A 72,089-nucleotide genomic window follows, 5' to 3' on the forward strand; every position below is an offset into this window, starting at 1 on the left:
CTCTTATTAAATACTGTATCATAATTCATACTGTAAGCTTTATCCATCAGACAGAAGCCACAAAACTGCTACTGCATATTTCCTTCAGCAGAATCATTTAAACACTTTTTAAAAATAATTCTAAGAAAAGCACCAACATAGGCTTCGAGCTACTGAGTTGAAAGTCATTCACTCGGTAGTTTTTCCCTTTTACTGTCCACTTTGGTCAGCCTTTTACCATCTTGAACTTTCACCTCACGTCAACATAATCTTACTGCACCACCATTGTCTCCTGTCATTTCAGTGGAATGGTCTCACTTGATATGCACTGCCTGTCCAGAAACCATTCCACAGTTAACTTTCTGGCCACTAACTATTGGTATGTGAAATGAATGGCTCGAGGGGCCTGAGTTGAGCCTGCCTGCCCGCACTCAGACGTGCCATCAGCCCAAACATGAGTGACCCACTTCGCTGGATGTAGAGAAGGCCTGAAGCAGACCTCAGCATATTTATAGCTTACATTAACAGGACGCATACAGCATCAGCATGTATGCAATGTGCTGTGTCACTGAAGTATTTCTTTCGGTATCCCTGAACTCTGCCGATGCTTTAATATGTCGGTCACATCTCCTAAAAATATCCCCCCTCTACTCTTTCTCACTGTCTGTGTTTCTCAGCAGACTCCTTTTACACAGAACAAGTCCTTGTCTTTAGGGAACACGGCAGTAAAGGGGTGTTACCAAAGAATTCTATTAGAAGCGGGTGTAACCCACAGCGATATGAACTGTGTTCTCAGTTCTCTCTGGTTTAAGCAGGAGGAAAAACAGCCGTCTCTGCTGCTTCATCTTGCAGTAACCTGCTTTTTTTTTTTTTAGGCCATTTGGCTCTTAGGAGGTAACTTACAAAGGGTGGACGAGGGGTAAGTACTGATTTAAAAAATGAGAAACTTACTTGAAAGCAAATAATATGTTTCTGAAGTCAGTACAGACAGTTCAATGCTTTCAAAAACATTCAGTGTTAGAAAATAATTAGAAGAAGTATGTGGTCAAAGTTTGTATGAATCCTGAACAATGTGAAGGAGTGTGAAACTGTACAAGCTTTCTTTATCTTACTGTATCCACACATGGACATCCAGAGTTTGGCCACTAAACATGTTTTAAATGTACTATTATCCTCCCTTTGATGACAAGACAACATCAAAAACAGAAAAGCAACTTCAAATGCTTTATTTCAAACTTTTTTCCTGTCACTGACCTGAGTTCTCCTTGCGTCAACAGGAGAGGTATCCATACTGTAAAAAGAAGAGAAACTCAGGAGTGAGACTGGGGTAAAAAAAAAAAAGGTTTGCATCTTTCTTGTGCTGATAGCTGATAGTCTGAAAGTCAACCCAAAAGTGTAATTTAAATAATATCTGAAGCGTCTGAAATGTCTGCAGATGAGTCGGAACACAAGTCAGCACAAGCTACTGGCGATGGCAGGAGTATGCTAGTGGCCAAAGTTAACACAAGGAGTTTTTTTGTGCAGCACTGTGCTAGCAACGGCCCACAAACACTTTCCGGCTGGTCACAGAATACACAATTTCCACCGAGATTGGTGGTCACTGAGTGATCTGTAGGCCTGCCTGAATCCAGTTTTTTTTTATAGGATCTTCACACTTTACCTTTAGCATTTTCAAAATACATTTTCTGTCCTGTTGTGTTCATATTACCCTGAAAATACCTAGCTACTAGCTTTGTTAGTAACCTGCAATAGCTGCTAGGTCCAAAGTCTTCCTGGTATTCAGAATTTAGTCTTTAAGTGCTGTTTATTTGTTAGTTTTTAAGAACTACCTCACCATACTATCTTTACATGCCAACAGGCTAGCTAACTAGTCCTAAATCCTTGTTTCATGGAAGCCTGTACAGTGTTTGGGTAACCACAGAGGAGACATTAGTATCTCAGAAGGTGGAGCAGATCCACTGCTCATTGAAAGATTGGTTGTTTGATCCCAGGCTGCTACAGTCTACATGTCAAAAAAAGCCTTCGGTGAGATACTGAACCCTGAGTTTCTTTGAGTGCTCAAATACAGTAGAAAAGTGCTAAATAACAGCCAGTCTGTTTATGCTTCACTGTTAACACCTGAGAGAACGGCTACACTGAAAAAAATGTAGTGTTTTTGACAGTGAATTGTATTTTTTTTTCCTTTATGGAAAATGGGACGCTGAAATGGAAAATTATGTCATACTCAAGAGACTTTCACAACACACGCCCAATTTGCTCTCCCCAGTTTCCTTTTTGCCGCTTCATTTCTCTTTATTTATTATTTGCACCTATGATTTCATAAAGCTTTCAGTGGCCTCATACTTGCCATTCAGACACAGGATGGTCTCACTGGGCCTTCAGCTAAACTGTGACTGCAGTGTAAACTGAGGCAGGGATCTGGAGTTGTTGCTCTCTTTTAAGCTGTGTTAAAAACTGACCGCTGGTAGGCCCCACCCTTATATCAGGCCATATCTTGTGGCTGCCAGAGTGAGATATTTGCTAGCTGACGTGTAGTCAGATGTTTTGGGTTGGGTCACTTGGACTTTACTATGTCTGATTTGCTCCAATCCACACATGTGCAAGCTGTTTTCAGTTACATGTTGTGTTTCAATGGCAGAAATCTTACAGACACCTCTCACCACAACCAAGTAGTGCACAGAAGAAAATGCATTTACATAAAACTCTGGTTGTTTTTGTGTTGAAAACTGAGAGAAAATGCAAGCGTCTCCTCCTGCAATGATGACGTCGGAAAAGGACCTTTATTTGATATTGGATGGGCACTGTTTGCTGCAAGCCACTATGCATACCATTGACTGCTAAACTGCTCCCTGAAGGAAGAATATAAGCTTTTGAAAGTAAACAAGACATAACAGCCTAAATTGTCTATGCAGCCAGTAGCCGTGTGCTGCATCATGCATGCTGCAAAAGCCTCCCACACACTGTGCAGCACATTTCTGCGTTCTCCAAACACCCGCAGCCTCAGGCATGTGCACTGCTAACGGCAGGAGCAGACCATCCGCACTGCAGTCGAGCCTAAAGATGCAACAATACCTCCTTTCTTTTTTGTGGCAGTAAATGTGAAGTAGTATTTGTTTTCCCCTGCTCTGGGAAGACATACATGATGATATTCTCCAGTATATTTTTAGTGTTCCCCCATCATGGATACTGTGTTCTGATAAACAAGGAAAAACTGGAAAATTCTCATTTAATGTGTATATAAGCAACCACTTTTGACCAATAACATTATGTCTTTCAATGATGTTTCACATCAAACTCATTGTAAATAAAAAAGATCATGTATTTCGAAAGACGCTCTACTACCAAAGCAGGTAACTTACAGCAGGTAGGACTGCTAGTTTTTGGCCTAAAGTGTTAAGACATCCAATTGTCAGGTTTCAGGATGTCACTCGCAACAATGAGTGACAGATCGCATTGAGCAAGATGTCTGGGTCTCTGGGCTGTGGTGCTGAGCTGTGACATCTTTTCTCTGTCACTCTCAGACAACAGCAGGCTGCTGGCCTGACTCATACTCAGTAAGATCCAAAATGGCAGCAATACAATCCTCAGTCTTTCTGCCAGGACTGCAGAACGAGTAAGAGGACCACTGCCAAGCAGCTGGCTGTTTGTCTTGATCCCTTGAATGGGCCCTTCTGGTCTGTTAACACTGGCAGATGGTTTTGGTCATATATAGGCTACACATTATGTTCAGACTGCCACACATTAACATTGCGCAGGTGCCCATCAGCTCACCAAGTCAGCTCTGACCTGTTAGGCCATGGACATGGCACCTCTGGGGCTGTCCTGTGGTGTCTAGCAATAAGAGGTTCTGTGGGTTGCAGACTGGGGACTTTGTCTCTATATGTGGAGATTGTATGTAAAACATAGCAAGGCAGATTCAGTTGATTAAAGGGAATCATATAATGATATTAATTTAATTTGTGAATGGGGAACTGAGCTACAAATCTCAACAATCAACTTTACCATCACTGATCAGGACAACTCTAATCTAGACGAAACATTTAAGTGGTTTAAAGGTGTTATTTTAATATTTAAGGATTTATTTCAAATATATCTAATAGATTAAGCAGGTTCAGTATTCTCTCTAAGGATATGTTAAAACTGAAGACTGGAATATCCAGGGATCAAACTACTGACCTTCCAATTGATAGAAAACCTGCCTGACCAGGACTTTTTTTATTCACTGACCTCTGAATTTTCTCATAGTGCTCCTTTAATTATTTTGAGCTGCTTATATATAAGCTGTGTCTAAGCAGACTTTCCTCTCTTGGCATCTCTGACACACCCCTAGCTTGGTGCCAATCATATCTCCATGACCGCTCCCAGTTTATTCAACTTAAATCATTTTGCTCTTGTCTATTCTCCGTCACTTCTGGCGTACCCCAAGATTCAGTCTTAGGCCCTCTTCTCTTCATAATTTACATCCTCCCTCTTGGTACCATTTTCCGCAAATTGGATCTTCACTTTCACTGTTTTGCTGATGACACCCGGTTATATCCCTCCTGCAGGCCTGATTTTTCCCTCCCAACTTCTTCCCTTACAGAAGGGAAGAAGTTGCCTATCTGAATTAAAATCCTGGTTCAGCTCTAATTTTCTTAAGCTCAATGAGGATAAAACTGAAATCTCCTTATTGGCACTAAATACAAACTTTTGAAGGCAAATCTTTTCTCACTCACTATTGATAACTCCACAGTTTTCCCTTCACTTCAGGTTAAGAGCCTAGGTGTCATCCTACCTAGACAGTTCACTATCCTATAAAGTGCACATCAATAATCTCACTGCCTATTTCCATCTACGCAGCATTAACAGATTACGTCCTCCTCTTTCCACCCAGTCTACATCCATTCTTGCTTTCAGTTGCTCTGCTCCCAGACTGTGGAACTCTCTACGCCCAGATATAAGAAACATTGGTTCTCTCCTCCAGCTTAAATGTAACTCAAAACCCATCTGTTCAAATCTGCATATTTACTGTGAAAACACTGTTTGTTAATTTTATCTTGCATTTTGTTTCTATTGTTCTTCATTTTGTCATCTCTATTATTTTATTGTTAAGTGTCCTTGGGTGTCCTCAAAGGTGCCTTTTAATTAAAATGTATTATTATTATTATTATTATTACTATTTAAAAAAATGTATCTGCTGAAACATCCGTTCATGATTATTGCAGATACAATCACCCAACATTTACTCTAGTCTCCCATCTGACCCATCCTTGCCGCCTCTCCTCCAGCTCTGTCCTTCTGCTTCGTTTTCTTGATTTTCTGAGTTTGAACTTTCCTTGACTCTTCTTTTGACATCCTTCTTCAGAGGAAGTTCACAAGAGGCCAGCGGCTCAGTGAAACAACTCCACCTCCTGTCCTTCATGCAATTTACAGCTTTCAGCTCAGTCCTGTGCTAAGCTGCTGAACACACAGCCACATTTAAACAGTTTCATTCAGATGCAGTTGATCGAATCACTGATTTGACTGTGTCAAAGTTAACGAGTCAACATAATCTACATTTTACTGGCTCACACTCATCGTTTTCTAAAGATGTGAATGTTTTCCATGAAGCATACAGTATTCTGTCACAGATCCACTGCTCTGCTAGCCGTGAGGAGTTCAAATAGAAGGCAGCCATGTGACAGTTGACGTGATGGATTAAAGCCTGGAGCATACGACATAAACACAGACACAGTGTCCACTGCTCTGAATCATTTATATTATGAGCTCTAATGTGCGTCGTTTTGTGTTGACACACATGATGTCTACGACAATGTGTGCGTGTGTGCATGTGTGTCAGGGAACAAACTAAAAGTCAAAAGAGGCCTGAGGATGAGACAGAGGGGGCAGCGGCTGCCAGAAAAGAGGTCTCTTAAGAAAAAAACACAGACTCTAGTGACTGCACGGCTTCAGCCAGATGACCGAGCTGCTCTCAAGTATAATAGGAAGATGTGCCTTAGGTTGAGTAAGCATTTACATATATACAACAACAACAGTAACTTCATATTTTAATTTGTGCTGTCAGCGTTAATCTCGTTAAAATGACGTTAACACCATGACCACATTAAAGTGGCAAATCTCCACGAGATTAACGCTGACACCACTAATTTTAATTTGACATTTTTCTTTTCCTGATACAAAATATTAAATTGTCTGTACATCTATATCTATATCTCTTACCTAACTCCTCGTGTACTCACAATACGTGTACGTTACATGTATGTGTATATTGTTCACATTATGTATATGCTGTTTTTTTGTAAATAAAACAGTTTTTAGTGCAATGGCACTTTGGGATTTAATGAACATAAAAATAATAACATGATAACATTAACATACATGTCTGAGTTTTCATACATGAGCAAAGTGCACAAGCGCTGTAGGCCTAGCAATAAAATATCCATAGGATAGGTTTTTGCTAGTAATTAAATATATTTACAGGAGCAACAAGAACTTCACCTGAAATTAGGTAAATACTGACAACATCCTGCTTGTTTTTCAAAGCTAAGCTGTACTAATGTAATGCCTTAGCATCATGTATACATTTTAGCATGTATATTTTTTCTTATTCTATCAAAAAATGTGTCGTATTTATTGACCTCTGGCCTCCACCAAATGTTCCACTGTGCAGTCCAGCCCACATTTAGCTCTGTCTGGCTGACAGCCAGTATCAGGCATGAAATGGTTGTTGGGCAAGACAGTCTCAGCTTCTTTTAACTTGATGGAACTGAACTTGATTCAACACTTCTCTGATGATGGCTGTGAAATATTTACGGCAGGGCACGAACTGGGGTGGGCTCGGGAAAGCGAGGGGCAGGGGCATGAGTTTAAAGTTGCAGACTCAGTATCTGCTTTTGAGTGTCTGACCATGGGGAGTACTTAAAATTGTCTCTTCCCTTTACCCACAGGCTGGCACTGACAAGGACGTGCAAGGTAAGAAGTCAGCTGCACGTAGCCTCCATTAGCTTACCATCAGCTGCTATCATATTTTGTCACTTTTCATCACTATGCCTGCCTAGAAACCATTCTTTCTTGGCAGATGATAATTTGCCATAACTAAGTCTTTGCCTGAAGAATAATAATCTAAGTCTGTGTGACAGAATGGAGCCGTGGCTGAGAAAGAGCTCTACTTTGAGCGTAACAACATTACTTAAATTCCTTCTGACTCTGTGTGCTACAAGAAGACCATTATCACAGCACTTTTTGGCCAATCTCCACATTGTGAACAAAGCTTCTGAGGAGTTGGGAGGGACACAGAAGTAAAAAGAGTGTATCCATTATAAAAGCACATCCAGCCCTGATATGAAGCAGTAAACATCTGACACTAAGTGAAATATGTGAGTGATGTTAGTGTTTGAGATATAGATAAACAGACAGACGCATACAAAAAATCAACCCTAATAATGTTAAAGGATAAAATTGGAACTTCCTGTTATTTACTCCCATGTTGTTTCCAGGCAAATAAATAAATCATAAAGAGAAAAGAAATCAACGATTTTAAAGGCTTTTTTTAATCCCTGTTTTTGTTTCTTGTATATTTTCTAGATAAGATATAGCCTGTATTTATACTCAGCACTATGCAGAGGTCTTGCACCATCACTGGGAGGAGACACAATACCCTTAGAGTATTACAAGCTAATGTATGCCTAGACCAGTGGTGTCAAACATAAGGGCCAGGGGCCAGAATCTTTGGCTCCAATCAGGCCCATTGGACGGCTTTTCTTAAGTTTTACAGCTTTTCCCACCGATAAACTCCTCTTCTATGACTATTCATAGGACACTAAATAGGTATAAATAAGCAAGTAAACTAAAACAATAAAATAACAGAAAGTTCTTTTATTGATCTAAAATCTACAGTATCTACTGAAGAAATGTATGATTTATCTGTGGATTATGGGGTTATAATTACAGGGCAGAGAAATATTCCTATAATTTTAAACATTTATTTCTTATAATTTAAGCCCATCTTTATCGTGTGCAGAAACTGAGCTGTATTGTTGAAATGTTGTTCTTTTTTATTAAAAAAAAATCTAAAATAATAAATGTGTAGTTGTTCTTTACACTGACTGAAAGCGGACTTTCACTGGGCTGAACAGTGTAAAAATAATTTGACATCCCTGGCTTAGATGAACGGGAAGTTCTGTTCCAGAGTAGGAGGAAGGAAAATCTGTGCAGATCCATCTGCTGTGATGACCCCTTGGGAAGGGCGCAGTCAAAGTACCTCAATTCTCTATTTAACTGAGCTCATCCCTTAGTAAACTTATTTAAGAACTACAAGATGCTATGTTTGAGCTAAGTTGTTTTTCATGTAACAATACTTTATTTATCCCAACCATTGGAATAAATAAAGTATTTCTTCTCCTTGTTCTTCTTCTTATTATTATTATTATTATATTATGAAAGGGGGTGTTGTTAGGTCACATTAGCTATTGCTCCTTCAGTTGTGGTGAGACCAAATTTGTGAACTGTCAAAACTCGTCTGTGCACATCATCTTGAAACCCCCACACTCTTTTTGTGCGCATCTAATCTTGTGAGTGAGCAGTGTAATGATAAATGGAAAACTGTTAGCAGTGTTGGGCACATGTTCATTATATCACTTTGTCTCAGTAATAACTGTGCCTATTAATATAGATAGTGCACAAATGACATCCTTAATGAAGACATTGTCAGTCAATTCAGTATTGTAGATGATCTGTGTTCATTAACATCAAATAGAATCACAAGTAAAAACACTCTGAACACTGCACTGAAAATACAGTTATTTCCATGTCTACGTTTTCTTTCTCAGGGAACAAACTGCCTGTGGGTCCCTTTTCTGTACTAATGGCGCAAAGGATGTTGAATGAAGGTGGGCAAGATGACCGATCAGGTGAGACACAGGAATGGACTATTGATGATGGAATTTTGTGAATGCTAATAAAGTGTGCATGACAAAAATGTTTACCAGTGAAAATGCCAACTGTACAAGTTGATAAACCTAAATTTTGGCAAGAGGCTATCCTCAGTTATTTGTATTTGCCTCTTCGTCCTTCCCTCGGAAATGATGACCTCTTTATTTAATGTTGCTCCGTCCAAGTTCAGCCCCCAGGATACAACTTAATGAAGGGACTGCAGTGAAAGGCCTGGGAACAATGTTATATTTAGCCTTCTTGTTATTTCTGTTGGTTAATTTTTAATGCCCACTGGAGGGCTGTGTGTAGAGAATAAGCGTGCTACATTTTGCTCATTGTGCCCCTATAATTTCTGTTGTGCCGGCTCACATTAGTAACACAAAAGCTCTGCTCCTGACCTGGCATTGACCTTAGTACTTTCTCACTTTTTGTTAACACCCAGGCCTATGAAACATTTAAAAGCAGTTTTGTTAGGAAAAATAAAGGTCTCACATGGTCTGTGAATGACTTGAAATTAGATCTATATGAATATTTAATTATAACTGGGCCTTTTGATTTGCCTCACTGTAAGCATTTTACTTTGTCTTTTGTGACTGCAGTTCTGGGAATGTTGGAGGTGCAGGTAGAGCGGGACCCCAAGACAGGTGCCACCATTGTTAGGTCAGTGGCTCCTTTGTCCACACCAGCTGGTGCTCCAAAGACTACCACTGTCTTCGACGATGGCAGGAGGAGCATCCACACTATCAGTGGGTCAGCAGATCAACCCTCGTCTAAAGAGCTCGGGCAGATCTTAAGTGTCATCGATGGGGTTGGGATGAAAGTGCTGCTGAATGAAGTCACAGTCACACCAACCAAGACAGAGACAGTAGAAGCTAGCAGAGGCTCAGAGAAAAAAGGCCTGTCGCTTTATACCCATCCCAGCACATCAAAGGAAGACTACAGGCCATTCGGCGGCTCTAGAAGCGATGATTTGAGCAGTGAGAAGTGTGTTGTAAGTGTGGGAAACACAGATGATAAAAACACGATGGCAGTGAGAGACACGTTGGAAAAAGTAGATATTGTGGAGAATCAGATGCTGGAGGAAAGTCCTGTCACGCTTGTGTTCTTGGGATACGCTGATGCTACAACAGACCAGAGTCAGAGCCAAGAGGAGCAGGAAGGCATGATCACTGTGGAACGAGTGATAATCACGGAGGATGGAGAAGAGCATGTCTTAGGACCTGAAATGCCTCCTCCACTTTATTCACCATTAGACCAGGTAGCAGAGCAAGGCACCGGGAAAGAGTCCAAAGATGAAGCAGTTCAGGTTATTCCCTCGGGTGGAAACGGAGCTGGAATCAATGTGCAGGCAGAGGAAGGTGATAAAGAGTCACATAATGCATCTCCACCAGGCATAACAGAGGGAAAAGGCAGTTCTAAGCACAGGAGCTGCCGGTGTTGCTCTGTCATGTAAGAAATGGTTGAAGAAAGACTCCCTGTATACCATGTATACACTGCTTCCTTTATATGTTGCTTTATATGAGTGGGTTTAATAGCATACTACACCATCACCCACCATTTAACCTCCCCTTGATAATAAAAATGGCATTTATATATTTGTGCAGCTTCTACAAAGCTGAGAACTGAAGTCCACTTCCACCCCCTACTGGACAGAAATAAGAACTTCAAGCAAGCTTATCCAAGAGAAAAATTCCACACTAGATGTTTAGCCATGGTTCCTGTAGAAATGGGGGAAAAAAATACGCCATCCTTTAGCATGCACATCTTAATGCTTATGGTGTCCCTCACTGTTTCTGCTATGAAAAATACTCTGCAACTGAGGGCTGAGATTTTGAGTGTTTCTGTGTTTTGATGCATCACCTTTACACGTTGAGTTTCTTAAGACAGATTCAGATTCACCATTTCTGTGTAAAAATCCAAACATTAACATTTTGAGAAATTATCTCATTCCTGCTCAGAGTTACATGAGAAACATTACACTTTTTTAATGTCTGTGCAGTTACTGTGAAGCTAAAACCAGCATCTGGTTACTGCTGCGCTCGGGCTGTAGATAACCTCGCTGACATGGCAACAAGACATTTTTATCTCTCAGTTTCTGTACTGATTAGGCAAACACTGATTAGGTGTTAATTAGAAGTTCTGGCTGGCAGATTTTTTTTTAAACTCCCTGGCAGTTGGGCTTGTTGGTTTCACATTCATGCCAAGTTAAGAAAATTGGTTTGTAGAATTTGTTTAATATTTTTCTGAGGCACTGATCGTCTCATCTAATTCTTGGGGAAAGAAAGTAAATAGTATACCGCCCACCGTCTTGAACCTGCCTTCACTATTTTAGAACAGATATATACATTAAAAATACTTCTAGAATTGTTTGAAACACTTTAAAACCACATTGGCAATACAAGAAGAACAATATGTTCTTCTTGTATATTCACTGTAGAAAATCTGGAAATCACTCTTTTTCTGACCTTTGTGTGATTTTTTTCTCACTGAATTTAGCTATAACACTGATTTATGGCAGTGGATGTTAAACAGGATATGTTGTAATATGACAGATTCCAGTTTGTGTAGTGATTGAGTTTTACAATTAGATTTGAGATGTACTCACAATTTCACACTAAAGCAGTAAACATGCAGACCTCCCATATTTGCTTCTCTATCATACACCGAAATGCATTTTTTTAAAATGGAGATTTTCCAGTACAGTTTTGTGACTTTTAAAATCATGACTTTAAATTGTGAATTTAAATTCACGTGACATCTTTGTATTTCTAAAATTTCCTTTATTTAAGGTGTTTACGTGTGTAAAAACAGTAATTACACCAACAAAAAATACTGACCACTGCTGTAGTACAATTAACCAGGTGTAAAGTTGCAGAAAAATACTTTAATTAGTTCAATTATTGTGTAATTTAATGTAAAGATCTCGTACATTTGATGCATATTTAAAAGGTTAAATATGGCAGCATACTTTCATTTATATGTTCAAAAAATGTCAAAATTCAGTTTATAAACTAGCAAATGGGTTTATCATTATGAAAATATCCAGTTAATTTGAGACTATTATGTTACATAAGCTGTTAAATGTAACTTTACATCAAAATCTTGAATAAACAACAGATCTTCACATTTAAAGAAGGTAAGCCCACATATGAAATGATTGGATTTATCTTTATTTAACACCATAAAATATAATTCCCCATTGTAATATACTGTTAATTTATGATCATAGTAGGTTTAATATGATTCTTTATAAATAACTTCACATTCAAATATGAAATATTTCACAGAAGTTTACTGTAAAAAAAAAAAAAAGCGCACTAATTACATTACTGGATTTAACTTGGAAAATTTTATTTTAAAATGGTTAACCTTGATTATGACATTATTATTATACTTAAAACAAGCTGCTGTCATATGTAATATGTTTTTTACCACATGAAATTAATGGATGGACATTTTAAAAATATGCTGTTAATTAAAGATCACATTTAAAAAAACGCATTAAACCTTTATTTTAATAAGGTTATCAGAGTAACAGTATTTTGCCTGCAGCATTGTGGTCAAATGACAAATCATGAAATGATGAGTTTGCTTTACAATGCCATCATCAAACCATTAGAACACACTTTTTGTGTGCAACATTTAATCATCATACAAGAAACTGAACACTTTTACACAAAGGTGACTCATACCACACCGTCCTCTCCTGGTACCTCAGACACCACCAAAAAACACACACACAAAAGAGAAGTTGCAGACCTTGTGCTGCAGGCACATCACAAAAACAGCAAAAAAAGTCCACTCATAAAACAAACTGTGTTTCAGTCCAGGTACAATATACAGCAGTGCCATATTCAAACAGAACCAGCTGAATGCTTTAAAGGAACCTGGTGCAAAAATCACACACATACAAAAAAGACCTACTTGTACACTCATAAACTATCGTGATGAATCAGATGAATGTTTCAGTCCCATGAATCAGAATTCATGGGACTGAATCGTAAAAAAAACCCCAAATAAATTTGTATGAATCCATAGTCATTGGTATGCTTAGATGTCAATAACCTGGTAGCCCTGTTTTTTAGTGAATGACAGTTTGAATGGTGATAAAAACCCTTTTACAAATGTCTACATAATCAACCAACCTACAGGCTGTAAGCACATGTGAAAGAGTGCATAAATTTCATGCAAGGACCCATCCTTTCTTTGTACGACAATGAAACACCAGCATAAACTGCAGCCTCCAAAACTGGCAGATGTTCAGTCAGCATCTTACGCAACTTAAAGAAGTCCAGACGCTTTTCTTTGCAAGCTCCTTTGACTGTCAGTATAGGACGCAAACATCAACACAACACCACCAGAAGATTGTGATGTGGCCATACCCAATGGTCTGACCCACAGATAATATGAAGTACTCTGCTGCCAAAGAAGAACTTCACTACACATAAGTAAGACAGGGAATCATTAACTGTTAGCCACAGACTGTAGGGTCAGTGGGTCTGACTGTACTTCAATGTTTAATCCCGACCTTCATATCCCCTGTGGACTTTGATATCCCTGCTTGTTCAACAACAAGAAACCAAAAACTGTATCATGCATGAACTCAAATGGAGGTAAATATGACACTGCTGATAGAAAGTCCTCATTCCTGTCCCATAATGTGCTGGGAAATCAGAGGGAAAAGGCCAATACAGAACTTGCTGGAGAATCATCAGAATTTTACATTTTCTTTAACATCAAGTAATCTAGTAGAAGTGGTCTGTAAATGAATGGTTATCTTTAAAAAAAAAAAAAAAAACCTTGTAAACAGCTCAATCAGGAAAAACTGGGACTCCAAGTCTGACATTACAAAGATTCAATTTATGAGGCCCCCTTTAATCTGATGCATGTGCTTCAACTCAGTGAACCAAAAACGGCTGTGTTAGCTTAGCTTAGCTTTACCAGCAATTTGTACTGGAATGGGAGAAATTCCTTCATGTGTTCAGCCATGGAGTAACAACCGTATATAATCATAAATAATATGGGGTCACCTTAATGGGTTCCTGAATGAAAGAAGAAATTTCATTCACGTAGACACCTTTTCTGATTTTATTAAAGAAATGGAGGGCAAATGCAAGCTACCTGAGGGAAAAAAAGAGCTGGAGTACGAAAACAAAAATATTGAAGCAACAGAAGGCAGATGTGAATAAAGTTAACAATGCACACATCCAAGCTGAAGTAATCAAGGAGCAGAAGGAATTTCAGAGTAAGAAACATCTGGAGGAGAGAAGAACAGGAGCAGAAATACAAAGATCTGGAGGAGAAGGATAAACTTTCCTGTATGCAGCCTTAAGAACCGGAGAACATAAAAAGTCAGTATGCACAGCTGGAGGAAAAAAATAAACAGCTGGAGCTCAAACACCAAATAATGGAGAAAAAGATCCATCTGGAAGTATCAGAACTGGAAACAAAGTTAAAAGATGCACACATGATCATTAAAATAGAGGATGATTGCAAGCAAAATCTGGAAAACTGGAGGAAATGCTGAAATATTTAAAGAAAAGATGCAACTGGAAAATGAGCACAAAGAAAAGGAGATCAAAAAGTTTGAGTTGGGTTGGCGATGTGTCGGGTTCTTTAATCAACTCCCCAGCTTGAATAATTCTGTTGGGTTATAGTTTGGGTAGCTTTGATCAAATATTAGTTCAAACTTTTACTATCATCCTCCATCTATCAGCCACATCTTGCTAGCGCTGGTTCATGTTATAGCAGTCTTCATATAAAAATGTGATAAACAAAAAAAAAAAAGAAAAATGCTGTTGCCAAGCTACATTCACTGCATAATGACATTTGGGGAAAGCACTGCTTTCATCTAATTCTTGTATTTACAGCATTAAAGTAGACTTTAGCAGTTTTATCAACTAAATAAACACTGCATATCTGTAAGTTATCTACAGTATTTTTACAGTTTGTTGGAAAAAAATGTAAGAAGCAAAATGTTTCTGTTAAAAAAAAGCCTTTTTTGATGTTAATTCATGTATTTCAAAATAACAGGGAAGTTCTGTTAAAATCACATGAAGCATGTTGTTAGATTAAATACATTGGGGGGGGGGGGGGGGGGGGTGTTACTGTGTAGGACCAATGACACTATTTACCAAGAGTCAGACTCCATATTTTCACTTTGCAGTGGGTCATTCCCCTCTTTGGGCTCACTCACTGCAGGTCATTTGAACTGTGTACTGCTGCTTAAAGATGCGGATTTTGTTTGTTCACATGACATAGAGTAGAGGAGGGCACATGAGCTAAGAAGATGAGCTGGATCATTCATATTTCCATTGAGGTTAGTGCTATCACGCACAGGGGAAGACCACAGCACTGCAATCAGGTGAGTGTCTTCTTTTAAAATGCCTGTGTGATGCAAAAATCTTTGTACTTGTTCGGTTTGATTATCTGTCTCAATTTCTTTCTTTGATAAAGTGACAGGTTTCGATAGATAGATAGATAGATAGATAGATAGATAGATAGATAGATAGATAGATAGATAGATAGATAGATAGATAGATAGATAGATAGATAGATAGATAGATAGATAGATAGATAGATAGATAGATAGATAGATAGATAGATAGATAGATAGATAGGTAAAGCTGAAGTCATATTATCACAGCACAAATATGAGTAAGAACAGCTGACTGTGTGTGAGTGTATCCATACTACAGGAATAACTACTAATCATATAGTGGATAATGGAATTACAAAATTCCATATAATGTTACACAGTCACTTAAGGAGAAGGAGGTATTTTAAAGAACTACAAAAAACTACAATATTCAGACTATTATAATATTTAAAAGATCTCCAAAACTCTTCACAGCAACGATAGAAAGGAAAGTGTTCCTTTAAAGCACGGTGGAATAAATAGGTTAAGCTCATTAAGGTGCATTAATATGTCCTGTTGCTTGAGCTTTATAAACAGCGTGGTGTTACTGCTGTTGATAATCCTTAACTGCAGTGTGGCTGGCATTAAGCCCCTGAATACAGGTGTAAATATAGACTCTTAGATTTAAAACCTGCAGCTCAATAAACCAGATTATGCCAGGACATACATTTCCATATCTAAGCATGTCTTGAAAGAATTATTAAATAATTATACAAATTATTTTGTGATGTTCAGAGTAAATGTACAATACGTGTTTAAATAGCTGTTGAGGTTCTATTTGCAAACATCTCACAGTACTTGTCAGAAATTAGCTTGATGAGTTCAGGCAGAATGAAGATAAATCAGAATTTAAAGCAGACTTGCATTATGATGACATTACTTTTTTTCCTTTGTCAGAAGAAACGTCTGTACTTGACCTGAATAGGAGAGAAAAGCTACCAAAACACAAAGTAATTTAAAAACAAAAACAGAAAAAAACAGGACGTATAAATTAATGGATGGACGGATAAACGTATTTCTATTTTTGGTCCATTTTAAGCCTGCTGTTGTTGTGATCCCGACCAGATCAGCAGCTAAACATTTTGAGATTTTTGGTCATATATCAAAACTAAGAAGACACAGTTTAGTTAATTTCACCAGGAATTTGTTATGAACATCCACCACCTATAAGTAGTGCTTACTCGAAAAGGCCTTTAATAGTACCCCATAGTCCTTTTATATAAAATAAAAAGGGTTTCATATTCAGTGTGTGAAACTCTGTCAGTCATTCTTTACTCATTATTGTCAAAGCCAAACTTGCACTTTTCACTGCCTTTGTTGCTACAAATCTTAAAATTTTTGTGTTTTTTCTTTTCTTTTCTTTTGTTTTTTGCAATTATTGGTGCACAACAGCAGACAAGATGGCAACACAGGGCACTTGTGTGGATGAGTCCTAATGTATAGCTTGATACTGAGGTCTGTATTATCAGGTTCCTTGTATCAAAATCTAATAGACAAAAATAACTAGACAAAAATAACAAAAATAAATGCTATACTGCACTGTAAAAAAAAGAAAGAAAAACTGCACAAAAATCACATCGCACACTGGTAATTTTCTGCTAGTACACTGTTTTTAACAGATAATGCACTAGAGGTTTCTGTAAATAGTAAAATTAGACAATGCATTGTACAATAATACCGTATCGTTGCCAAATGTCGCAGATATAATGTTAACTAAAAAGGCATTTCCTAGCCTTTTCTTAGTTTCTTTCTTTCTTATAGTATATAACAGCAGTAATAATAATAATAACAATTACTAGCACTGACGCTTATAAGCCTCAATGACACTCATGTCTCTTATTTAAATTTTATTAAAAGGCAACACAGACAGAACACCACAAACTGCTTCAAAGACGTTTCAACATGGAAGCAAGAGGTCCTAGACGCAGCCCTCAAATTCTACTTTCTGATGATGACAGTGGTCTGTGGATGAAGATGGATTCAAACCATGTGAGCAACCACACAGAAAATGTTTCAGCGACCTCTGAAGACGAAATCACAATGATCTCTGCTGCTCCCACTGCTATAATGAGGTACTACAGTGTGATGGATGATGAAGGTGCAGATGATGTCTTCATCCCTCAACCACCTCCTCCTCCTCCACCTCGCACGGCTTCATCGCTGCCAGCAGAGAAAAGCACAGGTGCAACAGCAAGTAAGTCTGGTGTGACCCTTTCAGTTGACGCAACAGAGGCTGAAGCTAATCCAAGAGGCTTAGACTTGTCTCATAGTGAGGAGCAGTTAATGGTAGCACGAAACGAGCTGGATGAAGAGGTGACTGCAAGTGCAGTGCAGTTGTCTATGGCCAACATATCCAATGAACAAGACTCCACTCCACCAACTTATCAAGAACAACAATCCATGGATGTGACTGGTTGTCTGATGGAAACTGGTTATGATACAGATCGAAGACCTTACGGGAATAACGCCACAGAGAATGACAAACCTGAGGACATTGTAATTATAAGTGAAGAACAGGGAAACTGCTGGGAAGCCAAAACGGAGGAAGACAATTACCCAAAACAAACCCATTCAAACCACAGAGAAGACTCTGAGAATCAGATCCATTTAGACAAAGACGGAGACAAAATAAAACACAAGGACATTGGTGATTTTGATGAAACAGACTCAAAACTATTAAGAGAAAGTATAGCTATCGAGAGTGTGGAGGCAAATTCCGATGATGATTTCAAGCTCTGTAAATGCAACCAAAACAGGACCGATACAGCAACCAGTCAGGCACAGGCTGCTGACTTCCAAGCAGATACGGACAAAGACAATGAAGAGCATGATGACCGTACATCTTTGGACTATAACCTCATAAAGTATGACTGTGTGAGGAAAGAAAGCGGCAGCACAGAAATGCAAGTGCTATCCAGCTCCAAAGGTTCTGAAGAAAGAGAGACAATGGGGGAGCAAGAGGATGGAAGCAGGAAAATATCTACTGATATCCAACAAGGTGAGCAACTGCTTCATCGTCTGCAGCTGGTACAGCTACGACATGATGTGAAAATGTCAGAGAACGCTGATACCCAACAGCAGGCTGTCATGATGGATGAAAAAAAGGGCATGTTTGGGACTGAAACAGAGAATATACCTAGTGAAGAAGAGAGGGAAGAAGGTAGATTTGAAACTCTTAAGGAAGATGAAGAAAAGGTGAGCCTGATGGAAAAGGAAAATAATGAGGACAAAGACATTCAAACAAGAGCAAGGACATCTTCATCCACAATTCCAGGAGAGTCAGAAGAAGACCAGAGGATTGTCAGAATAGATCCGAGTGACTCTAATGACAATCAGAGTGATAGCTGGGAGCCTACAGATTTGTCTCCCAGTAATCCTCATGAAACTTCTAATGAAATTCCATTTCTTTCCACTGGACACCGATTTTCAGCTGCTGAAACCTACATGGAGAGGCAGCTCCATGAGGCAGCCCAGGGGAAGCAGAAGCTGCAGAGAGCTGGAGGTGTTTTCAATCTTGCAGAAAATCCAGATGTGCTGGAGATTCCCTTTAAAACAGATATCTCTCTTGAGTCACTCACTACCAAGGTAGGTACAAGCCAATGCAACGAGTGGCAATTCTCTGAACAGAAGATGCTCAAAGAGATAAGTCAGGATATTCAGAGAGAACTAGTGCTGGTCAATCAAGGTAAAATCCCAGGGGGGTACAGCAAAGGAGAGATCCGCCAGTTAAAAGAGACAAAACTGCTGTTTGAAGCCTTCCAGCAGGACAATCCGGAGGGTCCAACAAGACACCGAAAATCCCCTACAACTCTGAGGAAAGATCACATTTACCCTTCAGTGCTAGAGCGCACACGTAGCCTTGAGATGTTTTCCCTCAAAACTTGTCCTGTTTCCAGAGCACATTCCCTCAGGCTGTACCAATCTGCAAATCTTGAGAAGGAAAAAAGTCCTGACAGCATCAGATCAAAGAGCCCAACTGGAGGTTCACGAGACAAAACTCGCTTATCCCCTTACCCAAAACAAGACAAACACATTCGCCTGTACAGAAGCATGGACTCTATAAGCAATGACGTCTCTACGTTAGCTGTCGAGGGTAAAGCAAAGGCAGCAAATGCAAACAAAGAGTCTTCGATCCTCAAGCAGAACCCATTCTTCAAATTGCGTCCAGCCCTGGCTCTGCAACCAGAGGTAGAGAAGGACATCCGAGAAGCTAAAGAAAGAGAAGAGGAGCTGCGCAAGCAGAGATGCACTCTGTATGGAGAGAAGAGACAGAATAGTGAAGATGAACAAAAGTCACAAACACTCCCAACAGGTTAGTATGCACCTGTTTAACATCAGTTTTATACTACTTAGCAAAGTCCTTAACCTCCTAAGACCTGAACTTTCATGGCATGCATTTTTAATTTCTCTTTGCTATTTGGGCTGATTGGGACCTGATAATTGTAAAAACAAAGAATTACCATATTTTGTTTTACCTGATTTTTGTTTCTGAGAAAAATGACATTCACATATGAGGACATTTGTTTTAAATTTTGATAGAACAGTGGCAGTATAATGTCCTCGTAAGTGGATATCAGGCCCTTGTAGAGCAAAATTTTGTATTTTAGTCTAGACAGCCCAAAATGTGATGTCTACATATGTGGACGCCAGGTCCTAGGAGGTTAAGGACAGCTTTTTATACTATTTACTAAGGAACATTACTATATAATATAATTTTGGCATGATTTGACTTTTACTCGACTAAAGAGTACTCCAAAGTTTTCACAGAAAAATATACTTTTTACTCGACTACAACTATTTGACATGTGAGTGCCTTCCATCAGTGATAAGCAATTGCATGAGCTCTAACCTAATTTGCTCATTTAGCTAAACATTGCTGACAATGTGAAGCATAAAATCTCTAAAACCTCATCAAGGGAAAACAAGAGCCATTTAGGTCTTTATTCATCCCACATGCCTTTTGACACTTAGTCTGAACACTTTAATGAATGCTTCTCAACATTAGCATCACATAGTTTCATCCCAGACATGTTATCAACAACTCACTGTCACCCTGTCACTGATGGTTAAGGGCACATCATGCTGTCAGCTGTCTGATCTAAACGTTGGCTGAGGGAGAACATGAATGGCACTACCTGGAAAATTCTAGTTTGGTTATAGCCTGGTGCAAATAAAAATCAGTTCAGCCCGCTGAAATACCTATTTGAAAGAACTATATGAAATGTAGCTTGTGTGCATTTTTTTCTCCTGTTGCATGAGAACTCAGAAATCAAGGGAGTGTGTCAACAAGTACCACCATGTTAGAATTTAATCATCAGCAGCTGTTGTTGAAGACTGAGTTGATTCCAAGTCATGCTGAAAAAGCTACAAATGACAGTAATATGTGGAAGCAAGAAAGAGTCATTCCTAAGGTCAAATAAGCTGTTTTGTGTTATCCTAAACATTTACAACAGGAAACTTTGTACTTGTTTAACCCAGATACACTGATAAAGCCCGACAAGACAAAAACTTTCACGCTGAAAATATTAACGTGATATGAAAAATAATACAAAATAAGCCTAGAATCCTTTACGTGTATATCAAAAACAAAGGTTTGTGAAACATTTTTGAAAGAATTGGTCGTTCTAAAGTGCTCGATTCCCTCCTAGATATGTAAGTGGTATCATTGCAATGTACAAGCGTCCAGCTGACTTTGTGATTGCTACACATATAGTATGCTAAATGAATGACACCGAAGTTGCGTGTGTCTGGGAAAGCATTTGCATCTTTACTATTTGCTGAGCCATTTAGAAGGCATGGAAATAAAGAAGCTCAATTACCTACTTTCATTACAATGGAACTGTGTAGATTCTCAGAACTACCCTAAAACTTCTAAAATCAGTCAAAGCAGTAGAGAGCTGCTAATCTTACCAAATACAGTAGCTTAGCTACTTAGCTACTTAGTTGTTCTTTTTCTCTTTCTGTCCTACAGACATCAGGAAACAGTCACGGGGGAAACTGGAGCGGGTTTGGCCACCTCCTTCTAAAAAGGACCAGATAAAACTGGAGCAGATAGAGGTGATTCACCTGCAACAAGCCTTAATTCTACATTTACTGTTTTCTTCATTGTTCTGTAAAACTATAGGATGTATTGCTAAACACTGGCAAGAACAGAGGATTATAAAAGGGTTCTGTTTTGTGTATTGCACTGAGTTCTATACAGAAGCATTGAAAAGTGTTGCTACAGAGCTCAGATTTTCAAATTTTGTAATACTAAACAAATACTAAAACAAATAAAAGAAAAAGTATCCTCTTTGTTGTACAAATGCTTGGATAAGTATAATTGATTGTGAATTGAGAAAGCAGGAGCTAATCTCTCACTCTAAATCCAGGTTGTTTTTGTTTTTCTTCGTCTTATCTCACAGCAGGAGCCAAAAGTTCACCGAGCAGGAGGACAGAAAGCTTCTCTCTGGCAACGCTGGGAGTCAGGCCTGATCAACGGGAAGCCATCAAAAGAAAAGAAGTGATGTTATATGTCCTGGTTCTTCAACACTACAAACAGAATATCAGCAGCGCTAGACTTATAGTCAAAATAACCCAAATTGTTATGCTAGTCCCAGCTTCAATACTTCCTCGCTCTTTTAACTCTGCTTTGTATCTGTGACAAATATGCTTTTTTGTATCTTTATTATTATTTAAAAAAAATAATAATAATACCAGTCCATAGATTATGTTAGGAAAAGCTCTTGGACCAAAACAGCCACTGTTCCAGCTGGTCCAGGAAATGACTTTGCTGGAATGCTGGCTAGCATTAGCAGCAACTTCCTGAGAACGCTGGCTAGCATTAGCAGCAACTTCCTGAGAACGCTGGCTAGCATTAGCAGCAACTTCCTGAGAACGCTGGCTAGCATTAGCAGCAACTTCCTGCTCTGTCAGATTTAGAAAGGTTTACACTTTCAGTTGACAGTTCAACAAAAGAGGGGTCTAATCTTATGGAACAACATGGTTTATACTTTTTTTAAAAAATAAATATTGTACCATAAACACAACTGTCAGTTATGTAGACAACACTATAAAACTATTTAAGCTAGCCTACTTGTATGGAAAAAAAACTCATAAAATGTCCTTTGTGAATGTAGCATGCCTAAATCTTCAAGGGTTAACTTAGCAAGAACAAGCAATACAAATAAGAATTAAATTATGGGATGTATGGGATATATTCTTGAGCACAATATTAATAAAGGAACAAGCTGCTTCACACTTTTTTAGCTTTGGTGAGTGTCTTGGTTTATGAAAGTCTATTTCCAAAATGCCCCTAAGCAGGTTTCATAGGTTGGATGCACTGATTCTGGCTGCTCCAGTCACTGTACAATGTCTGAAGGGACTGTTTACTAAGCCACTTTTACTCTTGAATTTACTCTGAGGCCACACAGAGGAGATTACACTGATCACAGCTGCTTTTTTCTGTATAGCTTGATGTATCATTTGTGGGTTTTGTTGCATATTTTCTAACAAACCTAAAGATCATCCAAAGACCAGAAAATCCTAAATGGAGAATAATGATTATTCAAAATAAATTTACACCACTTAATCCATTGAACTGGAATGTTTTGATGCCCTCTAGAGGTTGTTTCATCTTGGAGTTGATTCCAAATTCAAGCTGGTTAAATAGAATTAAAGAGAATAGAATCAAAGAAGATAAACTTAACAAAGGCTTTATTGATTGGCCTGCAGTCACGTTTACAAGGGAGCACCTGGTTTCTAATCTCGACACAGACAGAAGTACACAGCTTAGCCTGTCTAAGTACCATCTGCCACCCCCACTGAGTCTGCCAAAAGAGGAAAGACTTTCACTCTGCCCTTCCTGGCTTGGATATCCCAGTGTTAATTGGCTACCACTGTCATCATCCTATGAGCAGTAAGCGGTACCAAAGCCAAGGTATCAGTGGTTTGCATTTTAACATAGATGCACTAAACATCTATAACATCCAAAAATGTTGCCCTTTGAAAGTCTTTACACATGCATGAAACCCGGCTTTATCTGGTTGGGTCTGGATCTGTAAGAGCGAGTGGCTGTACTTGTCTGTCAATGGCACCATTTGACACAAATATTTAGGACACTTCTCAAACTGAAACCTTTTGCTTTATGCAGTATTTAAATATACTTATTAGTAATTACACATTTTTTCTTTTCCAAGACCTCTGGGTGTGCTCACATGTAGTGCATGTCCTGGGAATAAATTACAATGTTTGGGTGTGATGTATGGAAATATGGGGACATTTTGAGTTGTTAGTCTGTTTTTGATCTTATGTTAGACATGATGTCTAAAAAAATACACTCATCTGCCAATCCATTAGGTACCTATTTTACAGCTTGTTAACACAAATATATAATCAGCCAAACACATGACAGAAACTCCATGCACTTAAGGATAGTGAAGATAAATTTCAATATGATCATCTAAATGGGGAAGAAAAAAAGTGATTTAAGTAACTTTAAACAGCATGGCTGTTGGTGCCAGATGGGCTGATGTGAGTGTTTATAAACTTCTGATTTATTTAGATTTTCCCACACAATCAGTTTTTACAGAGGATGGTTAAAAAAACAGATTTCTGGGTGAAAATACCTTGTAGATATCAGAGATCAGAGGAGAAACAGAGGAGAAGCTGGAAGGCAACAGTATCTCAAATAACCATGCACTGCAACAAAGATATGAAGAACATCACTGAATGCACGACACATCAAACCTTGAAGCAGATGGGCTACAGCAGCAAAAGACCAAACGAAGTCCTGTCAGGTAAGAACATGAAACTGAGGCTACAATTCATACGAGCTTACCAAAATTGGAAAATATAAGATTCAAAAAACATTGCCTGATCTCATGAGGCTCTATTTCTGCGTAACATTCAGACGGTAGGGTCAGAATTTGGTGTAGACAACATGAGAGCATGGATCCATCCTGTCTCATATCAACAGTTCCACAGCTGCTGGTGGGTATATTTTCTTATCAGCTTATCAGCCCTTAAGTACCAACTAAACCACAGCCTACACGAGTACTGTTGCTGACTATGTCCATTGCTTTATAATCACCGTGTATCCATATGTTGGTCGCTGCTTCCAGCAGGATAACACCTCAAACTGGTTTCTTGTACAAGACAGTGAGTTCACGATACTTAAATGGTGTTCAGTCACATCTCAATCCAGCAGAGCATGTTTGGGATGTGGTGATACGCATCATGGATGCGCTGCTGACAAATCTGCAGCAACTTTATGATGCTGTCATGTCAATGTGGACCAGACTCTCTGAGGAATGTTTCCAGCACCTTGTTGAATCTATGCCATGAAGAATTAAGGCAGCTCTAATAGCAACGTGTACCTCATAAAGTGGCCGGAGAGTGAATATTTGAGTATTTTCTTTAGTATTTGGGTGAGTTTTTTGTGTGGAGATGTAAAAATACACTTATTATTTTATTGTTTTATATTAAAAGGCAGTCACATGCTCACACTGGACATGAATTAATTTACACCCAATGTGGATGTAAATATGCATTATTACAAAAACCTGAAGAGGGCAGTAAAACCTTAATAATATTAGGCTGTATTTCAAGCCATCTAACTGAAATAACCTTATATGTCAGAACTTTAGCCTACAGTGTAAGTAATGACTCAAATCAAGTGTAAACATGGTTATTTCCCTGTACTTAAAATAACAATGAAACAACAACAACTTTGACTTGTCTCCAGTGACACAGTAAGACCCTCATCCCTGACCCAAAACCCGTAAGATGCCTCCAGGCTGACGTCTCCGGTTTGTTTCAGTTCGTTTCTTATACAGGGGATGAAGTCACTTCAATGGAAGGCATATGCTGAGAAAGTACAGTTGTTATGTAACCTCGGCAATTTATCCAATGATGAGTCACTTGCTTGACAGAACTAGAGCCACCAGCTTTCATGCAGTATCAAATTTATCTACAGTACGTTGAATAAAAAGTTGCTTAATGGAACATCTGCGTCATTTTTTTTTCTTTTGCAAAAGCATGTGGGTGGTAATTTCTTCAGATGTTTGGCTAACACTGTGAGTCATTCATGAGGGCTGTCATGTTCAGAACGCAGTCGGGCCACGTTGTTCTAAAAAAGAAACAAACTCTGCACCCTGTGAAAAACAACACGTCAGACGATTAATCTCCCTGTAATGTTATCTGTTTCTGAAGAACACCTAAATCTTTCTGTTCTAAGAAATACTGCGGCAGTGGAATAAACTGTCCCTGAAAAGGAAGATTTAAGAGGGAAAGTAATCGGTTGAGGTTGACACATGACGTTCCCACATCTCTTGGGAACCACAACAGAATTTTCATTGCTTCTTTCAGTGTATCTGTGTAACTCCACAAACCTCTGCCAGGAAGCAGATTAAAAAAAAAGAAAAAAAAAGTTGGCAGTTTAAGAAGAAATGCCATACAGAGAGACGGGGGGGCCTAAATGAACACACTCGATTCTATTATTGTATCCCACTCTAGCTGGAGTGCACGAATGCCAAGAGCTCTGATAGAGGAGAACAGCGACGACTGTGACATCACTGCTCCTTCAGCACTGTGAGACGGGGCTAGACTCGGCTCTGCACCAGCAGCAGCAACCTAAGGCGATGGACAGATGATGGATGACTCATTCTCCGCCACCCACGCCACTTCCAGTCGTCAAGAAACTCTCACCGGGCCCCACACGGTGATCTGGTCGCCCCGAGGGGAAGGATAGACAAGTAGTTGTGATGTTCAAGTAAGAAAGAAAGTTACCGCATTTTATTCCCCAGATGATGGAGATATAAATAAGGTTTAAAAAACAAATGCACGCAATGAGTCAGCTCTTAAGACATCCTAACACATTTGAAAGTGAGTATACATAAAAAGTGCTCTGTAAAAGGGCAATAAACAGTCTGTTAAAGGTATTGAATTTGTTTCTTGAATATGATGTTTAAATGTAATGGATAATTAGTGGAAAAGAAAACTAGAAATAACAGATGAATGAGTAAAACCATTCTTATTGTACAGTTATGGTTACAGTCTCTCTCACGACCTTCATACCCTTTTGTATTCAATGAATTTAACAAAAAACGAACACAGTCATAGATGATGGTGACTAATATTGGGATTGCTTTTGTTTATTTTTTCAAGTTTTCATTAGATATAGAAAAGCTCTGACAGTTAATTTGTTTTTAGACAAAAAAAAAGTCTTATTTCTTTATATTTTCATCCAATTAGCCAGACATTATTGTAATTTTTAATTGGTCTTCAGCAATAGGTCTCCAGGCATTTACACTTATTTGCTGAATTTACACTGATTCTTAGTCCTGTCCTTGCACCTAAACATTGGTTTAAGCAGTGTTTTTTGTTAGTTAAGCCACTTCACACTGACCTATGAATCATTCAAGCAAAAAAAACCCTCCAAACTTAGTGTTATGACTACATATAACAGATACATTAGCAAAGAACCAGTTTTGAATTTGCATCTTTAAATGCTTTGTTGCAAAAAAGACTTGCAAAAACATATAAGTGTACCTGTTTCATTAGCTGAATCTATGAAAAATGGCAAAGATAACACAGTTTAGTATAAATCAAAGAGCTATTTGACTAAAAGCTCTTTGTTTCCCAAAGAGCTATTAGTCAAAACCTTGGCATATCTGCATGGTGTGCAGTGTACATCAAAAAACAAGTGGAGGACAGAAGAAGAAGTGACAGGCTTAACAAAAACAGAACATCTACAGCAGATGAACGGTATCTGAAAGTTGTGTTCTTAAGAAACAGGAAGAAATCCAGTAAAGACCTGACACAGGACCTGAGAGATGAATCTGGCTGTTCACTGAAGCCTCATCAGAAATGCTCTCAGTGGAAGCAAGGCTGCCAAGACATCATTTGTAAGGAAGGAAGGAAACAGGATGAAAAGGATGGGGTATTTCAGATTATATAAGAACTGGGCTGAAAATCAGTATGACAGGTCATATGAAGTTGTGAATCCAAAGTTGAAAATTTGGCTTCAAATTATTGTGAATAGAGGAAGGAGGTCAGGAGAGAGCTACAGCAGAGAGTGTGTACAGTCATCTTTAAAACGCGGTGGAGGCTCTGTCATAATTTGGGGCAACATTTTATCCAGTGGTGTTGGAGATCTTGTCAAAATTGATGGAATTATGAACGCAGAAAATTTAGATTCACCATACAGTACCATCTGGAAAGCATCTAATTGGTCTTCTTTTTACAGAGAACTTAACAAAAGGATGAAAATATCCGAAGACGAGCTTTGAAGAAGCCTAGAGAACTATTCCTGAAGACTACTTACAGGGCGATTGTGGCTCAAGAGTTGGCAGTTCGCCTTGTAATCGGAAGGTTGCCGATTTGAGCCTTGGCTTGGACAGTCTCGGTCGTTGTGTCCTTGGGCAAGACACTTCACCTACTGCCTACTGGTGGTGGTCAGAGGGCCCCAGTGTTCGGCAGCCTCGCCTCTGTCAGTGCGCCCCAGGGTGGCTGTGGCTACAATGTAGCTTGCCATCACCAATGGGTGGATGACTGAACGTGTAAAGCGCTTTGGGGTCCTTAGGGACTAGTAAAGCGCTATACAAATACAGGCCATTTACTTAACAAGAAAGCTGCCTAAGAGAGTTCAGGCTATGTTGAAGAACAAAGGTTGTTCAACAAAATATTTTGCCTTACATATTGTATTTCCATGTTTGTTTGCACATGTTTCAATAAATCACTGCACCTATTTCCCATTTTCCTAGAAAAATATGAAGAAATAAGGTGTGGCTCAGGACTTGTACTGTACTGTATTGTATGAACCAACAAGTGATGCAACAACTGAGCACACCTTTCATAAATGTGCTGATATTTTTAACTATATGTGCACCAGACTTAGTTTCTATGACACAATTGTTCATCAAATGGAGTTATGGCGATGGCATATAGTTAGCATGGTTACATTTGAAACTTTTTCCTTCTTTAAAAAGTCTTGGATCTTGTTTTGGATCAATTCTCTCCTGCCAAACTTCTTAGTCATCTTTTCATTCAGTACATGGGTACACAAACTTGTTTTCATGGTGCCATCTATAAATGTCATCTCCCCCACAGCTTCTGCGCTCGTGTAGCTCCATATCAGCACACTGCCCCCTCCATGCTACATGGTCGGCGCTATATGTAGTCACTTAATTAGTCGTGACCAGATCCTCACCATCCCTGATTCAAACTATTACCAAGTAATGCCTTGTAATATTCACTGGGCTGTTCTTGTTCTTTGGCAAAGTCTCCTCTCAGCAGTTTTGTGAGCACTGGTTTTCTTCTTGGAGAGCATCTGCTGAGGTTGACCTCATGTAAAGTGACTGTCTGAGCAGTCAGTTTCCACATGCAATCCTTGGGCCAAGTCAGAAGCACTTACTGCTTTGTTGCAAGGTTACATAAACAGCAAACCGTGTGGGTGTTATTTTTCAGGACGGCCACTGTTCCTTCTGTTGGTAGTATGGCTGTGTTAGTGCTTCCTCTCATATGAAGTCCCACTGGTTTCTTTTTCAAGTAATGGCAAGTCCTTACTACTTGGAGCCATATTGCATAACTCACAAACCAATGCCAAAATTTTAAAGACCTGTAGTGTTCACATCTTCTTTCCTAGTGAGACTTAAACACATGATGACGTTACATGTCTACCAAACCCATTTGAAATGGCACATCAAATACAATACATGTGGAACATGAGTTCAGGGGATGAAGACTGCTTGACTTCATCTGTGGGATTATGTATGAGAGTGATGTATAGAAGCAACTGCCCATTGTGCGCTTATGTAGAGTATGCATATTTCATCACGTCTTCTCTTTCCACTAAGAAACATGTTCGGGCTATTTGACATCTTCTTGAATTACTGACGTGAAATGAATGAATAAACACTGGGTGGCAGGGATCATGAGGTAAGGACAGAATAAACAGACCTCAGATGGCCCTGCTCAGTGGAGCCATTGTCCTCAACAAACCCCTCTATTTGGTTTCACTTTCCCCCTCCTCCTTGCCCTCGCTCTTTCTGTTTGCACAATAACAACTCAACTGTCTAATTCCATTATCCCACATTACAACAGTCAACAATAATATAACGAAGCGATGCACCATGACACGATGAGTGTGTTTGTTAAAGTCGTCAGTTACTCTTGCATTGCATTGTACTCGTCTGTCTGCTTGGAGAAACATTTGCTTTTCTGAAAAGCATAAATATGCCACTCTATAGTATATTTAAGTAAGCAAATCAAGTGTTTGTGTGTACAATTTGCACTTATCTGTTCTGTTTGTTTAGTTGTGGGTTAACTGCAAAACAGTAAAAATAAATCAGTTTAATATATTTTAAAGTGAATGAACATTTCCTTTTTTAGAAACAAACAGTTACAGAGACTTTATTCTGAATTCTACAAGTGCATTGTGCAATTTCTCATTGTTATCATTAGGAAAACAGTATTTGAAGTAACTACCAGTTAATCTTTGTCCCATTCAGCTGCCATAAACTAATGCCAATTACTTCTTAAAGCATCATAAACTAGATAAGTAACATTAGGCAACGTGTCTGTGAAGGTTCTCAGTCATCCAGGTCATCGTAGTCAAAGGAGCTTGCAAAGAAAAGCGTCTGGACTTCTTTAAGTTACTTGAAAAGTAACTTAAAGAAGTCCAGACGCTTTTCTTTGCAAGCTCCTTTGACAACATTAGGCAACATTTTACAATAGCTCCTCTGTAACTTTCCATTTGAAGGTAGCCTTTGCACACAGCACTTATCCTTTTAGATGAAAACATAATTGATGGTTTCAGAAAGTGTTCGACCAGTGACAAGGACAATTATTACATGTAATTATATGGCTGCTTGTGCAATGAGCGGGGCTTAGTGTGAGAAAGACACACATTCTTTACTGTGAGTGTTCATAAGTAAATGGACAGGGTGACCTAAGGCTGCAGAGATTTCAACAATAACTGGGAAGCAAATCCTTTCACACAGCTAGGTTTTCATCTTTGAACTATTCCTTCCATCTCTGAGCCGCTGCCTGGGTTTGTTGGCTTTGAGCATCAAGGGGGCAGTTCAGTCTGGGTTAAGCCTTTTCAGCCAACTGTTCAAAGCCCTTTTTGCACGGTTTGCCTGACTAGCCGCTTCTCCTGCTGAACTGCCTCCTATTCCATTTTAGGATTTATAGGAATCCCGATCCTCTCGTTCGACTATCAAGAAAATCCACCCCCTGTATGGGATTAGGATTCGGTCTGTATTACATAAAAGTGAAGATTACATCCTTGGTCAATGTTAAACCCAAAACGGGGTCCTCCCGTGAGACAACAATAGCACTGTGGTACAGGCCGTTGTGGATACTAGGATCATAACAAAAATACTTTCCGAGTTCAACAGGATTTGTAAACTGAATAGAAGTCAGACACATGCGGCCTGCAAAAAGATTTTTAACAAATTCCCTCCTTTGCCTCTTAAAAATGAATGAAAAAAAACATCAAATGAGCTGAAAAGTAGACCTACTGTGATCAGTTCCAGCTGCAATGAAATTGTTTTTGGATTGAGTAGATTTACACGATTCACAGGTTCCCCCCCCCCCCCCCCCCCCAAAAAAAAAAAAAACAACCAAACAAAAACAACCCCTCAGTTCCCCCCCTCTGTCTAAAACAAGCCAAGCTGCTCGTAAACAGAAGGTTTGAAGAGCAGGCGGGAGGGGCGGCTGTGCTCCCAGCCAGCGCTGTGTGCTGGAGATGCCCAAATTAATGATCTCGTCTCACTTCAAACAGATCCAAGTAAAACAATTTACTCTGAGCATTTACAGCAAGTGTAATAGAAAGCAGCAGTGCACGCAACTCCAAATGTTAAACATGTATCAGGTTTAGTCTTGACAAATTAGAAAACAAACAAAATAGGGGCGCTCACTGATAAGTGTACGTCACAGTAGTTATAGTTGGAAAGGATGGATGTGCTTCAATACATATATAAATAGATATATAGATAGATGTAGACATAGATAGTTAGTGAGTGCCTGTATTTAGTTTGTTTTAATGACATCTGTTGATTACTTTCACATACATAAACCTCATTATTTAATAAACAAATTAATAACCTGTTAAATGATATTAATTTATAAAGTGTATCAAGCATATTTCAAGTATAAGGATCCATCCATTTTCTACTGCTTGTCAAGGTCCAGGTTGTGGAAGTTGTGAAAGTAGGAACTTCCCAGACCTTTTTCCTCCCGATGTGTATAGCACTGCAGACACTGTGCCAATTCACCTGTCTTTCTCCTGCCCAGTTCCCATCACTTGTCACCAACACCCTCCCCAAGCTGGGCACCTGTTTTCAGCTGAAAACCACGGCTTCTTTTTTGTGTGTCACACTGTAATATTTACAAGCACTGAAAATGAGATATAAGAGTGGCGCAAAAGGGATTTCACAAAACATAACCTTGGTTGGTTACAGGAGGATGAGACTGTGCAAGATCCACTTCTTGTTATGAAAGGTAATGATTTTCTCATGTAATGTATTCTGTTTCTTCTTTAAAACAATATCAGAGGTTAAAGCAATCAGGATGAAGGCTCGAAAAGTCCTCTTGTCTTAATGTGGTCAATGCTTCCGTATCATAGCGTGCTTACCTGAAAAGAGTAAACAATGACCAGTTGTCATGTTTGACATTAAAAATCATTCATTTCTGAATGTGCCGAACCTTTTTTCTTTTTTTTCTGCTTTGTGAAACTATCAGGTTAGGCTGGGCTAACAAAGTTTGCACTCCAGCAATTTCAAAGCTACCCTAGATAGCAATTTGTTTGGAGAACATATCAGTTAGTCCTACAATCCTTTTCCATGTAATAAGTAACCGTTTAATGTACACTTTCAGTCTAGATATGGTACAGTCTGCCTGATGTAATCATTTGATTAAATAAAGCACCCAACATCCAGCTCAGTATAAGGTTTGATGTAGATGAGCTGTTTATTTGATATGAAAGAGTTTTTTTGACAGCAGTTACTGATGGCATAATGATGCACTGAACAATCAGTTCACCTAGAGTTACTGGAAAAGTCTGTGTCTGCATAAAAAGGATCTAAATGAATGAATGAACACGGACTCTTGCAAACTCTTGGGAGACAGACAACATCTCCTTTTCAAAGGTCCTTAAAAAATGACAGCATGCTAAAAGTATGTTTTTACATCAAACTTTGAATGAGCCTTGTCCTATAAATAAAAGTTTTTTAAAAAAGTCAAAATATGAGAACCAGAGAAGAGCAGTTCTAAAGTTTAATTAATCCTCTTAGATCTAAGTTTCATTTAGCCTGGAGAAATAGTTTGTTGCTTTATAAGAAAGCCCTCCGCAAAGCCAGAACAGCTTACTACTCATCACTGATTGAAGAAAATAAGAACAACCCCAGGTTTCTCTTCAGCACTGTAGCCAGGCTGACAAAAAGTCAGAGCTCTTTTGAACCAACCATCCCTTTAACGTTAACTAGTGATGACTTCATGAACTTCTTCACAAATAAAATTTTTATCATTAGAGAAAAAATTACCAATAATCATCCCACAGATGTAATATTATCTACAGCTACTCTTAGTACCATTGATGTTAAGTTAGACTCTTTTTCTCCAATCGATCTTTCTGAGTTAACTTCAATAATTACTTCCTCCAAACCATCAACGTGTCTTTTAGACCCCATTCCTACAAAACTGCTCAAAGAAGTCCTGCCATTGATTAATTCTTCGATCTTATATATGATCAACCTATCTCTAATAATCGGCTATGTACCACAGGCCTTCAAGATGGCTGCAGTTAAACCTTTACTCAAAAAGCCATCTCTAGACCCAGCAGTCTTAGCTAATTATAGGCCAATCTCCAACCTTCCTTTCATATCAAAAATCCTTGAAAGAGTAGTTGTCAAACAGCTAACAGATCATCTGCAGAGGAATGGTTTATTTGAAGAGTTTCAGTCAGGTTTCAGAGCTCATCACAGCACAGAAACAGCTTTAGTGAAGGTTACAAATGATCTTCTTATGGCCTCTGACAGTGGACTCATCTCTGTGCTTGTCCTTCTTGACCTTAGTGCAGCATTCGATACTGTTGACCATAATATCCTATTAGAGCGATTAGAACATGCTGTAGGTATTACAGGTATTGCACTGCAGTGGTTTGTATCATATCTATCTAATAGACTCCAATTTGTGCATGTAAATGGAGAGTCCTCTTCACACACTGAGGTTAATTATGGAGTTCCACAGGGTTCAGTGCTAGGACCAATTCTGTTTACATTATACATGCTTCCCCTAGGCAGCATCATTAGAAGACATAGCATACATTTTCACTGCTATGCAGATGACACCCAGCTCTATCTGTCCATGAAGCCAGATAACACACACCAATTAGTTAAACTGCAGGAATGTCTTAAAGACATAAAGACTTGGATGGCCACTAACTTTCTGCTTCTTAACTCAGATAAAACTGAGGTTATTGTACTCGGCGCTGAAAAGCTTAGAAATATGGTATCTAACCAGATTCTTACTCTGGATGGCATTACCTTGGCCTCTAGTAACACTGTGAGGAACCTTGGAGTCATTTTTGACCAGGACATGTCCTTCAACGCACATATTAAACAAATATGTAAGACTGTGTTCTTCCATTTGCGCAACATCTCTAAAATTAGAAATATCCTGTCTCAGAGTGACGCTGAAAAACTAGTTCATGCATTTATTACTTCCAGGCTGGACTACTGCAATTCATTATTATCAGGATGTCCAAAAAACTCACTGAAAAGCCTTCAGCTAATCCAAAATGCTGCAGCAAGAGTACTGACAGGGACTAGAAAGAGAGAGCATATTTCTCCTGTTTTGGCTTCCCTTCATTGGCTTCCTGTTAAATCCAGAATTGAATTCAAAATCCTGCTCCTCACATACAAGGTCTTAAATAATCAGGCCCCATCTTATCTTAATGACCTTGTGGTACCATATCACCCTATTAGAGCACTTCACTCCCGCTCTGCAGGCCTACTTGTTGTTCCTAGAGTATTTAAAAGTAGAATGGGAGGGAGAGCCTTCAGTTTTCAGGCCCCTCTTCTGTGGAACCAGCTTCCAGTTTGGATTCGGGAGACAGACACTATCTCTACTTTTAAGATTAGGCTTAAAACTTTCCTTTTTGCTAAAGCATATAGTTAGGGCTGGACCAGGTGACCCTGAATCCTCCCTTAGTTATGCTGCAATAGATGTAGGCTGCCGGGGGATTCCCATGATGCATTGAGTTTTTCCTTTCCAGTCACCTTTCTCGCTCTCTATGTATTAACAGACCTCTCTGTGTTGAATCATATCTGTTATTAACCTCTGTCTCTCTTCCACAGCATGTCTTTTATCCTGTCTTCCTTCTCTCACCCCAACCGGTCGCAGCAGATGGCCGCCCCTCCCTGAGCCTGGTTCTGCCGGAGGTTTCTTCCTGTTAAAAGGGAGTTTTTCCTTCCCACTGTCGCCAAAGTGCTTGCTCATAGGGGGTCATATGATTGTTGGGTTTTTCTCTGTATCTATGAAGCGCCTTGAGGCGACTTTTGTTGTGATTTGGCGCTATATAAATAAAATTGAATTGAATTGAATTGAATTGAATCTAAGTCAACCCTAACCCTCATCTGTGATGACCTTAATCCTAACACTGTAAGAATGTGTCATTTCTCTAATTATTCAGATGATTCTCCAAATTCTTGGAAAATAAAATGATTTAAACCTAAATCTAAATGTTCTTCTTTTAGATTTACCCTTTGACCCAGGGTTTGGGTCATCACTAGTGATGACTTAGACCTCAGAGGGTTAACCTAAAAACTTTTCACCACTAAGTGTCACTAGTGGTAAAAAGTCAATTAACTGCCCACTGCAGTTAATTGAGTTTTGTTTTATTACCGCTCCCAATTCAACTCCATAATCCTAGCTATAGTGGCTACTGTATGACAAACAGTTATCCCATAACAACTGCAGCCGGCCGGCATGTTTCTACTACTGTTTGATCAGGATCTGCCCCTGAGTTTTTCTCTTATATGTGGCAGGCTGTCAGTCTACTGTTTACTTCTGCTGCCAATGCTGGGTGAGAAGCATCCAGCTTTACTTACTCCTGAAGAGACTGCAAAACTCTGTGAAGGGAGTTTGATACGAGTCAATGAGTCAGAGAATCTCACCTCTCTGCTAAATTAAAGCTCTAATGCTACAGCCACACAGAGGTAAGTTGTTGAAGATAATCAGAACTGTCAGTAGCGCTGCTCTTTTTGCCACTGTTAGCTGATGTTATGTATTATGGTAATATGGTGAGAAGGAAGACGATGACATTTTATCCAAATACCGATCACGTTGTCTCTTTCCTTCATGTTTTCACTTCATTGGTGAAGTGGACCCCTTCTCAGACAATAAAACATAAGTATGATCCTCCATATCTTGAGTTTAAAATGTCCCAGAACACCTATGATTTCTCTTCTTCACCACCTTTGACGTTTTGTGGCAAGATAGTGGCTAAGTATGGAATGCCAGGACTGCCAAAATAATTTAATTAAATACACCTTTAAAAATTAATTAAATGTGTCAATAATTAATTACAATTGGAATTAATTAATTAAATACATATTTAATTAATTAAATATTGACACATTTAATTCATTATATATTTATTTCACATTTTAATTAATTATTGACACATTTAATTCATTATATAATGGTGTATTTAATTAATTCATTTTGGCAGTCCTGGCATTCCATAGTTACATATGTAAAACGCCATTACTTGGAAGGGAGAGCTCCATCCCAGCCACTATATTTAAATATGGTGGGGCAACATGGCGGCTTCCACAAACCGAAAACTTACTCCTGCGTGATTTTAATGCACTAATTATAAGTTTACAAGAATGGATCCGTTTGTTTGAAGATGTAATTACACACTCTTTTTTTTTTGTTGTTCTTTTGAATAACCTCATCACTGACTCTAATTTCCAGATTACACAGAGGTAAGTGACTGGCACACTGTGTGGGACTACTATTGATGAATTAAGACTTAGAACAAATGCAAATGCAAATAATAGGTAAAAAGTAAAAATGCCACTTTAATGGTTCCAATCAAAGCACAAAATTATCGTTTAATAACTGAAAATATCTATGAAGGTACAGATTTAAATATTGCGTAATCTAATTCCAATCATAAGGAGTGATTAAAAACAAACACTGGGCAGATACATGAGAGCCTGGCCAGTATAAACAGATGTTGCAACACTGTGTTGCATGTCTACTTGGCTTCTAATCTGTGAAATCAACACCCATTTGTCATGTGGCTTAAAGGGTTTAGATTCTATTATTTCTAGCATGTAATGTCATTGAGAAGAGTTTTTGGAGGGTGGAAAGGTTAGCAAATTAACAAATAGTGACTCACCACAAACAGCTTTATCTGCCATCTGCTCATATACATGCGGTTAATACAGGCAGCATTCATTTGGATGGGGCTATCGAGGGTTGTTTTGATGACTGAAGTTCAAGAATACCAAAGCTTTGCCAAGGCAGCCTTGAGTGAACCTGAGCACTAAGGACACCGTGCCACTGTCATTCTGCAATGAGCTAGGTGGAAACTGGGCCATCTATATCTGGACTACCCTCTGATTATGAAGAGATTATGCAACCGCACAGCATGCTTTACATAACTGGTTATAGCACCCATATAGTCTTTGCTCCCGAAAAGGAATAATTATTCACCCAAGTCACCTGCCCCCGTGACATCTAAACAAATATGTCATTCACTTCTAACATCTATTTCCTTCAACCACATTAACTTTCAGCCACGTTGCGACTGTGATGCAGATGGGTAGCTGAGAGCAAAGGACACTTACAATTCATTTACAATTACATGGAAAAGCAAATGTCTGGTAAAAACACTATGACTCTCCAAATCTCTCCGTAATACTGTGTGCAAACGTTTTAAAAAAGTTTTACAGCTCTGTGCACACTCCAGGGGAACAAAAGAGGATCAAACAAGGGGAGGGGATGAAAGTTTTGGATGATTCATATTGCTGAACATTTACGTCCTTCTCTTTTTCTCTTGCCAGATTCATTTCTGCCATTTAAGGTTTAATGTTTAAAAAAATGTGCTTAAAGGTCATGCAGTTGCATCACAAAGCTAGCTATTCAGCTAACAACTCTTGTTAAGTCGAATTGTTGAATGTTGTGATTATGTTCTTAAATTTGCACAGTCTTGGTTCAAGCAGTAGGATCAAGACATTTCTTTGATCCTGAGCACCGCTCCAGCCACTCTGTGCTGGGGGAGGTTTTATTGCAGAAACATCGAATCTGAAAGATCTGTTTCTTGTGATGTTGCTTCCTGCTTTTATGACTTTGGGTTGGAGACAGGTTAGGAGCGTGAGCTCCAAGAGCTGGTTCTTGACCAAAGACTTCTCTTGCTAGCAAGTAAAAGATGTTCGTCTTGTTTATGTTGTTAACGAGAATAAGTTTCTAAACTAGCGGGGCTTGTGGAAACACAGACCCAACTCTCTTTGAAAGCTGTGTCTAAATGTCTCCAAATAATCATTGTGTTATTGATTTGCCTGCTAACAGATCTCACAGCAGTCCATCGGCAGCTAAACACCGTGACTGTCATTAATTGCTGTTTACTCACCACCCTTTTTATTTCAGAATGACTTGGTGGTGGATGTTGGGGGAGGATGCTATCTGGGAAAAGACTCTGGTCCTGTTGCTTGTTTGTATTTCAGTGAAAATGGGAGAGCACTGGTTTATACAGTGCTGTGGCTCCTCTGAATGGTGGGTCAATCAAGGAAACCAGTCATTTGTCATTATTCTATCACATGGAGTCTGACTCTTCACACCTCTTTGGCACTACGGCTCAACACTCAGACAGATCTGGGAGGACATTTTTGCACTCTCCCTGCATCGCTTTGGTCGATGGCAGGTCATAGGAAAGAGGCCTTCTGGTAACTGTTCTGTTTGCTTGATTACATTTCGAAACATCTTTTTAAAAATAAACGCTGGCTCGGTTTGTCATTCCTTCTGCAGCTGCCTTTTTGATTAATCCCCTCACATTCTCCCGAGACATGTCCCCGCTAATAAATGTAATTTGTTTTATGAGCATTTCATAAGTCTCCACCCCCACTTCTCCCCAAGTCCTAACTCCCCTACCCATCCCCAAACGGTCAGAAGTGGTTGCTTTGGTAACAGCATGACGTATTTAAGAGCCCAAGAATAGAAGCATGAGGAGGAAAGCGGGTCTGAGGCTCTTGGCTCCAGCCTCACAATAAGTCTGAATGCCATTCCAAATGTTTCCCTCTAATTTGTGTCAAAGGCCAACATTTAAATGATGCTGACATTTTTGTGTGATTACGGAGCCGGCAGGAAGTTCTGTGCCGACACCGTCGTTGGTGAGGTTACCTGCTCGTGGTTTCCCTGGTGAGAAAAAAACAAATAAACACCCCACCTGGCTGGTTGAGTACACTAAGGTCATCGATTGATGCAGTAATCCGACTGAAGCATTTGGATGGGCAGCATACAAACAGAGGCACTGACAACAACTTATCAATAAACATATACCCGCATGGGCACACACTCTGCTTGTTATGAAACAGCCCCCCAAGTCAAACAAAATGAGTCACAGCCTATTTATAGTCGCTGCGATACATCTCTCATGTGTATGAGCCTTGGATGGAGGCTACGTGTCGTGGTATAGACAAGCTGTTACATAAACATGTTTCTGCATACATGTCTCGAGGGATTGATGATTCACAACATGAGCATGGCTCTCGTTTTAACTGCATTTTTCTTAGTCATCAGCCGAACCATAAATAATTACCAGCAAGGCTAAAATTGGAGGTAGAATGTAGGAATTGTTTTACTCACTCGTCTTTATATAAACCTGAAGAAAATGTTCTTTCAGCAAAAACCGAACATCTTGAGAACCAAACTAATATATTCATACTGATATTAATGAAGCACAAACTGTATATAAAAGATGGGTGTGGGCTCTGTGACTTCACTCTTTTGTTTGTGGACTACTACTGACATCTCAGGGTTTTTTGTTTTTGTTTTCTTTCTGTTTTTATCAGCAAGTGACCACATTTGGAAGAGAGTGGAGTGCATCACACTCGAGTGTTTCCTGGCAATCACTAGCATGAAATTGGTCCAAAGGAAGTATACATGAGTGTGCCGAAAGCCTCCCTGCATTGATTTGATCATTAGTAGGCTCCCATGGCTGCCAGTGGAATACACAATAGACACAACTTGCCAGCAAACTATATGCAGCAATCTCCAGCAACCAGTTTGCTAGACAGGAAATATACATCTCTAATTAACAACCAAAGGTTGCCAGGGGTTTCTGACTGGTCTCTAGACCTGTATCACTAAGGTCTTAACAAGGTGCATCTGCAGACACAGATGTGGAAACATATAAATAAATAATTACTTATTACAGTGGTCCCCAACATTTTTGGCGCCACGGACCAGTTTATGTCTGACAATATTTTCACGGACTGGCCTTTAAGGTGTCACGGATAAATACAACAAAATAAAACCAGTACTGGTACCAAAAAGAAGAAGGTTTTTTCATAACACACGGGAAAAGACCCAGAGAAACCGAGTTAATGATAAAAACGATTAAAAAAAATAACAATAAAACCACTGAAAACCATACATTTCACACCCGTGCCTCAACTCTCGTGGCCCAGTCCGTGGCCCGGATTATATGTATTATAATACATATATCATGAGAATTTCACTTGCCAAAAACACTGGAGTGCAGACTTCTTGTACTGTTTGCTAGTACAAGTATCCACAAATATTCATGTTCGTTTAATTTGCTCAGAATTCCTCCAGTCTAAGATAACTGGCTGCTGCTTGTTACCAATCTTATCCTGCTTCACATTTTTCTCAAAGAGTAATTTCTCTGAGGGCAGTGTTCCAGACACTTTCGGTTTGGCAGTCATCGTAAAAGGAGCCACAGGATGTGTCAGAAAAGGAGAAAGTATATAACAGTGTGTGCGCAATTCTAGGAAGAGCCTAAAGTTAGTGAGAAAACGAGAGAGGGGAATCAGCAAAGCTGGAAGTCGATTATAAAACTCCATTTAAGCAGCAGGCATATTTGTTAATATTCAATATTACAGCAATGTAGGCTGTTTTTATCTTTCATAATACCAAGTGACTAGCACACTGTGTGTCACATTAGATAACATTATACAGCAGGTGAAATGAGGCCAAGTTCGTGTCATCAGGCGATACTGTGGCGCTGCAAAGCGATGTTGTGCAAAGCCATAATAAAGCAAACATGAACAAAGGTTGTTCTTAAAGATCAGAGAGGACACGGAAACAGAAGATGTGTAAGGGGACAAAATGAGCATGCTAAACAGGAGAAGGGATCAGATAAAGGGCCTCTGACAGGTGACGCTTGCTGAACGTGGTCAGCGGCGAGATGGCTTTCAAAATGACCTTCTCGCTGTAACAACTAAGTGTGTCAGCGGAGTGACGGCCTCCTCCCATTCCTGTCCTCCTCGCTGGACTATCCCTGAGGTTACATGCAGAGTGTATTTAAAGCTCGTCCCGAGCACTTCCAGCAGTGCACCTTACATAACCCTCAGCCTTCAGCCGTCATCTTTGACTAACGCCTCCCGGCTCATCTGTCTGACTCCCAGTGGCTGTTTTTGTGAAGCCGGTCAGCTGGTGTAAACAACCTTGCTGTGAGTCTCATCTGTGCCACCCACTTTGAAAGAACAGGGAACAGATATTTATGTCCTTCCTGCTTCCCACCGCTGCAGATAGATTCCAACCCAGAGCAAGCGAATTATGAGGAAATCCAGTGAAATATGACTCAAACGCAGTTTCAGAGTTTGTGTTTTGTCTACCAGCTTCTTCTTCAAACTTTTGTTCTACTGTTAACACTTAGCAATGTTCTGCTACTGTACGTGTTGTGTAATTTCTTAATAATTACACACTGTGAGGGGCTTTTTGTCACACTAAACACAGGGGAAACAGAAGGTGAAAGCAGTTCCTTTATTCAAGAAAAATTTCTGTGAAATAAACTCGTGGATGACTTGACTTGAATGTCGGAGATGAATTTAAACTGAAGTACATTTTCAAGAAGAGTTGCAAATAATCTGTATTTACAATATTCTCCTGAGACCTCATCCTCTGTAATGGACATTTGGTTTGGTCTATAGCTTTTGAATTATTTGAGCTACCCTACTAAGTCCTGATGTGCTAAATAGAGGACGTCCTGGCCTTCCCAATGATATCTCATGTGCCTGGGTGGCCTCTTTTAGCTCCAAAGAGGCAGAAAATCACACAAAAAAAGTTCAACTAGATGCTACTTTTTTCGTTTATCTATTGAGCCACTAAGTAAAAAAGTCATAAAAGTGTGAATTCTACTCAGAAAAGTGTCTTGTTTTTGTCACACACATTGTTTAAAACTCAAAGATATCCAATAACAACTGACAATCATAACAAGTGTTTATGTGTGGAAAAATGGAAACTGACTGCCAAACGCAATCAAGAAATTGCACTATAAAGATTTATTAATGCAAACTTGCTGGTCTGTAGAAAAAGTTCACATTTATGCACGTTCAACCGACCTGCTGTACCAGTAAAAAGACTGTTCAGATGGTATGGGTTTCCAGAGCAACTCCTCTCGGTGTAATGTGTAGGTGACCCAGTACTCTTGTCCATATAGTGCAATTGTTTTTCCACATTTTGTCCATACAGTATAAACAATAACTATAATTAGAGATTCTTTGTAACTTTGAAACAATGAGAATTTAATTTGTTTTGCTCTTCTTAAAACCACAGGTACACACAGGAACAGATGTTGAGCACACATGTTAGCTTCTCAGCATGTTTCCACATGTTGACAAGCTAACGAAGCGTTGTAATGGAGGAATAACAGAGCACTTCAGCCTCCTGCTCCGAGGGCTGTAAAGATGTCACACTAAAAGTGAAACACGTAATCACATATGCACATATTACAATCTTAAAACGCAGCAGATAGCATTGGGAGACAAGTGATGCTAAAGGTTACAAAATGCTCAAATTGCTATGCAATATGGAGTTTTATTATTTGATGCTAATGATCATAAATATCTAAGAAGGAAAAAATTAAGATAAAATTAAGACAAAAATAATCATACGAATGCAATAATTATTGTAAAAATGTCTTACATCTGGCAACACCGCACAGCTTAGTTACTGTTGGTTTTCCAGAAAGGTCTTATTATAAACAGAGAAGCTACATTAATACAATACGCCGACTGCATTACTCATCAGTCACTTAGATGCTTCACTGTAAGTTTGAAAAGTGTGATTGTTAAATGAGAAAGATGCTAATTAAAACCGAGAAAGAACGTTTTGACTGGGATTTTTCAGAAGCTGTCAGTTATCAGTGCCAGCTGCTACGCATCTCATCACCATATGATATTTACACTCACCAGTCACTTTGTAAAGTTCAGCTGCTTGTTATCTAATCAGTCAGGAGCAGCATGCTAGTGAGCTTAGGTATGAAATTCAAACCAAGCATCCATCAACATGGAGAAGAAAGATTATCTGCAGCAATTATTTGATGCTATTTTGTCTCTGAGGAATGTTTCCAGTATTTTGTTGAGTCCATGCTACAAATAAATAAAGCAATAATAAAGGCAAAACGGGGTCCAAACCACTATTATCAAGGTGCACCTAACAGAGTTGCCACTGAGTATATATAAAAACACAACCTGGAGAAACTCTAGTCATTTCTAAACTTCACATTTATTATTCTTGTCCTTCCTCCGTGCACTCTGGGATTAGAATTAAGCTCTCGTTATTTTTCTTCTATTCTTATAATACGGCACATAATTTTCACTCCGTCAAATGAAAGCCCTGGAAATATTCACGTTCCCCCCGAGACATGAGATGTTTTCCAGTTGAGACAGCATGCTCTGTTTGCAGAGTTATCTGCCCTCTTTCCCCCTGCAGGTCAAAGCTACAAGGTGAGCCGTTCCATAAGAGCCTTTAATAGCATGTTAAGAATTCAGCACGAACTGGTTGAACTCATCTGCCTCCACCTCTCTTAACATAGTTTTCCTTCAACACCGACTGCAAGGGTTCTGACTTGCCAGTCGGATCATTTTGAGGAAATGAAAGATAATTAAAACAGTCAACTGTTTGTATAAAATGTCTTGCATCTTGTGCGAACAGCTTACCAAACAAATTATCATGGGGAAGTCATTTTGTAACATATTTTTGTCAAATTTGCTGTTGCTAGGGGTCACACTGTGGTTACGTGTTTTTTTTGTTTCTTTTTTTTTTTGTTCGCTTCCACAGAAACCTAAAGCAGACAACCTTCTCGAGAAAATGTGTTGACATATTTCAAAAGCCTAACTGTGAACTGTGCATGGCACAACTCACTTCCTGTTGCACAGATCAAACACGAATGTGAGAATGACCTTTTATTGAATTAGTGCTATTTTTAAATAATAAATAAAACTTTCTGAATTAAATCTCTCCAACGATTCTAAATATTTCAAACTGTGTGCAAACTGATCATTTAAAATAATAATCTTTTTAAAAAATGGCTACGACAAAGTCAGTGGTGAAAGATCATTTCCAGTTTATACGTTAAATGAAGTACGGCCTTCTGACCAAAGGCTCCATTTATGCACTTACAGACTTTTTTGACATTCAAGTTGAATAATAATCATAATATTCTTCCTCTCACCTGCCTTTATAATTGACTTTTTCTACCTAAGAACCTTCCCGACACTCTGAATTATGAGACCCACGGGTGTTAGCAGCTCATAATGCCTGCTCGCTGCTACTGTAATTTCCCCTGTCAATTATTTCCAAATGTACCTAAATGGCGTGCTCCAATAAACACAGCCATGAACACGGTGTTTTTTTCTTGCTTGTGCCAACTATTGTGCAATTTTATAAAGTTTAAGGAGTAAGGTGTGCAGATAGGATGCACACACTGTTGCAAAGTATCCATAATGCATATCGTAAAAGCAGAATCAGGCTAGTGTTACACTCAGTCGTGTTTCTAAGCTGCCATTGCATGAACGCACTATTGTTAACCATAAGTGGCGATGATCTATGTTGTTTACCCAAACTGATGTCACACGAAAAAACAGAACAAAAAAAGCTTTACTCTGACTGAACTGAGATCAAACTGACCGGTTAATGCTTAAGCAGGGCTACTTACTCAAGTCTTTAATGTAAGATCACACATCTAAGGAACTTAATGTATCTTTGCTGTTTGTTTTAGTTTTTAAAAAAAACACTACGATGAGCCAACACTGAACCCCTACTACCGAGCAATGCTGTTACTGATGTGATGTTTAAACTCACAGTAATGCTGTTGGTTCATGTGGATACTTATTTTGCATTTTTCATTAGAAAGTTTCATTATATCAAAAAATAAACACATAAACTGCTGTAACGCCTTTTAACTCTTCATCATGTTAAACCAGTCCTGACACAACACTGGTGTTTGCTGAAAGGCTGATACCAGTGTACCACCGATCTTTGCATTCCTGTGTGATGACCACGTAATCATAGTTCCAACCAGAGTGTGTTATGTGTCTGACATATTATAGCTGTCACTTCGATTAATAGTTGAATATATGTTTACTTGATTTGACTCATTGTTGCTCTTGTTTTTGCATAGTTATTTGCTGATACTTGATTTCCTGTATGTGGCTCTGGTTCCTCTTTGTTCTCTGTTTGTTTGGATGGTTTTGTTTTGTTTGAGCACTTAGTTCACTATGTTGTCTTTGTTATCTTGCTCAGTCATTGTTCCTTAAAGGTACAGTAGGTAATTTTTTTCAGGTTATTTATCAGAATCCAAAAATGTTCTACTCATAAACATACACCGAATAGCGTGTAATTACATCTTCCAACAAACTGATGCATTCTCATAAACTTAGAAGGAAACCATTACAAATATATAGGAGCCTTTATGGAAGCCACCATGTTACTGTGGTGTCTTAAATACAGAGGCCAAGATGGACATCGACATTCCACCTGATGGTGTTTTCTTTATCTAATGACCACATGTTTGTAAGGGATACATAGTAAGTCTTATAAACATGTATATTCTCATCATCTATTCTTCATTGTGTCTCCCTCCTCCTCTACCACCTCATCTTCTTCCTCCTCACCTCAAGTCTCATCTCCTGAACTGAAGTTAAGGCTCTAACACGAGAAAAAATGCATAAACATGCTTTTTTCATTCCCAATACTGTCGCAATTACTTATTGTCAGCAGATTAGATACACCAGACAGCTGACAACAGGCCCACTACAAGCTAACATTATGCCAGCTAATGTTGGGCTTGAGTTTCCTAAAAATTACACTTTCTCGCTGATTCTCACATCATATGAGAGTTCACTAAAGGTCCTAAAGATCCAAACAGTGTTAGATCCATTTCAAAGCGGCTAACAGCAGCTAATAATAGTACTTACTGACAGAAAACTTTAGGATATCCTCAGCAACTCACCTCAGTATCGCTGGCATCAGACAGAAGTGAACTTCACTGATTTATTGACTCACATAAGACTCCATTCACAAAGTTTTACAGCCTCCTGCAGAGTAAATAGACATGGACACATATTGGCAGTTGAGATACACAGCAGATCTACACCCAACACTCACTACTGGGGAACAGCAGTCAGAGTTGTTTGTCCTACGGGAGCCACTGTAGCTATGATTATACATTTAGAGGGGTAAGAAAACAAAACTTAACTGAATGCAAATTATTGATGTCTACAGGTGAGATTTTAGACACTGTAACTTTTAAGTTTATTCAGTTCACTTGACCACTTTCAAGGGCCCGTCACTTTTAAAGGCCTGCTCTCTTCCTTCCTGCCTTTTTAGCTTTGTGCTAAGCTAACCACCTGCATGCAAACCCACTTCCAAAAGTTGGATGCACCAACCATATTCACTGCAATGCATGGAGGCCAGATTAGCACCTGACCACTTTTTCACATATGTACAAACCCTGAATATATCTGCCCCCCACTAACCCTCATGCTGACTTTTGAACTGTGTGCTGATAACAAGCTGAACAGTTCCTCTACTCTTTAGGGCATGGTAACCATGTCTTTGTTCTTTTTGTTTTGCATTTTATCTCACTCCATCTTACGTTTAGCCCAAGAGAAGACAGCAACCTCTTTGGACTTTGTCTCCCTCGGATGTGGCCTTTTCTGGTTGTTCATTGCCTTTGTCCCAAATTTTGCGAAATGCATTCTTGGCATTCAGTTCACACAGAACAAAGTTTGCTATATCACCTTCAATTAAATATAGCCTTTTTGGAGATAAGCTTGTATCTCTCAGCGGGAAAGCAGAATAGCTGCAATATGTGCACTTCCTGTGATAAAAATCTTTTCACTGAATCCTCACAAACGTATTCTAAAACAGAACTGTCATTAGCATCACGAATACCTATTTAATTTGCTAAGTATTGCTGCAAAACGTAGAAAATTTAAAAAGTGCATTTTCTAAAATGCAGCTTTTACTGTAGGTGGAAAAGTCCACATGAACAAAGTCTTGTTTTGAGCACTTATGCTGTAACTGGCCTCTATCGGGAACCGAAGGTGGTCAAACAGTAAAGAGCAAGCGGCTCAAAGTGTATTGCACTGTCAAAATGAGCATGTTTGCACAGAGGGTTTACATTTACAGTGGGGCAAAAAAGTATTTAGTCAGCCACCGATTGTGCAAATTCCCCCACTTAAAATGATGACAGAGGTCAGTAATTTGCACCAGAGGTACACTTCAACTGTGAGAGACAGAATGTGAAAAAAAAAATCCATGAATTCACATGGTAGGATTTGTAAAGAATTTATTCGTAAATCAGGGTGGAAAATAAGTATTTGGTCAATAACAAAAATACAACTCAATACTTTGTAACATAACCTTTGTTGGCAATAACAGAGGTCAAACGTTTACTATAGGTCTTTACCAGGTTTGCACACACAGTAGCTGGTATTTTGGCCCATTCCTCCATGCAGATCTTCTCAAGAGCAGTGATGTTTTGGGGCTGTCGCCGAGCAACACGGACTTTCAACTCCCGCCACAGATTTTCTATGGGGTTGATGTCTGGAGACTGGCTAGGCCACTCCAGGACTTTCAAATGCTTCTTACGGAGCCACTCCTTTGTTGCCCGGGCGGTGTGTTTTGGATCATTGTCATGTTGGAAGACCCAGCCTCGTTTCATCTTCAAAGTTCTCACTGATGGAAGGAGGTTTTGGCTCAAAATCTCACGATACTTGGCCCCATTCATTCTGTCCTTAACACGGATCAGTCGTCCTGTCCCCTTGGCAGAAAAACAGCCCCATAGCATGGTGTTTCCACCCCCATGCTTCACAGTAGGTATGGTGTTCTTGGGATGCAACTCAGTATTCTTCTTCCTCCAAACACGACGAGTTGAGTTTATACCAAAAAGTTCTACTTTGGTTTCATCTGACCACATGACATTCTCCCAATCCTCTGCTGTATCATCCATGTGCTCTCTGGCAAACTTCAGACGGGCCTGGACATGCACTGGCTTCAGCAGCGGAACACGTCTGGCACTGCGGGATTTGATTCCCTGCTGTTGTAGTGTGTTACTGATGGTGACCTTTGTTACTTTGGTCCCAGCTCTCTGCAGGTCATTCACCAGGTCCCCCCGTGTGGTTCTGGGATCTTTGCTCACCGTTCTCATGATCATTTTGACCCCACGGGATGAGATCTTGCGTGGAGCCCGAGATCGAGGGAGATTATCAGTGGTCTTGTATGTCTTCCATTTTCTGATGATTGCTCCCACAGTTGATTTTTTCACACCAAGCTGCTTGCCTATTGTAGATTCACTCTTCCCAGTCTGGTGCAGGTCTACAATTCTTTTCCTGGTGTCCTTCGAAAGCTCTTTGGTCTTGGCCATGGCGAAGTTTGGAGTCTGACTGGTTGAGGCTGTGGACAGGTGTCTTTTATACAGATGATGAGGTCAAACAGGTGCCATTCATACAGGTAACGAGTGGGGGACAGAAAAGCTTCTTACAGAAGACGTTACAGGTCTGTGAGAGCCAGGGATTTTCCTTGTTTGAGGTGACCAAATACTTATTTTCCACCCTGATTTACGAATAAATTCTTTACAAATCCTACCATGTGAATTCATGGATTTTTTTTTCACATTCTGTCTCTCACAGTTGAAGTGTACCTCTGGTGCAAATTACTGACCTCTGTCATCATTTTAAGTGGGGGAACTTGCACAATCGGTGGCTGACTAAATACTTTTTTGCCCCACTGTATGATATGATGGTGTGCATGCAGTTCATTGTCGTGTTCACTGTGAAAACTGGGGTCAGCTGAGGTTTTGTGCCCCAGCTGTCACACTCAGCACACAAAGCCACATGTTCCCTGCCACAAACATACAGGAATAAGTACCTGTATCAACAAACGTACAGTCTGAATCAAAGGCACTTCAAATGGACTAATCACACTCTGGGTTAACAATATGTAATATGATGTACAGTGTCCAAGATGCTACTCTAAGATCTAACACCCTCAACTTCAGCAACAGTTAAAGCATTGTTAAAACCAACAGACAATATTTAAACTTCCCAGTTCTAAAAATGTTCTTTATTTCAAAATGACGCACTAAATATCATTTTGTATACCAGACGATGACATGACATGGCCGCACACACCAAATGTTTTATTCTATAAATTATTTTGAAAACATTATTTACAGATCCTGTAGTTTCCCAATCATTTCTTAGAAAGAAACTCGGACTACATTCTAACTAAAGTTCCCGGTAGTATTGTGCAATGTTGCTCTAACTATACTGCTATACTGAAATCTGCTTGTGACATACATTACTAGAGGAACCTGCTAAACCTGTACACATGCCTTTGACACATAATGGGGAACAAAGACAAAAAGACGTTGTGTGAATTTGTTCACGGGTCGCTCGTACGACATTCGAAACTTGTAGCATTTGCTTATTTGTCGCAAAGACAAAAAAAAAGTTATGGATGACTTCTGCTTTTTGTTTAAAAGGAAAATGGATGATTTTGTAATAATGACTATCAAACATTCAGCAGTGGGTTTGCAAAGAAAAAAAAGAGGAAATAACAGAAATGTTCACAAAACTCAAGGGTTCATATAAATGTTGCAAACAACTGCGATGCAAAAATAAGTCACATGCAATGCAAAATTATGCTGTTAAACTCCTGCTTACTTCCCCAGAAACGCTAACTATGTAGAAGGTGTGCACAGTTCACCTCCATGTTCTCTGCATACAGTATCCCTACACTGTGATAACTGCCAATGACTTTGTGCCAACTGCATTAAAAACTGCATTCGAAACATACAAAGACAAACTAAAAGGCTGCAGGTCATGTAATTGAACTTCAACACTGCACTCCTCCTGCATGACACGTCCTGATATTAAGCTTGTAGGGTGTAGCCTTGCCAAAATAATTTGCAGTTACTGATGCTGAAACACAGTGAAACACCAGGAAGGGTTAGGACAGCTTAGAGTTATTTAAGAACATAATACCGGGTTCTTTTTACTTCCCCATTGTTGCAAAACCTGTTTGGTTTTTATTATTATACGTTATGTTTTTGCCATTATCTAGTATTGCAGATTATTTATTTGTTGCTCTATTCAATTCAGCTTTATTTATAAAGCGTCAAATCACAACAAAAGTCGCCTCAAGGCACTTTATATTGTAAGGTAAAGACCCTACAATAATATATAGAAAACCCCAACAATCACATGACACCCTCACTTCCCACAGGCAAGCACTTGGTGACAGTGGGAAGGAAAAAGTCCCTTTTACCAGGAAGAAACCTCCATGACAGTGGAGCCACCTCATTACAATCAAGTGTATTAAAGTATAGCTACATAAGGAAAGATATTTCTATATTGTGCTATATGCTAAGCTGGAGCACGGGAGAATCTGCAGTTCTCCTGACAATTAGTGAAACTCTCGAAGCTGATCAAGAACGTTACATGCAGTATTAGAGCTACTAAAGAGGACCGGGGGTTCAAGAGTGCTCCAGCAGGGTGTTATATAAAGACTGTAATCACACTTCACACTTCTAAAAAAAAAATGCTCCATAGCCTGTGATTGATATAAGGGGTTATATGCTTTTCTTGTAAGACTGACTCACAGCCGGTGGCTCATTATGCTCCAGAGAAAGGCAGAGCGAGAGAGAGAGGGAAAGGCGCAATATTACCTAATTGTTATGGGAAGATTATCCTCTCAGAGAAGGCGGGGCGAGAGAGGTCAGATGATGATGGTGGTGATGATGATGGTGTCTGAACCGCCGTGTTATGCGAACGGTCGATGAGAGCGCTCCTTTGGATGGTGGGAGGGGTGAAGGGGGAGGGGGGCGGTCTCACTCAGGAACACACACACAAACAGGGGCCCATTTGGTTCAAGTGAGGATAGGGACCGTCCTGAGCTGAACTCGACGTTACAAATAGGAGCTGCGGCATTGCAAGTGGAGCAGAGTGGAGGTGCGCTACACCGATGATAATATTGGATAACAGAGGCGAGTGAAGCCGCGGTTTGTGGACACCACGGAGGAAGGAAAAGCGCGTTCTTCCTGAACAGGATCAAAAACACGTTTGGAAACGCCGAGAGCGGCCATGCGCACCCGCGGAGGAAACTCCTCATTCCACTGAGGTACAATTATTATCATTTTGTAAACAGAGTTTCCTTACAGTGATCTGATGAGCATACTATAACACCAATAAATTAAAACTGTCTTTTTGTGTTTAAACACCCCGGTGTCCTTTTCTGCGGAACTGTGATTTTTACTCCCATAAAATGTTCACTTTATGTTTTATGTATTTCATAAAAAATCGTCGTACTTTTGACTTTTTCAAAAGCACCTACGGCTGCCTCAAAACTGCGCTCATGATGAAGAAAGAAGAAGAAGAGGAGTAGGGTCATGGCAGATGATTTAAAAAAAAGAAAAGCAGCCGGTCAGGGATCAGCATGTCGGTGTCAGACATGTGGGTCAGCGCTGATGGAGCGAGTGGAGACGGACACACCGGAAACCGGTCGTGAATCCGTTGATTAAGGGTTCCGACAGAATTTGCAGAAGAAGGACAAACTTGAAGTACTAAATGTAAATGTAGGTTAGACTGTGATTGGGTCACCTTGTTATCTAGATGTATTTTTACATGTACTTCTTATTTACTGCCTTATACTCGGAGTACTGCCAAAAAATGTGTGGTGTGACTGACAGAGTTTCCAGCACTCTCCTGTCTCACACTGAGTGAGTGAGGGCTTGCAAGGTTATATGGAAGTTGCTCCAGTTTTATTGGAGAGCCGTAATGGAGTTACATAATATTGTGTTGTAATAGCTCTTGCGTAACCACTAAATCCCTCTTCCCTTGTCCTCTCTATCAAATTGATCACCAGGAGGCGCTGTTGCTACATTCCCGTCAGACGTCCAACAGAGTTCAGTGATCCCTCAGCACCACACAGTGGCACTTGACGTTCATCGCCAGCCGGGATTTAATCATCCAACTACCCAGATGTTTGAGGAGGACTCCCAGGAGATGAGGGGCCAAGAAGACGTCGGAGTGCTCCGTGCCGTGGAATCACCCACAGCAGTGGCTTCTGCTGGAGGGGGAGCAGGAGGAGCTTCGTCTTTCACAGATGAAGCTGTGTCCATCCTGACTTCCAGCAGCCTGCTGGCACGCTCGCTGCTGGGCCGCACCTCAGCCGTCAAACGTAAAGAGAGCCCTTCCTCCAGTGCCCGGCGCAAGCGCGAGTTCATACCTCACGAGAAGAAGGACGACAGCTACTGGGACAAGAGGAGGAAGAACAACGAGGCGGCTAAGCGCTCACGAGAGAAGCGGCGCGTGAACGACATGGTCCTGGAGAGCCGTGTGCTGGCTCTGCTGGAGGAAAACGCGCGACTCCGAGCAGAGCTGTTGGCGCTCAAGTTCCGCTTTGGCCTGGTTAAAGACCCCTCCAATGCCCCAATACTGCCCCTCACTACAGCTCCCCAGCACACCCCTCAACCCTTGACTCCTCAATATTACCTCCAAAGGGGGGGCGGAGGCCTCCAAGGCTCCTCAGTACCACATCCCAACAACCAAGCAGGCCAGATGAGCAGCAGGGGCTCCAGGGATGCTGGGAACATGTCAGAAGACTCGGGCTTCTCTACGCCAGGTGGGTCCAGTGTGGGCAGTCCGATTTTCTTTGAAGACCGCCTTAGCGACCATGGGAAATTATCCCCACACCGGGGTGAGGAGCTGGGGTATGACCTCCACCATTCGCCTACAGATCCCCACCACGCTGCAGGACTAACTGGGGGGAAGATGGATCACGCAGAGGCGATGAAAAACCTTCCTCACAAATTGCGTTTCAAGATCCCCGGAAGCAACGATGGAACCGATGCCCAGGGAGACGGTGGCGTCGCCAGACGCAGCCCCACGCTATCTACTGCGGGCCGGGAAGCTCCAAGAGAGAAAGGACTGAGCGGAGGCAGCGAGGCAGGAGCAGGCCCAGCATGTGCCAGCTCCTGGATCCAGCACATCGAGGGGGAGGAAAGCAGGAGGGGGCGACACTCCCCTCAATACAGTGCTTCGACATCCAACTACAGCCTCCAGCCCCCTCCTGCTCAAGTGCAACCTGAGGTCCAGTACCAGCACGAGAACACTTACCTGAAGTGTCAGCTAAACTCCCTCAGCGAGGAGGTGGCTCAGCTGAAAAAGCTTTTCACAGAGCAGCTCATGGCCAAAACCAACTGAGGACAGATGCTGTGAGCCAGTCAACATTTGCCGGCGTCTAGACTTTTAAGGGCAAAGTTTACTTTAAGAAAGCCAAAAAGGACTTTCAAGTCTAGCTCATCATGTGTTGTTTTTATCTCAAGTATTGTATTGTATTATAATAAATGTCTTTAAAGCTCATCTCATAAACCTGCTGTCTATAACAAACACTCAGTCTGAGCAATCTATGTTCCCCCAGACAGGGAGTCTTAACTGTATTGGTGTTAAGTGGATAATAGCTTCTTTATTACGTACACTGTGACAACTAAAAACATGCAGCAAAAGCTGTTTACATCACATCATCACAGCACAAACCTCACACCACTCGGCGATGCCAGATTAAAATGCGTCTGGAAGTCGGCCAGCAGGTCGTTGCCACACTGAGATGCGGGAAGTTGCAGTCCGGTAATTAGAGCAGTATGACTTACTGCACAAACAGTTTCCCACCGCTGAGATGGGTCTGCAAAAAACCCGCAAACACAGGCAGAGACAGACAGTAAACACACACAGAGGTGAGGTTAATAGCCATCAAAACCTCCACGGGTCTCGGGGAGGGCGGGGTGTTACTTGTTACTCTGGTGTTGTTGTGTGTCTTTTAGGAACCACACTGTAACTTCTGCTCTGTTTTAGTGTTTCACATCCACTACTGATCTTTGTCCATGCCTGGGTTTCAACATATTTGTGTTACCTCCCTGTTTTCTGTGATGAAATAATAATGTCTCTCTGTGTGTTTTCATATTCAAAAATAAAAGAAACGTTTGATGGATCCAGCATCACGGTGGCGAGTCAATCATTGCTCATTGCTATTATAAAAGGTTATCAAACTTAAAAAACGTAAAACAGCGTCTTTTGGGGATGGAAATTCTTTCCCAGACAGTGAATTGCAGAAAAAAAGGAAGAATGCAAACGGGAATGAGAGAAGGGTTGACTGAAGAGAAGAGGAGTTTCTCTCCCACAGTCCCTGCAGGCTGCAAGATGGGCTGACAGCCAGGCAGACAGAGACGGTGGGCGAGCCCGCTGTTACTCAACAGTTCTGTTACAGACCTTGGAAAACACAAGCGCTCAAAGATAACAGCTGGAATTACAAGTGACAGGAGAGAATTAATGTTATGAAGAAGGGTTAACATGAATATAGTGAGGTCATGTGCACCCCGAAGGCCACCAGAAGACCTTGACAACCTTTTGCACAGTCCTCAACCAGGAAGGAATGCACTGCCGTTCATTTCCTTCATCCACTTCATGTAATACTATGAAACAGCAGTTAAGAACATCTTAGCTTTCCTACTCAAATGCATGTAAATGGTAAATGGACTACTTCTCATAAAGGGCTTTTGTACTCTACATGCTTCATTCACCTATTCACACACATTCTTATGAGCACTTTTTTTCTGTCAGTACTTCCTGTCTAAGATTCACACGCTGTAAATGACCTGCTCTGCTTCCTTGAGCCACAAGGAGAAACACGACCTCACTGATGGTTATAATAATAAATAATAAATCACCAGCCCACACAAGCATTATGTAGAAGTATATGTGTGTTATCATACATTTGCTAGCAGTCAACAAAAATGCCTGTCGCTCAGTAGCTACCCCAGACTGTGTCACCTTGTGCTCCGTCTGGAAAAATAATAACGAATCATGCCGCGTTGGCGTCAGCAGAGGGCAGCAAAGACAATCTCTTCACTGTGTGCCCTCACCGTCAACCCAAATCTTGTTAATCCTACTGTGGATGGCTGCAGTTTTCATTGTTCCTGTACATGTTGGAAGCTAGTTCACCTGGTGATGCACAAGAGTTAAAGCCAACTAATGTATCAGAAGAAACGTGCAGAAAACTGAGGCTTCAATTAGTGTCTTATTTAGTGTCTTATTATTATTTTGTTATGAGTAGTAAACTGTAAAAGCTTATTCAGCTTGCCGTGTGTCATTGCACTCACAATCATGAGGCAACAATTTTGAGTAAAATGCAGCTAAAGTATATAAACATCAAAGGTTTATTTGGTTGAATATTTGATCATTAAGGTGTAAACTGAATGAACACCAATAAAGTACATTTAATTTAACTGGATTCCAATAACTGGATGTTTTACATTGTAATTATGTAACCAAATTACATGGAAAAGTGACATGAAATCAAATGACATAAAATCAGCGTAACTGTTTTTTCTTATTGCAAAACAAAGACTTATGAAATCTTTTAAATACACTAGAAAGCAGCTGAGAGACACACATACACACACACACAAAGATCCGCCCTGCAATAAGATGAGCTGTCTATAAGCCTCTGAAATGTCGAAATACAAACACTGGATTAGAAAAGATTTGATTAGTAAAACAGGCTGAGAGTGAAGTGAAGAAAGCCTGCGGTGAAACTGAAAGGGAACAAGGTAGAGGCAGTCGCTGCAGGTGTGGTGAGGGGAGAAAGGGAGTCTGCTTTAATGGATCCACTGCAACATGCTGCCGTTCCACGATCATCCTCACCCACATCCATGCACCCATACATCCCCCTCCCCTCCCCACACACACAACCCCCTCTTTCTGCTCCCCTCTTTTTTCCTATTGAAAGGATAAAGCCTGTTGCTAGGCAGACAGTGCGACAGTTGCCATGGGAACGCTTGCAGACATAGCTAGAAGGGGTCGGGTTGGGGTGGGGATAAGGATGGGGTGCAAGGGGGAAAAAAGAGGGAGTGATGCGCAGACAGACAGAGAGAGAGAGTGAGTCTGTGTGTGGTTTGAATGGGGGAGGGGGACCCAAGTTCACGGCCGGTGCCTCTGCTCGCGTCGTGATGTTTGTCTCCTCCGGCTGAAGAAGGAGATAAAGCGAAAGAATGGTGATTCATACATGTTGAAAATGATGCTTCTCATTAGGGGGTTACCCTCTGATGATGCGTTGGAACAAAGACAAGGCGGTGTGGCAGCTTCACAAATCTAAAAACATGTGGGTAAAAGAAAAAGGATCTCATCATCCAATGCAAAAAGTTGCAGCAATTTAGGTTGTGTGTTTTTATCAAACTAGAGCTCAGAGGGAAAAAAGGAATTCCTCATTTAAAAGGTGAAAAGTCGTGCTTCAAGCCGGGGGAAGAAAAAAGAGATGACCTAATTGTAGAGCGATTACTGACACGTATTTAACTTGCAATTCTTAAAGTAATACGCTGGAATTTCCTCATGTTTTAGTGAAAGAGGATCAATTTCTCATTGTGAACACTCACACACACCATTCTTTTTCTTTCTTTTTCTTTTTTTGACACTGACATAAAAAAAGAAGAGCGCAGCCTTGAAGATAAAAGGAGATAATGAACACATCCGCAGCAGAAGTCAGCCTTCAAGGCAGCCGTTCAGGCAATCTTTTGCCAATTTAAATCACTCTGTGGATAATGCACATTTTACCGAGAGCCTGAAGCATCACTGTGTCTGCAGCAGGGCTATCTCACACAGAGGCGCTCCGGTGATGATCCAAACTGCATTCAAAGGGTACATCACCAGGCTTTTACGCCCAGATTACCACATACATGCTTATTTTCAATTTGTAACATGTTTTTTTTTTTTTTTTTAAATGGGCAAAACAAAGATGGACGCTGGTAATATATTTCTGCAGAAAAAGAGTGCGGCCCATCTGCACTCCTCACCTGTCACCCAGTGAAAACATCTGCAGAACGATGTAGAGAAACATGCAGCTGCTGTGTTTCCTGAAAGTAGGGGTGATGCACCACAATGGGAAATGTGCTTCTGTTCCTGCGTTTTGTTTTGGGTGGGTTTCAACTTTCAACTAATACTACTTTTTCAGGTACACCTTGCTAGTACTGGGATGTAATAGTTAGGTGTTTGGCCTTAATTTTTTGTAGCATAACAATCGGATGAACAGGTGTACCTAATAAAGAGGCTAGTGAGTGTATTTGTAGTTCTAGCTGGTGGATTGTTTGTTTGTTTGTTTGTTTGTTTTAAGGTGTTGCAGTGTTTGATATATTGTCTTTGTAAATCACAACTCAATTACATTGCTGATTAGTCCCGTCCAGCACGTTAGTCACACTTCTTGGTGTGAGTCTGTCTCTGATCCAGTCCCCCTGCATGCCACACTGACAGGTATCCATTCAGCCCACTCATAAGCCAAACCAAATGGGCGTTGTTTAAAGTGGAGAAGTAAGATGAACCAAATAGCTTAACTGTTCTCCTCTGTGTTTGAGCCTCCTCCAGACTTTACACCTCTGAGCATGACACACGTTCCTGCTTGCGGTGAGGACTAATCAAAATTACACAACATGCTTACAATGAGTCCAGGTGAGCTGGTTTGACTGGATTATTGAGCACAGTCGTTTGGAAACATACTGTACGTGGCACAGTTCTGCGAATGCAAGAACCGTGACTGCCAGGAAACACCTCCAACATAACAAAACTAAAGATTTTCACTTGCGTTCGTCCACTTGCACTAAACTGTCCATGGTTTCCTCTAAAGGTCACGCACACGTTTGCCCAAAAGTTCTTCCCTGAGTGACAACAAAAGAAGTCAAAACTGCCCAATCGGCGAGGTAGCTGGAGGCCAAAGAGGCAGCACGTGCCAATAGCACACACGTCACGTGTTGCCTGAACTTGAAAAATGAAAGACATTATTTTTATCATTGTTTTTTCCTCAATTAAATCATATTTCCAGTTTGAGTTTTCACCAGCAGACTGGAAATACCTCTGCCTTTTTTTACTGAAAGTCATCTTTGACTTATTTTGTGTTGGATTACATTTAAAACGCTATATTCAAATGTGCACCAAGGTAGAAATACACGAGCATGACCTCAAAGTACTGAAGTAAGTTCCTGTGGGAGAAACTGGTACTTGTTTTTTAAGAGATTTTTTAATGTCATGCTGCTTTACCTCTCACATATCTGTTTTTTATGTCAATGTCAGCAAGAACTGTCAAGATTTACACAAGATTAAATAATTAGATATTTCTAAAGCTGACTTATATCATGTATTCGTAGCCTCTAAAACACTGGTATCAAACAAAAGGCCTGGGGGTCAAAATGAGCCCGCCAAAAACTCAGCCCACTGGATGGCGTTGGAAAATGTGAGAGAAGACATAACTTTATGTACTTTTAAATGTATTTTAAATGTAAATTTGACAGCTTTTTTGGGCTATTCATGCCCCACCACAGAAATTAAGTAATAACTAAACATTAAATACCAGAGAAGTTCCTGTTTTTTCACCAGTGATTGAAGAAATTTCAGTTTTTCTACACTGGGTACACAAACAAAAAATGTGAGCTACCACAATTTTTTTCTATAATTTTACACATCAATTTCTTATAATTTAGATTTTCAGATTTTTTTCACTCACTACAGCACTATTTCTATACCATGTGGGAAATCTAGGACACACTGTTGGAACTGCACTTCTAGCTTTGGGATTACATGCGTAGGTAAATGTCTTTATGCAGACAGGATGGGAAGATTCACTTAAGATCCAATTTATGTAGTCTTCAATATAAAATGAGTTTGACATCCCTGCTCTAACGCATCCTACTTGGAAATGGAGTGAAAAGTTAATATAAAATAATACAAAGAGGAAATATTCAAATGTTCAAGAATATTATATCCAGAAACTACTTCTCACAGTTCTTGTGCTCCCCGGTGCTCAGTAAGAAGCCATGTAGGGTACTTTTGCAGATCCCATGTAGGATGGGTGCTGTTTCCCTTTATTTCCAGTCGTCCTACCTTACATAGTAACTGGAAACTCCTTTTATCCAACCTCCCACACTATTCAAGTTGTTGTGTTATGCCAGGGGTGGGAAATTCCAGGCCTCAAGGGTCGGTGTCCTTCAGGTTAAGATGTGTCCTTGATCCGACACAGCTGATTTAAATGGCTAAATGACCTCTTCAACATGTATTGAAGTTCTCCAGTGGCCTGGTAATGAACTCATCATTTGATTCAGGTGTTTTGGCCCAGGGTGCTATCTAAAACCTGCAGGACACTGGCCCTCGAGGCCTGGAGTTGCCCACACCTGTGTTATGCGGTACACGTGTAGTTACGTTTCTCAGGAGGTGCACATCAGGTTACATAGAAGGTTGTGGCGTATGGTTAAAATGGGGCACAGTGCAAATTACAACATTAAAGCCAAACTGCCCAGCTGCTGAAGCTTTGGTGTTGTCAGTGTTGTCGGGCTCAGCTGAAATGTCAAATTGATCTTTTCACTCTTAAAAGCAGGTTGACAAGCACACTCAAGAACCTGCGTGGCAGGCATGTCAAGTTTGGTATCTGCACAGAGGATGCGACTCTGATTTCCCGGGACCAGCCTGTGTGTGTGTGCTTTTTCAATATCTAGCAATCTCATTATGGGTATCATATGCCCTCATCTGGCTGAAATTGCCTTTGAGCATAGTCCCTCCCCTACTGGACCTGTCTCCTCCCCCTAACCCCCCCCCCCCCCCCCACTCCCCCTGACCCCCACCCCACCCCTACCCCAAACAGGATTTGAAGGCAAGAAGAAAGAGACAGGGAGGGGGCCACATCCGAGAGAGAAACAAAAAACGTGACTAGGCACCCAAAGCGTCCTGTTATGCAACAACTGACCTACTAACATACATTTAGAGACACACACACGGAGGGAGAGCGAGAGAGCGAAAGAGAGAGAGAGAGAGAGAGAGAGTTGGAGGGAGGGAGGAATTGGAGCAAACATGACATGAGGAGCGCGCTCAAAACAAGGCACTGTGTTCTCACTCTCGCATATACCTGCACTAATCGGGAGAGCTGGTGTTTTCAAAGTGGCAAACGGTGTGTGTGTGTGACAGAGAGAGGGAGTTATTGTAAGGGAGAGAGAGACAGAGCCAGCAAAGCGGACTGTTGGGCAGGAGCCGGACTGTGTGTGGATCCTGTCGCTTTTAAAGCAAAAAGGTAAGTTGTTGTTATTGACTGCGGCACGGTGCATACATGCCCAATACATGTATGTGTGTGTGGATCAGAACATATATATATATATACATATAGCCTATATATATATATATATATATATATATATATATATATATATATATATATATATATATATATATATATATATATATATTCTTGAGTTGCTTTTTCCTCTGAGCAGCTGGTCGCCGCGTTTACAGTTTGTTTTGGTGCCTGGATGTGTTCCCCTCAATGTCAAGGCGAGGCTGTACCCCGCCTCCTTTAGAGTGTATGGAGCTATATGAGGATCTGTGTGAGAGAGAGGAAGCGGATGGGAGGAAGTCGGTGTTGGGGACCGGGGGGGTCGGGGGGCTTTGCAAAAAGATTATGGGATTCCTTCAGAAAGAAAGAAAGAAAAAAAAAGGTGCGGCTGCTTGGTGGAAGCAGGGGCAGGTGAGTGCGGACAGCCCGCCGTGGAGCGGAGTTGTAGGCAGGGTCAACGCATCCGCGTCTTAGCGCGCATGCCCAAATTTAATATTCATGGTTTGTTGTGGTGCTTTTAGGAGCCAATCTGCTGTGCTTAACCCGCACACCTGCTTTCGTAACACACGTGGCTCAAGTAATTGTTATTTAACCTGAATACATGGTGCAGTTATATCCTATTTAATAACACAGTTATTATTAACAGACCTATAAATAGGCTGGTAATAATAAATATATAGGCTAATACTTGATATTAATGGGAACTCCACCAGCTTATACACCCTTGTTTTTGGTCTTAATAATAATAATAATAATAATAATAATAATAATAATAATAATAATAATAATAATTCACAATAATAATTATTATTTTGTTGTTGTTTTTGTTGTTGTCGTCGTCGTTGTTGTAGTCCTGCAAAAGCTGCGTGAATTAGAGTCGGGTTTACGTGCTGAGGGGCTCTGGAGCAGCTACAAATCTGTCCTCGCTTTCTTTTGGGTTAGTAGGCTACTCCGTGCAGACAGCTGGAAAAATCCCATGCAGGCTCCGAGGACACACTTCTCTCTGTCACGTGTAGCAGCTCTTTGTAAAGGTTAACGCGGCTGTGCAGCCCTCCTTAACCCTTTAGTGGCCCGTAGGCTCGTATTAGTCTGAAGCAAGCACAATGCAAACCGGAGCACACCGACACGCGTGATCGAGGCATGATCGCGTGGATACGCGCGGACGCTCGGCTCTGCTTGTCTCTCCTTTGTTTACAACCCCGGCTCGGATTGATGGGAGCCAGCGCGGATCGCGTTTGAGGAATGGTGAAGTTCACGGGCTCCGATGAGTGCAGCCGAGTGCGAGGTGAGGCGCGCGTGTGTGTATGTGTGTGTGTGTGTGGATCAGAACATCTGGATCAAATGTGGGTCAGATGTTTCTTGGTGTTCCTCTGTAGCTCGGCAGACAGCTACAATAGACGCGTGCTTATTTTTCGTAAATATGGCAGCGCGTCTTGTCGAGTTTCGCTTGGAGTTTCGCTTGGAAGGCGATTTTGAGGCGGTGGGTAAATTTTGCGGCAGAGTTGGGATACACGCTTTCGCTAGGATGACCGAGAATCCGCTGTCCACGAACACGATTTGTTAAACGGTCCAACAAAGGAGGAGTGTGGGGGGACATGTTTCTCGCACTGGGCTGCTCACTGGCTCAGATTTATTTATTTCTGGGTCTTCCGTGGGTCCGCCTGGTGTAAATACGCATCAGGATCTTATAACGTTGAACATGAGCCGCGCTTCACCGCATGTCAGCACCGGCTGAAGCCGCAACATTCCTCAACTAGAGCTGGGGCTGAATCCAGGGACTAGTAACTCTACGGCTAGTAACAAGTAACTCTACGGCTTGGGTTTGTTTTGAAAGAGAAAGTCACCTTGGCTTCATCTCCCCATACAGCTTTGTGCGGTTTACACAGCACGTGGGCATCGTACCCGTTGTTCTCTTCCAGATCTCTGCTCCAGCAGCGTGCGGGTGTTTTTACACACCGCATGGTATAAAGAGCAGATTTAGAAAGAGAAACAAAAAATGATTTCAGGTTTTTGCTGTGGGTCGGCTTCCCCGTCCTCAGCGGAGCGATGCGTGCCTTAAAGGGATTTCACGCAGTTTGGGGGTCACGCTGTGGCCACAGTGTATATGCGGTGTGTTAAACAAAGGTTGCAGGTTGCATAATAAATTAATTAAATAACAAATGGATTAAAGAAAGGGGCAGATTATGCAATCTGCGGAAGCTCGTAGTCTGCGGCGATGCAGCGCTGCGCTTTGCTGCGCAGAGGTCGCTGCCAATTGGTTGGCGCACACACTGGGTCTCTATGCCAGCTAAGAATGTAGGTCACATCTGTCCTGGGGTGGGTGGAGAGGAGGGGATGAGGCGCACCACTGCCGCTGACGAGGAAGGCAGAATCAGAACACCACCAAAATAAATCCTCGCCCCGCCGTAACAAAGAAACGAGGCGGTCATGCAGAAATAGAAAAGTGGCACTGTGAGCAGCTTCATTTTAACACGTGTACATTTTTGAAAAGAGGAAGAAAGAAAGAAACAAAAAAACTTTAATGTCATTCCACGACTATTGCATCATTGCATTGCGCGACTGAGCCAACTCCCTCTTTTAATCTAGTTCTGAAAAAACAAAACAGATAAAACCTTTCTTTATCCAGCCTAAATAGAGTTCATGGTCAGGAGTATGGCGCGGTTTCCATGCTGTCCTACTTTGCGGCCTCTCGGCTTTCTCGGGGTTTCCTGGCACATGTAAGATGATAAAAGATGAGGGTTTGTGCTTTGTTATTGTGCTGCGGTTTGGATCCAGCACAGAGGCGAATTACAGCATTTAGTAGGCCAATGGAGCACATGTGACTGGTGCAACACATGGACTGAGTCCCTCTGCTTTCTTTTTTTTTCCTTTTCCTTTTGGAGAGAGGCTGAGTATCCAGAGTGATATGGCCTGTGTTCATGGAACAAGCTTACAGAGGACTCTGCCTTGCCTTGATGGCATGCTGTCCAAGCCTTTATATAAAGTTAACCCCCCCCCCCCCCCCCCCCCCCCCAAAAAAAAAAAAGACTTGTAGCCCTGTGACCCCCCCCCCCCCACACACACACACACACACACCCAGGGGCACTGCACCATGTGCCGTAAATTGCATTTTTCCTAAGGGTGAGTGGCTGGTTGGGGGGTTGGACAGCGGTTTCATCATTCTCCTTTTCTCTGAAGCATGTGCACCCCCGACCCACGCGCACACACCCATCTCCTTTTATGTCAGACCTGCAACCCATTTCCTGAAGTGCTCCACAGAAACACGTGTGCTGGCTTTTGAACTGACTTCACTATTTCCAAAGCTCACTGCCACATTTAGACTCTTGCGGTTCGGCCCCTGTGGTTGTGCGGGCGGGGGCGACTTGGATTCTTTTACCGTGCTATCATTCCACAAGTGCCACAGAAACCTGGCAGTGACTTGTAGAGACTAGATGATAGACTGGAAAGAGCGGTCTAGGTTGAGGAACTGTGTGCAGAGGTTAGGCAGTGTGGTTCAAACGCATGCAAAATGAAACACTTTGCGCTTCATTCTTGGCGGCAATGCCTTTGTGGGTTTTAAAGCATCTTTGGAGATGTGAAATCTATTGTTTCTTTCTGCTGGCGCACACATGAAATGTAACGCAGGCTCAGTAGTGAAAGAAGAGCATCAACACCTTCTGCTATGATTCATGCTCATTCACACAGCCTGAATATTTGAAGGTGCAAAAGAGGGAGAGACAAATAAAAAGAAAAAAAAAAGCACGAGCCTCCACTGTGAGTTAATTAAACAGAGGAGTTAATTCATGCGTCTGGCTCGTCCTGACTGTAGGCGAGATGTGGAATAATGTTCACGTGACGTCACTCGACCCTCCTTTTGTTACGGAACATGGTTTTCTCACCATCTGCTTCGGGTCGTGTCAAGCCACTGGTCCAGAAACATTGAGACAAAGTCCAATATGATTGGCTAACCCCCTTCTTTCTCCCCCTTTTTGTTGCTATGGGTGATGCATTCCTTCTTCTGATGCAATACCAACACTGTCGCAATTGCCACTGTTTACCCCCCCCCCCCCCAACACCCACCCACCCCCATCCAGCTACAGTATAATCTCATCTCCATCCCTTTTCTTTGTTTTAACTCTCCCTCACTGATTCCTCTTCGTTTCTTTGTCTTCGCTCCACTTGCTCTCACCTCTGTCTATATTTGCACAATGCTCTCATTTTCCATGCATCCTTCTTTTTTGTCCTCCCTTCTTTTTTTCTTTTCTTTTTTTGTCTTTCTTTTTTGTCAGCCCCTCCCTTGTCTCTTCACCTCTCCACTGCTGGGCTGACCTATATTCCAGCAGGCCATACAGTTGGAGGCAGCTAAGACGTGTTTACAGAGTGCGGTCGGTCCCCAGTTTGTGGGTCAGTGGGACAGGCTGAGAAACAGTCTCTACCCTCGTTCTTGCGTTGCCGTGCCCAGCAGCCACATGTCAGAGGCTCACGAGGACACCCTTAAACTATTCAGCTGAGACTTTCAAATATGGTGTAACTCTAATGTAGCTTTTATTGGATTACTCTGAAAGACAGTTTCAAAAAGCCAAAACTTGTGGCCCTGTTATATAGTTAGTCTGGTTTCTTCTGTATATGAGAACTAAAAGAAAAGTGGTCTGAAATCTGTGTTTATTGTGAGGAGTTACGTAACAATATGAAATCCACAGGACAAGCAGAGCACAGTCGCTGCAAATATCTCACTAGATTATGAGATTACAGATTGTCACAGTGTAACAGCAGCGCTTACGCACTTCAACCTGGAAATGCAGATGATTTGCTGCACTTGGGATGAGATTACCATTCCATTTTCTATGCAACTTGATAAGCTTGACCTCCCGAGTTTTTAGGCGCTTTTCCAATTGCACCAGTTCATTTAAGAGCAGGGAGAATTGTTGCTGTCTGACACCTCTGAAAGAACAAGTCATGCAGAAGAACAACAACTGCATGCGCTGCCTAATTATTTTTGCAACAGGAGTCTGTCAGGTCACATTACAAATCACAAAAGTTGTCAGAAATCACAAATCTCAGTGTGGAAATTGGGGGACTAACAGATCATTACAATTTGCACAAAAAGTGTGTGCCAATCTATCCAGGCAATACTGAGATGCTTAATGGGATAATTGAACCATTTTGATAGCTCTAGAAAATGTAGGAAATGTGGCCTAGCAGTTGAGATACTTAGCTCCAATCCAAAGTTGTGGACCAACAAACCAACTGACTTTTAACACCACCGAGCCACCGAGCCTTTAAACAGATGGAAGCATTTAGAAGAATCGCTGATTTGCTTAATTCTGCGTAGCCTCAAAATCAGCAGAATTGTACGACTTTGGTATAAAGGTGCACCTGTTCAGCTAATTACTGAGCGCTGAGGTGTTCCTTGCCATGGTCTGACCACCCTCGCATTTTACCCCCAATCTAACGATTCTGTGTTATCCTAGCCTGTGTTTCTGCTTCCCGCCTCCCTTCTTTCCTGGGGCCACTGACCTATATTTATCAAAGCCCCACCTCCCAGCTGCCCCCCACACCTCCATATCTCTCTTCAGCTTCTTTATCCTTGACCTGCATTAACGGATGCCTTTGTCTGCCTTATCTGCTCACTCTGCATCATCGATTTGGCACTGAGCTGTTTCGGAAAAGAATGCTGCCACATTCCTGTGCGGATGAACCAAGGCGGGGGGTAGCAGTGTTCGTGGATGGGGTTTCTCAGTAGAGAGCCAGTCTGGTGTGTGTGTCAGGGAACCCCACGGTTCTGAGACTGACTCACTGTTTGCTCTGTCTGGCCCACATATTCATCTGGCAAAACAAAAAAAAGAGCTAATCCTTAAACAGTTTAGTTTTCATGCTCTCAGCATGTCCCAGACTGATGCAATTTCTGTGTTTTTATTTCATGTGTGCGTGCCTGCCTCGATTGCGATATACTTCTATTTAATTTACAAGGCTTTAGTTTTGCCCTCAGCCGCCTACATAAAACCCTATTAGCTCAGACCTTGCGACATTTTAGCATGCAGCGTTGAACAAGTGCTTTTTTAAATCCTGGGTGTTGAAACGAAACAGGATCATCAGCCTGGCGATGAACCCACTGCTCACATTGCATCACAAAAGTCAACATGACCGGGCCGGGCCAAAGGGTCAGGGGTCATAGGTTCCAGACGGATCGGATCAATAGCAAGGCCGAAAGGTCAGACAGTGAGGTCTAGCATCTATTCACTGGTTGCCAGGGGCGAAACACTCAGTAAAGGCCAGACATCCCAACAGCAGAGGAAAGCTTTTCTGTTATAGACATGTATTTATTATATTATTTTGCATGCCAAAAGAAGCTGGAAAATGTTAAAAAATTTTAAAAAAAAGTTTAAATAACTGTAGTCCTGATGTGAGGCTGCAGGATGGAACAGCAGCAGTCAGCAGTGGATTAACATATGTTTTTTTCTGTTTTTTTATCTCTGCAGGCTTTCATCTTGCAGTCAACTGCAGAGAGAACAGAGAAAGACAGAGGGAGGGAGAGCGACGCTCCCCAAGAGACTGACACGCTGAGGTAGACAGGCCGACCTACATCCTGCTGTTTACGTGGAGATCTAGGACACCTCCTTGCCAGTTTAGCTCCGTGTGCTCTATGCTAAACCTTTAACAACCAACTAAAGCAAGAATTTGGGAAAAAAAGAGGGAACTAAAGGACTGATCTGAACTGCTTTGGGTCTGTAGTACTCCGAGGAGCTCGGACACTGAATTGATAACCCTTCAAGTGGATAAATGTGGGTTGCTAATGCTGAGCTACAGTTGTTCTTTATCTTTTTGGCTAATTTGGACACTTGACTGTTTACCTGGCATAAGTATACCACATCTACAATAACTAGACCCAGAGCCTTGGGAGACCAGTTGTTTTCATCACTACCCCAACCTCCCCCCACCCCCACCATTAACCTCTGGCCCAATTCTTCACTCAGTTCACCAAGCAACATTTCAAACTGGCTGCCTCTCGACAAAAATGGAAAATCTAACATCGGCTCTCAAAACGTTAAACAAAAACTCAGGGAATAACTTAAACTGCCTTGAGACCTTCAGCGGTTATGAAGAGTCTCTGCCTTCTATCCAAGGGACTCCAACTCGTATGGGGCGTCTCATCAAACCCAAGCCCAACATGACCTGCAGGCGAAAGCGGGAGTTCATTTCCGATGAGAAAAAGGACGCCTCCTACTGGGAGAAGCGCCGTAAAAACAACGAGGCCGCCAAGCGCTCCCGGGAGAAGCGGCGTCTCAATGATATGGTTCTGGAGAACCGCGTCATTGCACTGAACGATGAGAATGTGAGGCTCAAGACAGAGCTGCTCCAGCTGAAGCTGCGCTTCGGCTTAATAAGCACTGCCTCCTACATTGAAAAGAGTCAACAAATCAGTGCGGGTAGCAACACAGGAAATGGAGGTTCCTCCTCCTCCTCAACTCAGTACTACTCCAGTGGTTACTCTAGTGGTTCTCAGGTGATGGTGAACTCTGACTCCTCTGAAACGGAGCAGTCGGGACGCAGTGAAGGCCACAGGCAGCTGGTGAAATACTCTCCACGTGGTTCCCTCTCTGACATGTCTGACGGCTCCTCCAGGGACAGCCCAGAGCCAATCCCCTTTGAGATCAAGCAGGAAGGTGACAGGCTGGAGATGGACATCGCCAATGGCACCACCACCCAGATCATGTTTAACATCCACCGTGGGCTGGCCTCTGTGCCCACCCACCACCAGATCCAGCAGCATTCTCAGGAGTTAGAGGCTACATATCACAGCCAAGAGCAGCAGCAGCACCACCTTCACCAACAGCCCCAACCCCATCAGGAGCCCGTTACCTCTATCAACACTGTCAGCCAGGCCGCCTCTCATCCGCCTGCTGCCCAGAGGAGCGTCATTCTGTACGGTGCCAGCAGTGCCTCTTATCCCGTGGACTCCTTGTCCAGGACGCAGGATGCCGAGCTGCTGAACGTGCAGAAGCAGGGCAGCACCAGCAGCCAAGTGTGTGCTAGCCAACAGCCCATTACAGAGAGCTCCACGGAAACAGTGGCCGAGGTGACGAAGCAGCTTGAGAGGAAGACATTAGATTCCCCTCCGTATGAGCTCTCAGACTGCCGTAATGAGGCTAGAGAGAGACAGGTGTACCGTGTTTGCCAACTCCCCCAGCAGCAACTGCAGCAGGAGCAGCATCAGGAGAGCGATTCATCTGCGGAGCTCCACCACAAACAAGTGGAGGGTGTCAGCCACTCACACTTGTACCACCATCTCCAGCAGCCTCACTCATACCTCAGCACACAAGACGAGGAGCCACCTGTTCTTACTTATGAGGGCGGGCCCAGGCATGAGGCTTATTACCAAGGCCAATCAACCTCCTCTTGTAAGGAGGCCACATCCAGTGAAGGAGATCCCTGCAGTCCAGAAAAAGAGGCATCCACAGATGACGATGAGCTTCCCTCCTCGTTGTGCTCAGAAATGGGCAGCTTCCACAACCCGCATCTTACCATCCACCAACCTGCCTCGCCTCTGCCCTCCTCCCAGGGCCCTCAGGCTCAGTGCTGGGACCCTCAGGGGGAGGTGAGGGGAACCGCTTTGCCCCACAAACTGAGACTCAAACACCGGGCCATGAGCACCGGCAGCAGCAGTAGCGGCAGCAACTGCTCCGGCCAAGAGTCCCCAACCACCCCTCCCTCTGCCACGCCGCCACCTCTCCCCCAGCATCCCTACTTGTCCCTGACGCCCCCACGAAACATTAAGCAAGAGAGCTCAGGCGGAGGTTGTAAAGAGGCGGCCTCAGGGGAGGGGGCCAGGAAGGAGGGTGGAAAAAAGGAGACAGGTGGACGAAGGAACAAGAGGCGCGATTAGGTGACATGGACTTTTAGTTGAAGTCGTTATGACAGCTTCAATGACTCAAAGACACAATTTCTCATCGAAGAACTACCCTGCCATCATGCCTTTTGCCCTATGATTGACTCACCCTTTTTCAGCCCTTGGGACAGGAAACTTAGCTTTTCTACCCAACAAGGCTGATCATCTTGTAGGGCTGTATTATATTTGTATATATTGTACAGAGTTGTCATTTCTTACATCCTCTCCATACTTACAGATGCACTTTTGTTTATGTGATGAGAAGAGGAATGGAACTGTCCACTTTTTCTACTTTTGTCATCCAACAATATACAGTTGAGTACATCAGTGAAAGCACATTTTGATAACAAAAACACAAATAAAGAATGTAGAAAAGTAAACGCTTCAGGCTTCATCAGTGCTAAAATTTTGGTACATATCCGACTGTAGAGGAGCATACACGTGTATGGCTATCTGCCTTAATTAAAATCAAATGCAAACATACACTGGGGACATTCCCTCGACCAAAGAAGCACCAACAATACTATCAATAAGAAGTTCCATACCTCTTCCCAGACCCTACCTCTACCACCCCATGCTTTCCCCAGTCATCTCCATTATTTCTCAAAAGATCACCATCACCTTTATTTTTTAAGCACTTGGTTTGTATAGTACTGTGATATATGAATATATGTATCTATTTTAAACATATATTTTACAAAACAAATTTGAATACAAATTCAACCAAAAAAACAAAAAACAAAACAAAAAAAACAAAACAAATCTTTGGAGGATTCTGAAAGCGACCCTCCTGTCTCGAATCGACTCTCTTCATTGTCTACTGTGGCTACAGGACCCATTCGATTTGAATCACCTCTAACTTGATTGTTGAGCTTTAGCATTAATCGGTTAGTTAATGCCTAGTTTACACTTAAACGGCCGTCCATTTTGGAGCGCCAACAGCACTGAATGGAGAACGCGTTGTTCCCTGAGGCAAAGGCCTCGTTAAAAAAAGAAAAAAGAATCTTTGAATTTTTTTACCTTTAACCAGCCTTTAAATATTCGGTGGACTTCACCAGCTGCAGGCTATGAGCCTTTAGTTCATTTGAGCTTTATCGACCATATCTTCTTCTTGTTGTTACCATTCACTGGCCCAGTGTATTTATTTCCCCTCCCTTCACACGCCCATCACTGTAGAAAAAGCCCACAGGAACATAGATGGAGAATGTGTACAGCTCTTTTTAGATGCATACTGCAACCTTGATTTTGAACTTTCACGTCAGACATGGGACGCTTGGGAGGCGTGAACGAAAGCAGGAGGAATTAAGTCACATTCTTATGAAACACACTACAGTGCACTGAGTCTCAAAGTTCCTCTTGTGGAAACACCTAAGAAAAGAGCCCTCCACAACTACTGTTTACTTTTATTGTCATGAAAAAGTGGTTTTGTAGTGTGACCAAGCATGGCCCCTATGGCTCGCATTCAACATGTGTAACTGAGTTAATACAGCTCATAAGCTGACGCTACAGCGAAGTTCTCTAACTCTTTGATTGAGTAAAAAATTCTTAAATGAACGAAGAGAGGGCACTTCCCTTGTTTCCCATTTTTCTCCGTTGTTCATTATCAGGGGCTATTTGTGGTAGTTCTGCTACTGGGCAGTGCTGAATTGCCTTCACTGGATTCTAGTTTTTAAAAGAAAAAAGTCTATGTACCATGTTTGGCTTTTTGGTGCTTGTGTATAAATGTAAAGTTTCCCCTCCCCGCCCTCAAACAACACTGTAACGTTTGTTTCATTGGTTTTTATATCCTGTTTTGTTTTTTATTTTTTTATAGTCAAGAGGTGATGTTCTGTTTTCCTCTATACTGTGTCTTTTTTCCTACTGACTGTGATGACATGTATTTGCCTCATTACCCTCCCCCCATCCTTTTCAGTGTGTATTAATCAGTAATGTTTGTGGTTTTGCTGATGGTTTTAATGAAAAAGACAAGGACAAAAAAAAAGAAAAGAAAAAAGGCAAAGATAGTGTGGTGTGTAGAGATGGGTGGTGGTTGGTCTGGTTGGTCATTACTATCGCTTCCTTTTGACATATGTAAAGACACTAATGTTCATTGTGGAAGATGGGAGCATTTCAAGAAAACTCAAATAAAAAAGAAATAATGTTGACCCGTCAACATATCAAGAAAAGTTCTTGTTTGTCCTTGTTTGTGTTTTGGTGGCTTAATGCAATCACACCTACGTTGATGTTACGTGCACGTTCAGATCCACCGTATCCACTGACTTTTACAGCCCGCTGCACACGGCTGACACTGAAGTGAGCAGTCGTTTGGATCTGTGTACGACTCTTGGCTGGCAGTGTAGAAAAACACAGTCTGTAGGCACCATATCCAAGCTGGCAGCCTAGTTTCTGCTATCAGCTGAGATGATGATCCATGAACCTTTTGCAAGAGTCATCAGTTAGGTAATAATTACTCAGTGATTGGCATAAGAGAGTGAGTCACAATGAGAACGCAAACATGTTAAATTAGAGCAATTTTTCTTGTGTTTCTTGAAGTTTATACAAGTTCTTCCTATAAAGATCCTTCTTGCTGTTATCAAAAAAAGTTTAGCAGGAACACCCTGTTTTCACTAAGCAGAGATAGCCTTGTACTGAGCTAAATGTCCCCACTTGCTCTTTTTTGGCATCCGCAACCAATCTGCAGAGAGAGGGGCGTCGCACTAACACACTGACACACTTTGCCTGGTGGCGCCAGAAAATTCCCCGGCAAGCTCGTCTGATGTAACACTGGCCTACTTCTACACAGAGACCCAAGCTCATTGCATGAAATAACCACTAAACATTACACTTGTGTGTGCGTTCTTCTGATTACGGCTTATGACTCGTGCTTTCAACCTCTGATTTCTCTCCACGTGACGTTGAGGGCTCTTAAAATGAAACAAAAATATCAACTAAATCTCTATCCCACTCTTGACGTGAAACGTTTAGCCAAAAGGTTAAGGGATCGCTTTAGATTTGCAACAACTTAAACAGGTGTGCCCCACATAACGTCGGTGAATATTTATAGCAGAGGAGCAACAGAGACCGGACTGAACAGCATCTGACCTGTGAGAGTCAGCGCTGTGTGATGCAGAGGACAAAGCCGGGGCAGAGCCAGTCTGAGCCTCTGACTGCTGCCACCAGCTCAACTGTCCTGCCAACCTCCTGATCAAGTCCCAGTGCGTTTATTGTATTAAAACAGAAAAGGCTGCTGTGTAATCCTGTCTAAGTCCGCATTCA

General features: G+C 41.2%; 4 protein-coding genes across 7 annotated transcripts; all 4 read left to right on the top strand.

Annotated features, from left to right (window-relative positions):
- The first annotated feature begins 785 nt into the window (after positions 1-785).
- Positions 786-12,380, top strand: LOC102792816 (uncharacterized). Of its 2 annotated transcripts, XM_035913987.2 has the most exons (5): positions 786-898; positions 1,257-1,321; positions 6,906-6,930; positions 8,787-8,867; positions 9,489-12,380. In XM_035913987.2, exons 4-5 carry the CDS (start codon positions 8,822-8,824, stop codon positions 10,340-10,342), a joined length of 900 nt encoding a protein of 299 aa, XP_035769880.1. In that variant the 5' UTR covers positions 786-898; positions 1,257-1,321; positions 6,906-6,930; positions 8,787-8,821; the 3' UTR covers positions 10,343-12,380. The 2 variants fall into 2 exon arrangements, with proteins under 2 accessions (XP_035769880.1, XP_087695694.1); XM_087839568.1 differs by lacking the exons at positions 786-898; positions 1,257-1,321; positions 6,906-6,930 and having other exon boundaries at positions 8,765-8,867.
- Positions 12,381-15,178: 2,798 nt separating this feature from the next.
- On the top strand, positions 15,179-22,546 carry LOC102793112 (uncharacterized). 2 transcript variants are annotated; one of them, XM_006805043.2, is made up of 4 exons: positions 15,179-15,253; positions 17,165-19,619; positions 21,279-21,364; positions 21,712-22,546. In XM_006805043.2, the coding sequence occupies exons 1-4, from the start codon at positions 15,179-15,181 to the stop codon at positions 21,811-21,813; spliced, it is 2,718 nt and encodes a 905-aa protein (XP_006805106.2). In that variant the 3' UTR covers positions 21,814-22,546. The 2 variants fall into 2 exon arrangements, with proteins under 2 accessions (XP_006805106.2, XP_035769899.2); XM_035914006.2 differs by having other exon boundaries at positions 15,219-15,253; positions 21,715-22,546.
- Positions 22,547-50,650: 28,104 nt separating this feature from the next.
- Positions 50,651-53,822, top strand: nfil3-6 (nuclear factor, interleukin 3 regulated, member 6). The gene is made up of 2 exons (XM_006805044.3): positions 50,651-50,953; positions 51,698-53,822. Exon 2 carries the CDS (start codon positions 51,814-51,816, stop codon positions 53,035-53,037), a length of 1,224 nt encoding a protein of 407 aa, XP_006805107.2. The 5' UTR covers positions 50,651-50,953; positions 51,698-51,813; the 3' UTR covers positions 53,038-53,822.
- A 5,722-nt stretch (positions 53,823-59,544) lies between these two features.
- On the top strand, positions 59,545-70,999 carry nfil3-2 (nuclear factor, interleukin 3 regulated, member 2). 2 transcript variants are annotated; one of them, XM_087839569.1, is made up of 2 exons: positions 59,545-59,929; positions 66,427-70,999. In XM_087839569.1, exon 2 carries the CDS (start codon positions 66,963-66,965, stop codon positions 68,829-68,831), a length of 1,869 nt encoding a protein of 622 aa, XP_087695695.1. In that variant the 5' UTR covers positions 59,545-59,929; positions 66,427-66,962; the 3' UTR covers positions 68,832-70,999. The 2 variants fall into 2 exon arrangements, with proteins under 2 accessions (XP_087695695.1, XP_006805108.1); XM_006805045.3 differs by lacking the exon at positions 59,545-59,929 and adding an exon at positions 60,886-61,253.
- The last annotated feature ends 1,090 nt before the right edge of the window (positions 71,000-72,089 follow it).

Source organism: Neolamprologus brichardi, chromosome 4 (assembly GCF_056152115.1).
Source record: "Neolamprologus brichardi isolate AB-2024 chromosome 4, ASM5615211v1, whole genome shotgun sequence".
Taxonomy (NCBI): Eukaryota; Metazoa; Chordata; class Actinopteri; order Cichliformes; family Cichlidae; genus Neolamprologus; species Neolamprologus brichardi.

Excerpts from the sequence above, each read along its gene's own strand:
- LOC102792816 (XM_087839568.1), top strand. The coding sequence starts at position 8,765 with ATGTCTACGTTTTCTTTCTCAGGGAACAAACTGCCTGTGGGTCCCTTT. Across the intron at positions 8,868-9,488 it reads TGGGCAAGATGACCGATCAG|TTCTGGGAATGTTGGAGGTG; the intron begins GTGAGACACAGG and ends TTGTGACTGCAG.
- LOC102793112 (XM_006805043.2), top strand. The coding sequence starts at position 15,179 with ATGAGCTGGATCATTCATATTTCCATTGAGGTTAGTGCTATCACGCAC. Across the intron at positions 19,620-21,278 it reads GTCACAAACACTCCCAACAG|ACATCAGGAAACAGTCACGG; the intron begins GTTAGTATGCAC and ends TCTGTCCTACAG. Across the intron at positions 21,365-21,711 it reads TAAAACTGGAGCAGATAGAG|CAGGAGCCAAAAGTTCACCG; the intron begins GTGATTCACCTG and ends CTTATCTCACAG.
- nfil3-6 (XM_006805044.3), top strand. The coding sequence starts at position 51,814 with ATGTTTGAGGAGGACTCCCAGGAGATGAGGGGCCAAGAAGACGTCGGA.
- nfil3-2 (XM_087839569.1), top strand. The coding sequence starts at position 66,963 with ATGGAAAATCTAACATCGGCTCTCAAAACGTTAAACAAAAACTCAGGG.